This window comes from Mirounga leonina, unplaced genomic scaffold (genome assembly GCF_011800145.1).
Source record: "Mirounga leonina isolate KUSES-001 unplaced genomic scaffold, KU_Mleo_1.0 Mir_178, whole genome shotgun sequence".
Taxonomy (NCBI): domain Eukaryota; kingdom Metazoa; phylum Chordata; class Mammalia; order Carnivora; family Phocidae; genus Mirounga; species Mirounga leonina.
Window position 1 is genome coordinate 26,300,146 of NW_023270464.1, and position 72,089 is coordinate 26,372,234.

Sequence of the window (72,089 nt, forward strand, 5' to 3'; positions counted from 1 at the left end):
ACAGTTGGAAGGCAGAGGCACGGAGCCCGGGAAGCTCCGAGCAGGGGGTGGGTGAGAAGGGTTACCGGCGGCTCCGGAGGGGCAGGTGGGAGACCTCCAGCCGTGGGACTTCGCCAAGGAGGTCTGTCGGGGTCCGGATGAATTCGGGGTGCCTATCCCACTGCACTGGTCTACGGCTCCGAAAGAGAGCCTGAGTTTGATTCACAGCTTGGGAGACATTGACCCAAATGCACACGAAGCATTAGTGCAGGGACTGACGGTGCACGGCCCCAGGAAGCCTGCATGCATGCCCGTGGTGTGACTGATGGGTGCTGCGGAGGGGTGAGACCAACGGCCATCGGACCGTCCGGAGCTGTCAGGGCTGTGTCCCCACTGCAGGGGGTCCACCAGTGAGATGGGGAGAGCAGGGGGCTGCAGTCTGTGCACTACTCTGGTACGAATCTGGTAGTGGAGGGAGGCTGAGAAGGAGCCACAGGGAAAGGGCGGGAAGGTGTTGTTTCCCTGGGCATGGGGGGTAACCCGGCACATTTATGGGGAACGTGAAGGAGTCAGTAGAGAGTCAGCTGAAGATAAGAGCAAGAGGGAGGAGGGGCTTGTTGGAGTGAGAGCTGAAAGGAGAGAAGGCAAATGAGATTGGTAATAGTGATGGTGGTGTGACTGCCCACAGTGATGAAGGAAAGGAGGGGGAGGAGAGGGAGGAGGAGGAGGGGGGAGGAGGGGGGAGGAAGGAGGGGGAGTGGGAGGAGGGGGAGGAGAGGGAAGAAGGAGGGGGAGGAGAGGGAAGAAAGAGGGGGAGGAGGGGGAAGGAAGGAAGAGGAGAGGGAAGGAGGGGAAAGGAGGAGGAGGGGGAGAAACGGGAGGGGGAAGGGGAGGAGGAGAAGGAGACGTGGCTCAGAGACCAGGGGACCCCATTAGCCCAGGCCAGGGGAGCTCACTGTTTTGTGACACAGGGAAACAATAAAGATGGGGGTAGATGTGTTGCTTGAAGGGTGAAGGGAAAGAAATTCAGGAAGTTCTTGTTAGACAGTCCGCATTTCCTATCTAATACAGGAAAAGAGAGCATAATATTATTGTACTCATTTTACAGCTAGGACACTGAGGTAGGTAAGGAGTTTAAGGAATACAGGAGGGGGTGTGAAAGGAAACACAGAGCTTGATTCTGCGGGAACCTGCGGCAACCACCCTTTCTGCGCCCCAGCAGGTACCTCGTCCCCACTGTGCCCAGACAGGCATCAGTCACTCCAGGGGCATTCAGGAAGTCACCGGAAGCTATGGACACATGCCCTGAAAGCTCTCGGCCCACCTCACGCGAGGAGGTGGCCCCAGAGGGACCACAGGCTGCAGGTGGCAGGTTCATAGTGGTCTCTGGGTCACTTCGGGGTGCGTAACTGTGGGGAGGGGGTTCTTTATGTGCTCCTCACCTTCCTCCTCTCTGGCTCTACTCCTTCTCCCTTCCCCTCTGCTTCCCTCTCTGGATCACCAAGCATGGCTCTCCTTCCACTGGGCAGTTGAGGGTCCACTCAGACCCCTCAATCATCTTCGACTCCAAACATTTACCAAGACTCTTTCCTCAGGTGAACCCAGCTGTCCTCCTAAGACAAATGCTGGAGCCGGATGTTGCTTTAACGCAACACTACCCACCCCATTTCGTTACACTTGTTTCTGCCCATTCATTGAATGCACGGGGATTAGACAGATGAACTCCCAGGTCTTGGCCTTGCATTTGGGACCTGGACTCTCCCCCATGGAACTCAAGCTCCAGGGCATGTTTGCAACAGGTCTTGGCCAAGGCCAGACTTCCTAGAAACAGGGATCTGTCACCTTTCTAGGACGTGCATGTTGTGTGCACTCCACAGTGACGCAGCTCCTCGGTCTTCAGAAATTCCTCCAGCCTGGCAAAGGTGAGCCCAGGCTTTCAGGTCCCTACACGTTCTTCAAGCTGAACAGATAATATTTGCTTCATCCTATGGTGTAGGACACATTTCCCTCGGTGTGTCCCACTGATGACAGGCAAGACCATTCTAAGCAGTACACGGGTGAGTGTCTTTTTAAATGAATGGTTATTTATTTTCATATTTACTTTCCATTTAAGGGAAATGATACTGGTTTCCACTTATGGCGGGAGGGATGTATAGTTTCTTTTTAGAATCATTTTATTTGACTAAGAAAAAATGAAGTGAATTCAAAGAGAGATCATCAGAGGGGTGGAGTGGTGTGGAGATTGCAAAGTCCTTGAGGTGGGAGGGAATGACCGCATCTGGAGAGATCTGGTTTGTGATTGTGGGACGCGGCAATCTCCCCTGCCCTTCGCTCAGCTCACCCTGCACTGCCCACTGGTTGGCGACGGAAAGCCCCAACTCCTGAAGCTACCATTGGGGGACAATACTTTAGCTACCATCGGGGACAAACTGACCTCCCTTTTCAGGGGTTTTACTCCATGACTCCCTGAGGGAGACAGGTAAGGACAGAAGCTCAGTGCTGGATGTAGAAGGAGCGTTCCTCTTTCATGCACTATACATGGAGGTGACTTGGTCGGGCTACTTAGCTTCTCTGGGGGTCAGTTTCCCTCTCTGAAGAGTCCAGCCAATTGGGCTCCATGATCTCTGAGGCTCCCTGTCCTGCCTCCGTCTGACTCTACCTTCCTCTGAATGCAACTGCCTTTCCAGGTCTGGGCAGACACAGCCCAGAGGGGTAATGAGTCAGCCTGCCACTCCACGTACGTAGCACGCCATGCTTGGGAAATCATCACTAGGAGATGCTTCGAAGACTGTGGGGCTTGGTTTGGGGTTATCTAATAGTGCAAGATCCTTGGGGAGGAGAGAGCTACCACATTTACGTTTTATGTCATTGACACCCCCTTTGGTGCTGGAGATCGCAAACTGTCCTTCAAATTCCACTTTCTCTTTTCCCTTGTGGCAGGTGTGCCACTGGGCCCATGGCTGCCCAGCCAGGGCTGCACTCCCCAGAGCCCCTTTTGCACCCAGGTGAGGCCTCTTGCTCCGTCTCTCCGGCTGCATGTGAGTGAAGGTGCTGTCTCACTTCTGGAGGGAGGGACTAGGAGGGACGGCTCTACGCACCTTGGGCCCTGTGGGTGAGGAAGACACCCGGGGAGGCGTGGCTGCCGGGGCAGAGCCGCCGGAAGTGCTCATCTGCAAGCGCTAAGTGAGAGAATGAAATTTCACTGTTCTCTAAGCCACTGAGTTTTGGGGATCTCCTTATTCCAGTAGCTTGTTCCCTCATAACGAATATACTCTCTCAACACCATTCAAATGTGCTCTTCACATGTGCACATCCCTTTTATTTTTAATTTTTTTAAATAGACTTTTTTTTGGGGGCTGTTTTAGATCCACAGTGAAATTGAGCAGAAAGTACAGAGATTTCCCAGATACACCCTCCCCCACAGCCTCCCCCATCATCAACACCCCCACCAGAGTGGGACTTTTGTTACAGATGATGAGCCTGACCTGGTACATCATTATCACCCGAGCTCCATAGTTCACACAGGGGCTCAGTCTCGCTGATGTACGTTCTATGAGTTTTCACAGATGCACAATGACATGTGTCCAGTAGGATCGTGTCCTACAGAAACGTTTCATTGCTCAAATCTTCCGTGCTCTGTTTATCCCTCTCATCTCTGTCAACTGCCGATCTTTTCACTGTCTCCACAGATTTGTCTTTTCCAGAAGGTCATGTAGGTGGAATCATACAGTATGTGGCCTTTTCGGACCGGCCTCTCTCACTTAGTAATATGCACTTAAGGTTCCTCCGTGTCTTTTCATGGCTTGCTACTTATTTCTTTTTTAGTGCTGAATGATATTCCATTGTCTGGATGGACCACAGCGTATTTATCTGCTCACCTACAGAAGGAATCTTGGTTGCTTCCAAGTTTCGGTGATTATGAATAAAGCTGCTATAAACACCTGTGTGCAGGTTTTTGTGTGGACTGAAGTTTTCAACTCCTTTGGGTAAATACGAAGGAGCACCAAATCGCTGCACCATTTTGCATTCCCGCCAGCAATGAATGAGGGTCTCTGCTGCTCCACATGCCCTCCAGCGTGTGGTGTCACACCCCTCTTCTTGCACTCAGCAAAATTATTTTTATATTTTATATTGTATTTTATTATAGTGACTTGCTACAAGGTTCTTGGAGGCAGAGTCTATGACTGGTCCCATTCCATTTTTTTATCATCAGGAACACACAGAGGTCGTCTATAAATAGTTAAATGAAAGCAGGAATGCTTGCATCAGAAGGAATCAGCTAGCCAGTCGTTCGGGCTGCGTGGAAGCAAATCCTGGAGGGTGAGTCAAAAGAGTTGAGCTGATAGTTAGGTTCTAGCTCTGCTGGTGACATACAGGGCCATGTCTGCTCCGAACCTCAAGCTTCCTATATTTAAAATGAAGACATAATGTTAGCATGTATCTCCATTCCTGTCAACCTCCAACTATCTGTGGCTTGAAGTTCTCTCTGCCCGGAATGCTCTACGTCCTCCTGATCACTGAGCTGTGATGGTAGCAGTTACTCTCCCTTGCAGTTTCAACCTAAAAATCACTGCCTCCACGGAACCTCCCTGCCCTTCCTCACTTCCCCTGGAAGATGAATGCTTCTTAACACACAACACTGTGTCTATTTTTCACATTGCAATGATCGCTTGACTCAATAGTGCTTCTTATTTGTCTGTTTCCCCAGCTTGGCATAGGCTTTCTGACATCCTGTCTGAATTGCTTCTATTATCTCCTCTGCTCCTGCCTGTCCCAAAGTAGCAGCTTAAAAAATATTTTTATAATGCATAATCGATGGACGAATGAAGGAATAAATGGGTCAAGAACTTGTTTTTTTTCCTGCTTAATAAAAACACTCTCCCCACACTACATATTTATTTTCTTACTTTCCTGGACCTCGACTGTACTTTCTTTATAATTTTGTGGGATAATTTGCATAGCCACGGACAAAAATACAATATATGCAAAGCCGGGGTAAGCTTCTATTTTCTGACTGCATCCTTGTCTCCAACATCGCACGCGCGAGTTTAGCCTTACCGTAGAGTTTTAACAACATGCTGTGTGCCTCTCAGCAGTTGACGAGAAAGATAATACAAACTAATAATCATTAAAATTATCCAAAGACTATTTAGACTTATTCCTAAATCCATGCTTCAGAGATTCGCTTAAAAGGCAGGAAATGAGAACTGGGCGGATATCTCAAATCCTATCCTAAGAGAATTAACTCCTTAGACTCTAAATCAAGCCACTAGACTCTGGCTTCAGTTTAGATTTAGATTTCACTGCCGGGTAGACCAGTTGAGTTACTGAAGGTAGAAATGGAAGGGAGGAGACGCATTTTAACTCAAATCCACGTAACTGGGAGGGTACCTCGTTGGCAAACCTGTGTCTTCCACTTTAAAAACTGGTTATGTGTGCCTAATTGTGTTCGTGAAGATTACGTTCAAGAAATAAAAGCTAGATTGTGTTTAGAAGCTGTGAGTGTCATGCTGTGAAAGCTGCAGGTCAATCCTTCCCAAGTGGGTTACAACCCATCGACTTACCCAATAATGTGCTGTTGACAAAATACTTGATGGGAAGAGAGAAGAACTTTTTTTTTTTAACACTGCCCTTGTTCTGTCTTCCTTGAAAATATGGTCACATAGACTTATAGCACAGTTGGAATCTACTCTTCCCTTCCTTTCTCTTTCCCATTTGTGATGGGGCCAGAGGCAAGGTAGTACTCTGAAAGCTAATGAGGATGCCAAAGAGATGCCTGGAAAAATATTTTAAATCAAGAAGAGACTGATTAAGTAGACTAATAAAGGTCTACAGTGATGATTCTCAGGGACATTGGGTAATGTCTGAAGACACTTTTGGTTGTCACGACATGGGGAGTGCTATTGACATCTGGCGGGTAGACGACAGGGATGTTGCTGAACCTCCTACGGATGCACAGGATAGGCCCCCACAACAAAGAATTATCTGGCCCCAAATATCAAGAATGCTCCTTTATTGAGAATTCTGGTCTGTAGTGTCAGAAAAATAAAACCAAAACCTCCAGCATCTTTCCCCCTGGCATTTCTGCTTTAGAACGCAGACTCGCTGGGGACTTCAAGCAGTAGGTGTAGTGAGACCTCAGCGAACAGGCAGCCAGGAGGGGGCAAACCCAGGCATGGCCCCGGGTTAATGGCCCTGCCGTGATGCTGGTCCCCATGTTGGTGGTCAGCTCTGGAATGCACAAGGTCCTAAGGACTCTGGTTGGTACTAGAAGGACTTGTCTGAAAGGTTGAAGTCAGTGGGTAGAGCATGCAGAAAGAATCCTGACATTGGAATCAGATACAGTTGGATTTGCATCCCAAGTTCATACAAGTGTGTGACTTTGAGTAAATCAGCTCCCCTTGCTGAGCCTCCTCCTTCCCTCCTTCCATCCCCCATCTACAAAATAAGCATAAGCTAAGACTTTTTTCCCCCACATTTCAGAATTCTGATATTGGGATGTCTCTTAACATTGAAGGCATGTCATAGCTTAATTGGAAGTGATTTTTTTTTTCTTAAACTGATATATCAAATAATGATATTTATTTCAAGCTATAGTGTCTTATATTCTTTGAAATGTGATTATGCTAATACTCACCTATGGACAGTCCCTGATCAGAAGCTTAGCTAACCCAGGCTTTCCACCCAGTGGAAGTAAAGTCTCTGCTCTGGTCTCTTTAGACTTGTTTCATTTCCCGTTCATCCTGGGGAAGGAACTGGGGTCCTGTTTTCATGTCCTACTTGATTCCCCAAATATCGTGGCCCCACTCCTTTGAAATGTGTGTGTGTGTGTGCACACGTGTGCACATGCCTGCTCACATGGATCCACAGCAGCACCACTCTTGGCAGCCCACATCGAAGGACACAGCAAGGCTCCCAAACACTCAGTCGAGTCTGGCTCAGGGCATGGGCTGTGCTGAGGCTGTCGGGGCAAAAGGCTTTCAACACCTGAGATGGAGCCGGGCAGGATGCCAGTGGCCAAGAAACGGGGCCACCGCCGGAGCTATGCCTACGCCCCTGACAGGTGCCGCCCTGAAAGACTGTGTTCTAGTTTAGTGTGGGAGATGGTCAAGGCTGGACTGAATGCCGGTGGCTGTAGCTGGATATTAATATGGAAATGATTAAATTGCATGTTGCTGTTTTTCTCTAAATTTTGATTCCACGTCTGGACAGAGCAATAGAAGTTAATAATAGCCACGCTCTGCTATTAAAACAGAGTTGTTTACAATGAGCTGGAATGGAACCGTGTGCTGAAGGACCTGCCTGCCTCTGTCCTGTGGTTCTACTCCGGTGACCACGGTGCCCCTGGCGGTCGCTCCTACATGCAGCAGCAGCGAGCCTGCCAAGCCAGGAATAGTTTCTCCTATGATGGGATCCCGAAGGAGAATTTTGTCTCTGTCTCTGGCAGGGCACCCGAATGGCATTTAAGTGTGGCAGGATCCCAGCAGCGCTGTGTACAAGTCAGGAGCCTCTACCCAGAGTTGTGTGGATTGACCGGACAGAGGAAGAAGTCCAGTCTTGCCCTAAACCTGACTCTGTCAGCCTCAGGGTGACCTTGGGTGCTTTCTTTAACTTCCCTGAGTCTCAGCAGCTGTACCCCGGGGCAGCTACCATTAACTACCACCGCCAGCCTTGTGAGGATTGAATAAGATAAGATGAATCAAAGTATTTAATGTAGATAAAAGTATTTAATGCAATGCAGACCGTGCCTCTCCTATAGGGAGACATTAGAAATTCTACTTGCCATTTGTTCTTGCTTAGAGAGATCTAGATTTTTTTTTTTTCCATGTGGCCCTTCTCTCTATTTTGGTCCATATCTGCCCATGTAGGCCAACCCTCCACTGAGCCATAAAAGTGTGCCCAAATTGTTCCGATAGGTGTTGGAATAAATTGTTAAATTTGATGGACCTACTGCAGCATTTATTGCTTTTTCCAAAGAACAGAGTGTGGGAACTCCCACTTGTTTGTAGCCTGTTCTCAGCAGACATTCCTATCTACAAACAAATACCCTTGACCTTAGAAGAACTCGAAGAGAGCTGTCCCCGGAGCTCCCTCGTGTGTAGGGTTTAGACAAGGCCCTGGATTTGAGAGGCAGCCCGCGTCCGACTGAGGTTTCTTGCAGTGAACACTGCAAGAACTCCGGGGCATGTGGAGGGAACATGATATTTCACAGGAAACCATAAACAAACTCCTGGCCCAATGGCTTTGTTCCTTTTCATCTTTCATGACTGCAGTTTTGTACCAGGCCAAGGAAATCAGCTGCTGCTCATTTATTTCAGACCTGAATAAAAAACACGAGTTTTACTTCAACTGTTACCAAGATTGATGAAAAAGGATGCATTGAGCAGGCCCACTGATGGGCAAGCGGCGGAAATTGCACTTTCTCCACTGTGAACCTTATGCTTTGCGGGCTTGGTGTGACGGGTAGAAACCCAGGGTTTAGCATTCAGGGGCCACTGTCTGGTTAGACAGCCTGGATCTGAGCTTGGGGAGGGGAGGGTGCTGGGAGATCAGCTCAGGACTGACAGGACAATCGCCCTTAGTCCTTCCGAATTAGATAGCCTCATGCTATTTCCAAATAGGAGGAGAATCTAATAAGAAATTGTTTTTTTCCTTAGAAATAATTACAAGAGGTCAGTTTTGCATGATTCTTTGGATTTACAGCCTTGATAGCATTATTAAATTCTGGGGATGATAGTTTTTGGCCTTGGGGACATCACTCTGTACATCCAGGCTCCCGTTTCCCCACCTATAAAATATCAGACTCAGGCAGGTATGTCTTCAATGTCCCTCTGATTCTAAAAGTTGGGTAATCTTTTATTTTTGGAACTTTGTTTTATTGTTATGTTAATCCCCATACATTACATGATTAGTTTTAGATGTAGTGTTCCATGATTCATTGTTTGTGCATAACACCCAGTGCTCCATGCAGAACGTGCCCTCTTCAATACCCATCACCAGGCTAACCCAACCTCCCACCCCCCCTCCCCTCTAGAACCCTCAGATTGTTTTTCAGAGTCCATTGTGTCTCATGGTTCCTCTACTCCTCCAATTGCCCCCCCTTCATTCTTCCCCACAGGCTACCTTCTTTTTTTTTTTTCCTTAACATATATTGCATTATTTGTTTCAGAGGTACAGATCTGAGATTCAACAGTCTTGCACAATTCACAGCGCTTACCAGAGCACATACCCTCCCCAGTGTCTATCACCCAGTCACCCCATCCCTCCCACCCCACCCCCCACTCCAGCAACGCTCAGTTTGTTTCCTGAGATTAAGAATTCCTCATATCAATGAGGTCATATGATACATGTCTTTCTCTGTTTGACTTATTTCGCTCAGCATAATACCCTCCAGTTCCATCCACATCATTGCAAATGGCAAGATCTCATTCCTTTTGATGGCTGTATAATATTGCATTGTATATATATACCACCTCTTCTTTATCCATTCATCTGTCGATGGACATTTTGGCTCTTTCCACAGTTTGGCTATTGTGGACATTGCTGCTATAAACATCTGGGTGCACGTACCCTTTCAGATCCCTACTTTTGTATCTTTGGGGTAAATACCCAGTAGTGCAATTGCTGGATCATATGGTAGCTCTATTTTCAACTTTTTGAGGAACCTCCATACTGTTTTCCAGAGTGGCTGCACCAGCTTGCATTCCCACCAACAGTGTAGGAGGGTTCCCCTTTCTCCGCATCCCCGCCAACATCTGTCATTTCCTGACTTGTTAATTTGAGCCATTCTGACTGGTGTGAGGTGGTATCTCATGGAGGTTTTGATTTGGATTTCCCTGATGCCGAGCGATATTGAGCACTTTTTCATGTGTCTGTTGGCCATTTGGATGTCTTCTTTGGACAAATGTCTGTTCATGTCTTCTGCCCATTTCTTGATTGGATTCTTTGTTCTTTGGGTGTTGAGTTTCATGAGTTCTTTATAGATTTTGGATACGAGCCCTTTATCTGATATGTCATTTGCAAATATCTTCTCCCATTCTGTCGGTTGTCTTTTGGTTTTGTTGACTGTTTCCTTTGCTTTGCAAAAGCTTTTTATCTTGATGAAGTCCCAAGAGTTCATTTTTGCCCTTGCTTCGCTTGCGTTTGGCGATGTTTCTAGGAAGAAGTTGCTTCGGCTGAGGTCGAAGAGGTTGCTGCCTGTGTTTTCCTTTAGGATTTTGATGGACTCCTGTCTCACATTGAGGTCTTTCAACCATTTGGAGTCTATTTTTGTGTGTGGTGTAAGGAAATGGTCCAGTTTCATTCTTCTGCATGTGGCTATCCAATTTTCCCAACACCATTTGTTGAAGAGACTGTCTTTGTTCCATTGGACATTCTTTCCTGCTTTGTCAAAGATGAGTTGACCATAGAGTTGAGGGTCCATTTCTGGGCTCTCTATTCTGTTCCACTGATCTATGTGCCTGTTTTTGTGCCAGTACCATACTGTCTTGATGATGGCAGCTTTGTAATAGAGCTGGAAGTCCGGAATTGTGATGCCACCAGCTTTGCTTTTCTTTTTCAACATTCCTCTGGCTATGCGGGGTCTTTTCTGGTTCCATACAAATTTTAGGATGATTTGTTCCATTTCTTTGAAAAAAGTGGATGGTATTTTGAGGGGGATTGCACTGAATGTATAGATTGCTCTAGGTAGCATTGACATCTTCACAATATTTGTTCTTCCAATCCATGAGCATGGAACGTTTTTCCATTTCTTTGTGTCTTCCTCAATTTCTTTCATGAGCATTTTCTAGTTTTCTGAGTACAGATCCTTTGTCTCTTTGGTTAGATTTATGCCTAGGTATCTTATGGTTTTGGGTGCAATTGTAAATGGGATCGACTCTTTAATTTCTCTTTCTTCTGTCTTGTTGTTGGTGTATAGGAATGCCACTGACTTCTGTGCATTGATTTTATATCCTGTCACTTGACTGAATTCCTGTATGAGTTCTAGCAGTTTTGGGGTGGAGTCTTTGGGGTTTTCCACATAAAGTATCCTATCATCTGCAAAGAGTGAGAGTTTGACTTCTTCTTTGCCGATTTGGATGCCTTTGATTTCTTTTTGTTGTCTGATTGCTGTGGCTAGGACTTCCAATACTAGATTGAATAGCAGTGGTGATAGTGAACATCCCTGCCACGTTCCTGACCTTAGGGGGAAAGCTCTCAGTTTTTCCCCATTGAGAATGATATTCGCTGTAGGTTTTTCATAGATGGCTTTTATGATATTGAGGTATGCACGCTCTATGCCTATACTCTGAAGAGTTTTGATCAAGAAAGGATGCTGTACTTTGTCAAAAGCTTTTTCTGCATCTATTGAGAGGATCATATGATTCTTGTTCTTTCTTTTGTTAATGTATTGTATCGCGTTGATTGATTTGCGGATGTTGAACCAACCTTGCAGCCCAGGGATAAATCCCACTTGGTCGTGGTGAATAATCCTTTTAATGTACTGTTGGATCCTATTGGCTAGTATTTTGGTGAGAATTTTTGCATCCATGTTCATCAGGGATATTGGTCTGTAGTTCTCCTTTTTGATGGGGTCTTTGTCTGGTTGTGGGATCAAGGTAATGGTGGCCTCAGAAAACGAGTTTGGAAGTTTTCCTTCCATTTCTATTTTTTGGAACAGTTTCAGAAGAATAGGTATTCATTCTTCTTGAAATGTTTGGTAGAATTCCCCTGGGAAGCCATCTGGCCCTGGGCTTTTGTTTGTTGGGAGATTTTTGATGACTGCTTCAATTTCCTTAGTGGTTATAGGTCTGTTCAGGTTTTCTATTTCTTCCTGGTTCAGTTTTGGTAGTTGATACATCTCTAGGAATGCATCCATTTCTTCCAGGTTATCTAATTTGCTGGCATAGAGTTGCTCATAATATATTCTTATAATTGTTTGTATTTCTTTGGTGTTGGTTGTGATCTCTCCTCTTTCATTCATGATTTTGTTGATTTGGGTCATTTCTGTTTTCTTTTTGATAAGTCTGGCCAGGGGTTTATCAATCTTGTTAATTCTTTCAAAGAACCAGCTCCTAGTTTCATTGATCTGTTCTACTGTTCTCTTAGTTTCTATTTCATGGATTTCTGCTCTGATCTTTATGATTTCTCTTCTCCTGCTGGGTTTAGGCTTTATTTGCTGTTCTTTCTCCAGCTCCTTTAGGTGTAGGGTTAGGTTGTGTACTTGAGACCTTTCTTGTTTCTTGAGAAAGGCTTGTATTGCTATATACTTTCCTCTTAGGACTGCCTTTGCTGCATCCCAGAGATTTTGAATAGTTGTGTTTTCATTTTCATTGGTTTCCATGAATTTTTAAAATTCTTCTTTAATTTCCTGGTTGACCCATTCATTCTTTAGTAGGATGCTCTTTAGCCTCCATGTATTTGAGTTCTTTCTGACTTTCCTCTTGTGATTGAGTTCTAGTTTCAAAGCATTGTGGTCTGAAAATAGGCAGGGAATGATCCCAATCTTTTGGTACCGGTTGAGACCTGATTTATGACCTAGGATGTGATCTATTCTGGAGAACGTTCCATGGGGACTAGAGAAGAATGTGTATTCTGTTGCTTTGGGATGGAATGTTCTGAATATGTCTGTGAAGTCCATTTGGTCCAGTGTGTCATTTAAAGTCTTTATTTCCTTGTTGATCTTTTGCTTAGATGATCTGTCCGTTTCAGTGAGGGGGGTGTTAAAGTCCCCCACTATTATTGTATTGTTGTCGATGTGTTTCTTTGCTTTTGTTATTAATTGCCTTATATAATTGGCTGCTCCCATGTTAGGGGCATAGATATTTACAATTGTTAGATCTTCTTGTTGGATAGACCCTTTAAGTAGGATATAATGTCCTTCTTCATCTCTCATTACAGTCTTTGGTTTAAAATCTAATTTGTCTGATGTAAGGATTGCCACCCCAGCTTTCTTTTGGTGTCCATTAGCATGGTCAGTGGTTTTCCACCCCCTCACTTTCAATCTGGGGGTGTCTTTGGTTCTAAAATGAGTCTCTTGCAGACAGCATATTGATGGGTCTTGTTTTTTAATCCAGTCTGATAGCCTGTGTCTTTTGACATTTAGCCCATTTACATTCAGGGTAACTATTGAAAGAAAGGAATTTAGTGCCATTGTATTGCCTGTAAGGTGACTGTTACTGTATATTGTCTGTGTTCCTTTTTGGTCTACATTGTTTTCTGGCTCTCTCTTTGCTTAGAGGACCCCTTTCAAGATTTCTTGTAGGGCTGGTTTTGTGTTTGCAAATTCCTTTAGTTTTTGTTTGTCCTGGAAGCTTTTTATCTCTCCTTCTATGTTCAGTGACAGCCTAGCTGGATATAGTATTCTTGGCTGCATATTTTTCTCATTTAGTGCTCTGAATATATCCTGCCAGTCCTTTCTGGCCTGCCAGGTCTCCGTGGATAGGTCTGTTGCCAATCTAATGTTTCTACCATTGTAGGTTACATATCTCTTGTCCCGAGCTGCTTTCAGGATTTTCTCTTTGTCTATGAGAGTCGTAAGTTTTACTATTAGATGTCGGGGTGTTGACCTATTTTTATGGATTTTGAGAGGGGTTCTCTGTGCTTCCTGGATTTTAATGCCTGTTTACTTCTCCAAATTAGGGAAGTTCTCTGCTATAATTTGCTCCAGTATACCTTGTGCCCCTCTCTCTCTTTTTTCTTCTTCTGGGATCCCATTATTCTAATGTTGTTTTGTCTTATAGTATCGCTTATCTCTCGAATTCTGCCCTCGTGATCCAGTAGTTGTTTATCTGTCTTTTTCTCAGCTTCTTTATTTTCCATCATTTGGTCTTCTATATCACTGATTCTCTCTTCTGCCTCATTTATCCTAGCAGTTAGCGCCCCCATTTTTGGTTGCACCTCATTAATAGCCTTTTTGATTTCTACTTGGTTAGATTTTAGTTCTTTTACTTCTCCAGAAAGAGTTTCTCTAATAACTTCCATGCTTTTTTCAAGCCCAGCTAGTATCTTTAAAGTGATGATTCTGAACTCTAGATCTGACATCGTACTAATGTCCGTATTGAGTAGGTCCCTGGCAGTCGGTACTACCTCTTGTTCTTTTTCCTGAGGTGATTTTTTCCCTTCTTGTCATTTTGTCCAGAGGAGAATAGATTAATGAGAGAACAAAATGCTAACAGGGTAACAACATTCCCAGAAAATATACTCTAAACAAATCAGAAAAGACCTGAAGCAGTGAGAAAAGAAAGGGAAAGAGAGAAAAAAGAAAAAAAAAAAAGGAAAAGATAAAGATAAAAACAAGCAAAAACAGAAAAAAAAACCAACAAAAAAACCCAGAATGTGATCAAATATGATCAGGCTGGTATATAGATCAGTGCCACACACTAGATTTTGGGTGTATTTTGGTCTTTGAGAAGAAAGTGCCTCCCAAAATTTTAAAGAAAGAAAAACTTATATATGTACAAAAATAAGGGTTGATATGATGAAGGGATGGACTATGACTGTAAAGATGGAAATTATAAAAAATTTTATGAAAGGAATTGATAAGTTGTTTGAAAAAAAAAGAGGATTTTAAAAAAAAGAGAGAGAAAAAAAGGGAGAGAATGTGGTCAGGCAGGGGAGTAGAAAAAAACCATACAATAGAGATTTAGGGTATATTTTGATCTGTTAGAAGAAACTATCTCAAAATTTTAAAGAGAGAACAACTTATATATATATGCCAAAAATACGGGTAACTACTATGCAGGGATAGAATATGACTCTAAAAATGAAAAATAAAAATGTTTTTTAAAAAAGGGATTGATAAGATGTTGGTTGAAAAAGGGAAAAAGAAAAATTCAAAAAAAAATTAATTTTGAAAGACTAAAGGATCATGGTAAAAAAGCCGTGAATTCTATGTGCAGTATTCCCCTAGCGCTGGAGTTCTGCCGTTCTCATTGATCGGTAAACTTGGTCTTGGCTGGCTGTTCTCGCTGATCTTCTGGGGAGGGGCCTGTTGCCGTGGTTTCCAAATGTCTCTGCCGGAGGCGGAAGTGCCCCACCCTTGCCCCCTCCCGGCTAAGTCATCTGCTCGGGTTTGCTCTCCGGGGCTTTTGTTCCCTGTGAGCTTTCAGTCCAGCTTTGGAGGCGGAGAGTGAAAATGGCGGCCTCCCAATCTCCGCCCCGGAGGAGCCGAGAACTCGGGGCCCCGCTCCTCAGTGACCCCCAGAGAAAAGCCGTCAGTCCCTCCCGTCTCCCCGGTCTCCGGCCGCCCTCCGTGCTCACCCGGCCTGTGACCGCGCGCCCCTATCTCTGGCCCCCGACCCCGGGTGGAGTCTCCAAACCCAGCAGATCCCTGCGGTGCCCTCCCGCGCGGCTCCTCCCGGGGGAGGAAGGTGAGTCTCCCCGGATCTGCCGCTTGTGGGGTCCCTGCTGGAGGAGCAGGGGCCCGACTGGGCCGCGGATCACGGTCAATGGCCACCCCGAGCTGAGAGCCCGCGCCTGGGCTCCGCCTCTGCAGCCGGCTTCCCCGCTCCGTTACCTGGGAGCTCTGCCACACTCAGGCACCCCCGGTCTTTCTGTGACCCCGAGGGTCCCGAGACCACACTGTCCCGGAGGGTTCCACCTCCCGCTTAGCCACCAGAGTGACGTCCCTCGGCGGAGCAGACTTTTAAAAGTTCCGATTTTGTGCTCCGCGGCTCTATCACTTGCCAGAAGCGGCCGACGGAGGCCCCTCCCCCGCCGCCTATCCTCCCGAATATCGCCTCGGATTCACTTCTCCGCACGTCCTACCTTCCAGAAAGTGGTCGCTTTTCTGATGAGAGAGTTGTTGCTCTTCTTTTCTTCGATCTCCTGTTGCATTTGTAGGTGTTCAGAATGGTTTGATCCGTATCAGCGAATTCCTGAGACCAGACGAAATCCAGGTCTCCTACTCCTCCGCCATCTTGCTCTGCCCCCCAAAAGTTGGGTAATCTTGCAGCTTCTTTTGCTTTTCTCTCTCTCTCCTTTCTGTTACCAGAGAACTAACTCTCTTGGGAGAACCAGCCTTTTCTTCTGGTCTTTGCTGTTTTTCACCACATTGCCACCCTAGAAATCCAACTCCCAATGAATGTTCTCAGTTTTCTTTCTTTTCTTGGGATGCAGATTTCTCTTGTTCTCATATGGAAATGGTTTTAACATATTCATTCATTCATTCAAGTATGAGCAAGACACTGTGCTCGTTACTGTGAAGATTACAGATAAACCAGAGAGGGCTCTATCTTTTTTTTTTTTTTAAGATTTTTATTTATTTGCGAGAGAGAGAATGAGAGAGAGCATGAGAAGGAGGAGGGTCAGAGGGAGAAGCAGACTCCCCGCCGAGCAGGGAGCCCGATGCAGGACTCGATCCCGGGACTCCAGGATCATGACTTGAGCCGAAGGCAGTCGCTTAACCAACTGAGCCACCCAGGCGCCCTGGAGAGGGCTCTATCTTAAGAAGCTTATCTCCTAGTAGTGGAGGGGAGACAGGTGTGTTCATGCATAATACCAAGGGGCGAGTTAGATGTGTTTAGGAAAGGGGAAGATGATGTAATGCCTGAGTTCAGAAGGGGAGGAAGTGGATAGTCACATCAGAGGATGTAATGAGTACATCTCAACTTTAATGCATTCTGCTGGTGTCTCCAAAGTGCGTTTGTTAGAGCTTTCATCCCTTGGGATACTCCTCAAGAAAAGGGCCCCATTGTCAAACACGTTTGACAGAAGTTACATTCTATCACCTCCCTGAGAGATTCATAATGATTATTAGGGTAAAAAGTCTTAGTAGCATTAATAATAATGAATTCATTATACTAATTATTACTGACCATTAATTAATTGATAACACTAATAAATGCTAAGTAATAATTGTATAGTCATTATTGTTATATAATGAATAATTGATTAGCAGTTATATAATAACAAAAATAATTGATGATTAGTTAGATAATAATCAATGATTGATTAATTGATTAATAGTGTTATTCAGAGTAAAGGCTCTGAGAAAACTTACAGCAAAGGGACCTGCTAAACTTTAAGCCCCACCTACGTCTCCTTTTCACGTCTTGGCAAAATACCTATTAATGTCTTCTGGAAGCCGGTACTGTGAGAAATGCTATGGAAATGGGGAAAGCATGAGCTTGAGGGTCATAAAGCCTGGGCCTACTTCCCAGCCTTCTTAATGCTCCTCCCTGGAGATTTTGCTTCCCATCCCTCTCCCCTGCGGTGGGAATGCTAGTCATGTTAAACCCTGAGCAAGTATGTGAAGGAGCCCTTACTTATTAGCAGTATGCTCTTAGGCAAGTTTCTTCATTTCTTTGTGCCTCACCTTTCTTGTCAGGAAAGTGGGCATAATAAGGCTGCAACCAGGACCAAGAGAATTACTGTCTGCAAAGCGCTTAGAACAATGTCTGGCAATATCGGTGCTGCTAAGTACTTGTTCACTAAAATAAACCAGGGGCCCAGCATTCGATAGTGACGCAGCACCCCAAACCCCCCACTTTGGACTTCGGATCCAACCATGTCTCATTCCTGTACTTTGAATCTGGGGCTGCAGAGTGATACTTTAAGGAAGTTCTGGAGCCTGACACCGTGTTGCTATAGATGGGAGTGTCCAGCCTGAGTGTCTGTGGAAAGAATCTGGTGACACTGTGTATCAGCACATCGTTGGTCCAGGCAGGGTGTCAGAGAGGAGAGGTGCTTGGAGCTCATCTAGGCCAATCTTCCCAATTTACAGACCCCGGAAAGGGGAGGAATTTTCCCCAGGCTAGATAATGTATGTCTGCAGAGCCAAGGAAAGAGGAGAAGGTGCCTCGGACTGGAGTCATTTCCAGTACATGGTTCTCGGTCCTTTGCCGAGAGTACGACATGAGCTCTGCCTTGGGACTCTTGCAGGGTCTGAGGCAGGAGGCTCCCCACTGGCTTTTGGGGGGCCCTGTCCACAAAGGTGAACAGGATCCCAAGCGAGGCCAGTCAGGTGCTCCACCCGACTAGGCCTGGCCCCACTGACTAAGCCCGTTTGTGGTGCACGTTCTGGGGCTTGAGGGACCTCAGTGGTAAGCACGGTGGGGGGAAAGATCTGCTGAGACTGGTCCAGAGCTCCAGCGTTTGTTCAGACAAGGCACCTCCCACATGCTAACTTAGTTATAACCTTGGGAGGAGAGGGAGGAGACAGAGGAAGGGGAGGAGAGAGAGTCTAAGTGCTGGAGGGAACTTTGCCCATCCTTCTGAATGAGCTCCTTCCCTGAGACCACGGGATGAGAAAGGCGGTTTCCTGCCCTCTCTGCCCATCTAGTCTCCAGGGGCTGGGACTCTGAGCATCTAAACTCCCTGGCTGTGATTCTGGTCTTTGAAGATGTGTACGTTTTTGGACAACATAGGCTGAAATACCAGCTAACTATTGCAACTGGGGCCCCACTAGGGAGACCCCAGCCTGTTCCAGCCCTAAGAAAATGAGTTAGATGTGTGAGATCTGTTCAGCTGAGACTGGCAAGGTAAAAGCTGACACTATGTGGTTTTGCCTTTTGCGGTGATTTTGAACTTGAGTGAGCTGGGGTCGCACCGTGCATGTGGTTTCTGGAGTTTGACTGCCCTGAAGCTGGGCATGGAGCAGTAATCATCCACCTCAGGGAATTTCCTGGCATCCTGGCTGAGAATGTTGCCCCAGCAGGCTTATCCATCCATCCAGGTTCCTTGGTCCTTTGTCTCCCTTGTGGGAGAGCATTTGGTCCCTGGCCCCCTTCTTCCCTCGGGAGCAGAGCCTCGAGCACGGAAGACCTGAAAGTCTGTGGCTCTTACTCCTACATTCTTTCGGAAGATCTCCACCATCATGATCCTCCTAATCACAGCGCTTGCTTGTTTTATGCTTTACAACTGATGAACATTTCCCCCTTCCTCATCTTGCTCAACCCACCCTTAACTCTGTGGGACAGACTGGGCGGGTGTGATGGGCTCATTCACCTCGAGAAGGGGTCCGAGCCTCACTGAGCAAAGGGCAGGGAGGTCTGAGCTCAGAGCCTGACCTTCTGATCCTGCATTCCGAAACCCTCCTCAGCCCCTCATTGCTCCTGAGGGCTAATTCTCTCCTGGGGTTGTGTTAGGTGGTGGCAGAAAGCCCAAGCCTGAGCTGATCTCCAAAAGGCAGCTCTCTTACAGAAGTTACAGTAGAAACTAGGCAGGCCAACCCTGGTTGATGAACTCCTGAGACACACAGCTCCAAGTACTCACGCACTGGACAGGACCCTGGAAGACACACTTCCTCACCCTCATTCTGGTGTAACTCACTGGGGAGATTGGGCTAAGTTACCTCGCATCTCTGTGCCTCAGTTTCTTCCAGAACCAAGTGTCTATGACTCAAGGGACCTGTTTATGAAAGAGCCCACATGGAAGATAGCTTCTTCTCCGTTCCTCTGGCCCCTCTCCTCTCTCCTCCCTCCCTTCTGAGAATAAACACGGAATCAACATTCCCGAGCCGTATTCAATTTTCCTCTTTGGTTGTCTCTTTCCCTCTTTTCTGTCGGTAGGGCCCCTCAATCCGATCACAGTTATCTACTCCTAAAAATAATTACCAAGTTTATATAACCTCCAAGGAAGCAACTCCTAATTTATGACGGCTGTCGGCTACAGCCCTCTTTGGGATATGATAGGTTTTTTGCATCTTGATTTACTCTTAACTGGATAGAAAATGTTCATATTGTCATCACACACAGAGCCAGAGAAGAATTGGCCATTTCCCCTCACATATTAGAATCATAATGAATAGTTCAAATATGACATCATGGTCTCTCCTATGCCAAGACACTGTGGGATCATATTGAAAACACTACATTAGCTTAGAAAACAGATTAAAACAAAAACGAGATGGAGTGGCTCATGCAGAAGTCTATGTTTAAGTGTGAGGCCCCAGAGCAGAGAGCCCCCATCGGTGTGAAGTGCAAAGTGCACCATTTTCTGGACTGAGGCCCCTCGCCCCCGCCCCACCCCACTGGGGCTGCCGCTGGGCTCATAGTTGGGCCTGAGGCTGAAGGGATGCTTTTCTGCTCAGCCAATGCCTCATTTTTAGATGTTTTAGAGATTTTTAGATGTTATTTTCACGCCCACAGACAAGCAAAAAGGAAAGCCAACTTTGTTCTAAATTCCCTCCAGTCTTCCCTTGTCTGAAGCAGTCTCAGGGAACCTTGCTCCACCCCCGCCCCCCCTGGTCTGGCCTCAAGAAAACTAACAGAGCCTAGAAAAAGAGGGACCTCATGGCCTCCCTGTCACACTTCCAGATATCTCAGGGAGACTGAAGGAAAAGACCCTGCATTGTGCCATTTGGTGTCCTCCACCGAGCTGCCCGGTGAACACGCTCCCGACGCCGACGTCCGAGCTTTAGGAGATGAGCACTGTGTGGACCGTGCCCTTGGCTGGCTCTCGCCCGGGCCAGGAGGCCGCCTTCTGGCAGGTGCCATCGGACATGAAAGACAGCGGGCCGCACACTTCTTCCTTTGCTCAGGAACGTCTGTGATGGGCCGCCGGGAGGCCGGCAGTGGCTCAAGCCACAGAAGGAAGGAGAGGGAACCGCAGCTTTCTGGACCTTGGTTCTGGGGGGCTAGAGGCTTGGTGTGGGCGAGAGCAGAAGGACCTACGAGGAGGGAGGGAGGCCCCATGGAAGGAGCCAGGACGAGTGGTGAGGAAGGACGTGTGTGGAGTTAGACATGGCTTGGTGTCCCCGTGGGCCTCAGAGCCATCAGAGAAGAGGCAGAGTGGGAGATCTTACAGCGTGCTCTGGGGTTCCCATGTCACCGAGCACATCACCTGTGTTTCCCCCGCCCAGATTCTTGGCCACCTTCACCTGTGGACCTGTGCCTGGTGGGGGGCAGCTGTGGTCTCACATGGTGGGGAGGCGTGTCATGTCTGGGTCAACATGGTGACAAACCTAGGCAGGGCACGAGTAGCCGGCATCTGGAGGGGGAGGTGGTCCCGGCGTTGGAACCCCCTGAGTTTCCCAACGAGTGTTTCCCATCTTCCACAAGCCTCACGATTTGAAGTTCTATAAGAATTTTCCTATATTTTGGGGAGAAAGGAGACCTGGGTTGCATCTTGGCTATACCCGCCTATGATACTGGTCCAGCTAAACTTGGGCTGGGGAGTGCGGTTGCTGGGGGAGGCAGATCCCTCCCTGAGCACCTCTCCCGGTCTCGGCGTCAGAGTGAGCTCTGCCTAACTCTGTCTCTCCCACAAAACCACGCTGTCTGCTCCCAGCCCGAGGCCTGTCCCTCCCACTGAGTGCTGTGCTTCTCAGCGGGGAGCCCCACGGGTTGGACACCCGACCCAGATCACGCATGTCCTGCATTCCTACCTGGCCCATTTGTTTGTCTGCCCTGAGCCCAGCAGGTCCTAACCTCAGGGCCCAGGGTCCTTGCTCTCAGCGAGCTCAAGGTCGGTTGCCAACGATGGACACTGAAATACATCATTATAAGGAGGCATATGGAGTCCTGAAAGAGAGTTGTGGGCAAGGTACTGAGGCATTGCTTCTGTCTGGGGTAGGACTGTGGCGGGGGGATGAGTCAGGCAAGTCCTCACCTCCCCACTCCTGGAAGGAAGAAGGTTCGTGGGAACTCACGTCCATCGGGCTCTGATGGAGATGCACACCTGTGAGAAGGTTCGTGGGAACTCACGTCCATCGGGCTCTGATGGAGATGCACACCTGTGTCACGTGTCCAGGGACAAGCGGAGGTTCTGTCCACAGCAGCTGCTTCATGCACGCTTGGTACTGATGGCGATAAAGGTGAGTGACAGAGCTGTGCTACCGTGTAAATGAGTGACCCGCAGACAAGTCCGCAGGGACAGCCCTTCACCAGACTGGGCATTTCCAGCTGGCGATCAGGGAGCAGCTTCCCTCCCTCTTCACCTCCTTTCCGGGTTTTATAGCAGATGTGAAATTGAGGCTGGGGTAGCAGTGACTCGTGCACGGTCCCATGCTACAGGTGGGGCCCAGCTCCCGGCCCCCGACGCCCAGCTCCCCACCCGCAGTGAGCGAGTGGCCTGGGGGAAGGAACATCTTTGCTGCCCCAGCGGGGGGATGCACCGTGACTTCCCTGCGCTCAGTCAGGGGGGAAATCGTCTCCTTGGGTACGACACGACGTGGAGGCCCTGGAAACTGAAAATTGAATCTTGAGCCAAGAAGTGAGGAAATGGAGGGGGAAAAAAAAAGGAAGGGAAAGGATAACAGAAAAAAACAATCCAATGTGTTTTGCATCTTAGGAACTTTAATTAAGATTCTAGAAATGCTTATTCTTAGAGAGTAATAGGACATCGCTGGTGAAGGGAACAGATCCTGGCGCAGATCGCTCAGATCTTGCATCGTGTACCCTGGGAAGCTGCAATCATTAGCTATGGGCAGGATGAAAATAACCTGAAAGTTGAGGAGGGGAACCAACAGGGGCCCTTAAAACTGTGACATGAAATGAGCAGAACTCCTATTTTGTCCCGGCTTTGTCTGCAGGATAAAACTCACTAGCGTGGAGGTGACTTGGCACATTGGCATTCTTTGCTTTCTGCCTTTGCTGAAAGGTGACAGTTGGCTTACTGAGGGGATTCGGGGAGTCCCGCCAGGGCCCTGGGTCCTGTCCCTGCCCTGAGGACTTGCACAAAACAGCCACTCACAGAATGCAGGGCCTTAGATCTGAATTTACACGATGTACCCAAGAGGATTTTATTATCGTGAATGCCTTGAATAAAAGAATTGTATTTTCGGCCTGGAAGGGATCATTTTAATCAATCCCTTCAGATGAGGAGACAGGCCCAGGGGGAAAAGTAATTTTTCCCAAGTCACGTAGCTAAAATAGAGTTAGAACCAGGAACCAGGTCTCCTAATGTCACTGGTGACTTTACTTGGGAATCTCTGACTGTTCTTTTCAGGGAAGTTTTATTTTTCTGAGTAGCCGAGGCATTTTACAAAAATGGGGCTCTGCGCGTTGTGTTTCTGAGCCGCTGTCCCCACCTAACTGTAAATGTCCCCACCTAACTGTCCCCACCTAACTGTGTGATGATTCAGAAATCGAATCATTGATCTCCCATTGTTGCACATTGGAAGTTTTCCGACCTTCCCTGTCAAAATAATTCTTGCGGAAATCCTTTATCACATCTCTAGGCTTATGCCTTCCGAATAATTGCCCAGAAGTCAAATTATCAATTAAATTCTAAGTCTTTACAAGTGTATCTCCATAAAAATTATCCCCAATTATATTTTCATCTCTAGGGTAAGAGGACACCGTCGCTGTGCTTGTAAATGGAGTTGTAAGAAGTCAAACAGTCTGTCTGGACGTAAAAAATTCCAGAGCATCAACATGCTAATGCATATTGGTGATTAACCAATACTGTTAAAAGTTTTACCAGCTGTGTAAACATGGAACTCCCCAACCCCCTTCATCCATGTGTGTGTGTGTTGCATGTGGACACTTGGATTTTTTCTTGCTTTCATTGAGCTTTTTGAGTTTGATTTGGGTTTATTCATTTTGTCATTATTTCCTTCTTTTAAATAATAATGAAATCTTTTAAGGCTATTGATGTGCTGAGTACAATCTTAGTCATGCCCCACTGGGTTTGATAAGCAATGTTTCACTATGTCACTGCTGTTTCTTTCTAAACAACATGTGATTGCAATTTAGGTTTCTCTCAGAGATGGTTTTTAAATTTCCAAGTGGTTGCTTTCCAAATATTAATTGCTAATTTTGTTGCACTATGGGGAAGGAATGAATCCTGTATAGTTTTTATTTTGGGGCATTTCTTGTAGATTTCATTTTGCCCTAGCAGATAATTTCTTTCTTTCTTTTTTTTGTAAACGTTCCACATTTATTTGAAAGCGAGGAATAGAGTGTAAGTTACAAAGTTCATTATTTTCTGTAAAGAATACTTCAACTTTTACTGTTTGATTTCTTTATTTCCTGTGTTTTTATTCTCTATCGGTTAAAAAGAGGCATATTTAGATCCCTCTTTGTGATTTTAGTTTTGCCAATTTATCTTCATATTTTTGAGTTTTAAAATTCCATATGCTTCGGGCTATGATATTTAGTACATAAAGTTTCAAAGTAATTATCTATTAATTCTGCACGATATCTTTCTTCAGCATAAAATAACCTGTTTTATCTGCTTAAAAGTTTTCGTCAGGAATTCTAATTTGTGTGATACTGTCACTCCCTTGTCTTCTATTTGCTTTCCTGGCCTTTCCTTCATGCCCTCCATTCTTTTAGGAAGATATGTATTTTGCATCTATTTATGTGTTTATTTGAAATTCAATTTAAATGAATAGCTAATATGTGCACAGGTCAAAACATGAGGCACAAAATTATAAAATGAAAATTGCTTCCTGTCCCCCCTGGAACCTCCAGTGTCTCCCCTAGAGATAGTCCCTATTACTGGTTTAATTTATATTCTCCTGTTTCTGTCCTTATATAAGTGACCCAGTGCACACACACACATTTTTCAAAACCAAAATGGTAGCACACTGTCCACTCTGTGCTATACTTCCCCCCCCACCATTTAACTATATAGTTGGAGAATATTCCTCATCTTTCCATAGAGTTCCCTCTTTATAAACACCGCAGAGCATGCCATCGTGAGCCTAGACTGTCTTACTCATCCATTACCATTCTGATGGATGTGGAAGTTTTAAACGCAGTGTGGCCAGAGCCCATCTTCCCTCCCAGAGGACCAGCCTTCTTCAGGTACAGCATTGCCTGTTTGAAAATGACGTCGTTCCTCTCTGGTGAGCTGTTGAAACCAGGGGCCCAGGGGCGTTCTTGATCCACCGTCTCTCCCCCGTCTCCACGGACCCACTCAGTCACGGGCCTGGGGATGGTGCTGTCTTGGGATCATTCAAATCTGCCCCCACTCTCCCTCCCCAGGGCCACCACGCTTTCTGAAGGAGGCCACCATCGTCACCCTTCCGCATGGCCCACCCACTGCTCCACCCCCCTCTTCAATCTGTCCTCTACCACATGGCAAATGGACCACTTCAGAATGCAGATCCGGTGATAAGACTCTCCTGTTTGCCGGTGGCTGTTAGAATACAGTCCATCGTTACTAAGTTGGTCTGTGAGCGTGAGCGTGAGCGGGCCTCACGCGGGGTTTTCATGGGCACCTTGCTCTTCTTCACGCGGCCCCACTGGCCACCGGGCTGAGTCCTGGAGTCAGTCCCACACTTCCCCCAGATAGCGCCTTTTCACACCTCGCTTCCTCAGCCTTGACTGATCTTCCAGGCAACTCTCGCTTTGCCTCGGAAACCTCCCTTTGACGTGTGACCTCCTGGCGTGGACAGAACTTCCTCTCGAGACGTCCTGCCCCGTCGTCACTCCACCAGACCTGCTGTGGCTGTCATCCCGTCCTCCTCCCGCCCTGAGCCTCCTGCCTCCGGCTTGTGGGGGCCCTGGTGAGATGACACGGGGCCCACCCACATCATCCAGGATAACCTTCCCTCTCCAGAACCTTAACTTACTCTGCAAAGCCCCTGGATGCCACATCGGGGCACGCTGACGCATTAGGATAGAGACATCTCTGGGGGGCTGCAGTTCTGCCTCGCGGACTTACTAGTCAGCATTCTCTGTTTCGGAAAGTGGTGTGGGAGATTAGCTTATTTTAGAAACATTTTCGTCCCCCAAATGCTTCCAAATCTGGTGCTTAAAAAGGGCTAGACTCATTTATCTGGAAAATTATCTTTTGGGCCACGAGTGTTGCTGAAAAGATAAGGCAGCAATGTGCTCTGACCCTGAAATTAAAACTCTCAAATGTGTTAGCTGTCGCTCTGCAGGTGCCCAAGGGGGGGTGCATACCTGCACGGGGAGTGGGGGGGCCACGGCTTCCTCAGTCTTTGTCCTCAGCCACCTCATCTTGCCGCGTCTCAGTCAGCTCCCCGCAAAGTCAAGAGTTGATCCACGTGAGGCTGCTCCACGCCCTGAGACTCTGGAACTTCACATCCAACCACGTTCCCTTCCCACACTCCCTTGTTCTGGAAAGGCTGGACTCTTAGCTTCCTGCAAAATAATCAACAATTGAAATTTCCTAATGGCTATACGGCAGTAAAGCTTCATCAAAGCTTTTTACAAAAATTGCTTAACTCGATCCCAATTCATTGCAAAGTGCAACTCGAGGACCACAAAAGAATCATGCCTCCTGGGGGGACCGCTGCTCCCCCAGGACACACGAGGAGCACCAGCTCGGCTGCCTCTGTTTCTTTTCTTCCTCGTTGATGGAATCTTGTTTCACCTCTCTGTCAACTTTTATAGTCCTTCTATCAGGTCACACACAGAGTGCTGATTTTTTGAAAACCTGGAGGCTTTTTTTTTTTTTTTTAAGATTTTATTTATTTATTTGAGACAGAGAGAATGAGAGAGAGTACATGAGAGGGGGGAGGGTCAGAGGGAGAAGCAGGCTCCCCACCGAGCAGGGAGCCCGATGTGGGACTCGATCCAGGGACTCCAGGATCATGACCTGAGCCGAAGGCAGTCGCCCAACCAACTGAGCCACCCAGGCGCCCCAAACCTGGAGGCTTTTTAATGATGATTTTTATGCTACAGAATAGTGATTTATAACGGGCAAGTTGTAACAATTACCTGAATTGGACATGCAATTAGCCATGCTTATTCTTTTGGCAGAATTAAAGGCTATTTTAGAGACTCAGTATCGACTGGGTTTCTCACTTGGTACACACAGGTTTTATGATATACGGATGTGTTCACCGCATCTTCAACTCGCCTCCGACCTTGGCAATTTGCGGATTTGCCCAGGGAGGTTCCGTGCTCCGACAACGATGTGGGTACAGAAGGCAGAGTCCCTCGACCACGATTGTATGAGAACATCTACAGTTGCTGCATTTAGCATTCTGGAAATAACTGGATCAAGCTCATTTCGAAATAATTGAAAATGAATTCACAAGACATAACCTACCTAATTAAAAAAAAGAAAGCCTGCCCTAGAAGGCAATTTATATGCAAGGCATGACAATTGCCTACTTTTCTTTTTATCTTTTTTATCGGGGTGGAGGCACAGGGAAGAGAATGCCCGGCCCGCCTCCTGGGCTGACCTTTCCGAAGGAAGTCCCTTCCTCCATGCTTGTAGGCTTTCCAAAACCTGTCCTTCTGTTGCAGTAGTCTCAAACTTCGGGGGGCACAGAATCCCCTGGAGAGCTGTTAAAATACAGACGCCCAGCCTCATCATGAGACATCATAGACAGGAGGGCTGCACCCAGGCCCTAAAACTTTCCCAGAAACGTTGGTGCTGTGGGTCTGTGGCCCGCACCCCAGGTACACGTGGCTCCATGGGGGAGCACCACCTAAATGCTTAATGAATAACATAAGGACTAAGGGATCCACCTCGTTGTCTTTGCCATTTCTTTACCCTTTTCTGTTTGCCGTTCATTTTTTGGCATGTGCCTTGTTCTGTTCTCTGGATAGAGGAAGGGACTTCCTGGTTGGGAATTACTTTGAAAGAGCCAGCAGACAGTCTCCAAAGCTGGAACAGGAAGCCCAGTATAGTTTGGCAGCACGACACAGTATGACTGGAGGAGAACCACGGCGAATAACCGAGTCCCCGTCCCATGGGCTCTCCGTGCTGAGCTTACACTATGTCCCACGTGTGATAGCGAGTCTGCCTCTCTCCAGGGGCCAGCTCGCCCGCAGATCCTGCTGTCCTCCTCTTGGGAACTTCTTCTCGGTCCCCACTCTGTGACCGATGGGAAGCTTGGACTTTATCCTTCGAAGTTACCCCTTGTCCTGGAGGGAGTCCCAAAGTCACCGTGTCGGCGTCCGGTCCCTACGACCTCTGGCTAGCCCCTCCCCCTGCAGGGCCTCGGTTTCCCTATTTGTATAGTGAGGACGCTCCAGTTCCGATAGCCGTGATCACGATTCACAACCAAGGCTTCCCGGGGAGTGGACGGTTCTGGGCTAGGTGGGACGCGATGCAAACTCACAGAAAATAATAAGGCAAAGCAAAGCGGGAAGCACAAGGCCCGGGGCAGGGCAGGCAGAGGAGAGAAGGGTGCTCCTTGACTGAAGGTAGCAAGGACGGCCTGGATGCCAGGCTGGTTGTGTGGTCAGCCTCTGGGGCCTTCGTCCGGCTGAAGGCCTGCTACTGTTCTGTAGCTTGACCAGGCTCAAATGATCTATCCCCTTCCTCCATGCTTGTAGGAATTGCTTCCCCATGCGATGTCCTCTTGGAGGCTCTTGGAGATGCTCTTCTTTCGTCATAGGAAGGAAGAAGGAAAATAGCTAATATTCATAGGTACCTACTGTGTGCTGAACATTTTACATGTTGACTATTTGATCCTGAGCCAGTGCTCAGAAGTAATGATCATTATCCCCATTGTAGAGATAGAGAAACTGAGATTCAGAGAGCTTGGACTATGTGCCCAGCGTGCACAGGCCGTCAGTGGATCTCTGTGCTTCCCACTCCACAGCGTGCTTCCAGGTTACGATAATTTTCTCCCAAGTCTTGATTCTCTGAGAAATTGGGGGGTCTTTTTCCTATGATTGCTGGGCCCACTTCCGTGAGTTGACAACACTGTTCACAGGGACCTGGACTCCTGGACGCCCCCACGGGGGCACCAGCCTTCCCTTTCAGAGGCCAGCCTCTCATTCGACTCCCACCTCCCAGATGGACACCCTTCCCTTTCCTTCAGATCATTTCGTTCCTGATACACTTTGCTTGGATTTTCTTTCTCTATCCAAAGCTTCAGTGTCCCTCAAACTTCTAGCTCCTCTGTGATCTGGCCGCCGCCCGTGATCAGGGTCTTTCTGCACTGTGTGCCAACCATGATTAGAGGTGCCCTGGGGAGCAGAGCTGTGGCCAGTGGGCACAGAGAGAATCCTGGAGAAGTCTTTAATACACAGAGGGTCTGGATCTCCCACCTGGCTAGCTCTGTGATCTCGGACAAATTTCTTCACCTCTTTGGCTTTGTTTCTATTTCTTTTTTTCTTTTTTCAAGATTTTATTTATTTATTTGAGAGAGAGAGAGTGAGTGAGAAGCAGACTCCCAACTAAGCAGGAAGCCCAATGTGGGGTTCGATCCCGGGACCTGGAGATCATGACCTGAGCCAAAGGCAGACGCTTAACTGAATGAGCCACCCACGTGCCCCTGTTTCTATTTCTTTAAAGTGGAAATCACAGAGTCTAACTCTTGAGGTTGTTGTTGGAGTACAGTGAGGTAACATGTGCAAAGGGCTTAGCATTGCACCTGGCATGACAGCATTTAATTAATTATACATATTTTCATTATTAACGGCTGCCTGTTAGTGTTTGTATGTAAGGGGGACACATACTCTGAGTGCCCCTTGTTGGAAACACTGCTGAAAGAATCCGCGAAGCAGTTTTACAGTCCTTTTCTAATCCTGAGATCTTGAGGGTTTGTGATTTTGAGATTGAATCTCAATTCTTGGGCTTCTTCTTAGACACACACACACACACACACACACACCATTTTTCTGCTTCACGGTTTGAGCGTAAGTTATAGACAGGAAGGCCCTTTGTCCTGAGTACTTGCATGTGTGTTTTCCTGAAAATAAGGGGATTCCCTTATGCAACCAGTGCATGATGGCCAGAGTTGGGAGAGCAACGCTGACCCCATAATACTAGTTAAACTATAGATTTTGTACAAATGTTGTCAATTGCCCTATAATGTGTTTTATAGCAAAAGAAAATCTCAGATCATACACGGCATTCAGGTGTCCTCTCTACTTGGTCTTCTTTATTTCTTTTGAGTCATTTCTCAGTATTTCCTTGCCTTTCATGAACTTAACTTTTTTGAAAAGAGCAGGCCAACCGTTTTGCAGATTGACCCTCTGTTGGGATTTATCGGGTGTTTCCTCACGATGAGACTCAGAGTATGTAGCTTAGGGCAGGAATATCACAGAAGGGAGGCTGCGTTCTTCTCGTATTGGGTGACACATCAGAGCTATTGGTCCTATTACTACTGATTATACTTAGGTAACTTAGTGAAGGTGGGTTTGCCTGGTTCTCCACGATGAAGTTGTTATTTTCTCTTTGTAATTAACAAGCATCCCGTGGGGAGATCTTTTGAAATGCAATAAATATCCCATAACTCATCAGACTTTCACCCACTAATGTTAGCACCCATTGATGGCTTTTGGTGGAATCGGCTATTAAAGGTTGCTTTTCTAGAATATTACTTTTAAGAGGTTAGCCTTTTGGATGAACTTAGAACAATTTTATTAAGTATTTACGGAAAATCCCCCAAAACCCTTATTGGGTGTATGAGTCAGCTTGGGCCACCGTAATAACAGAACACTACAGAACATGCTGGCTGACTTAAACACAGAAATTTATTCTCTTACAGTTCTGGAGGCTGCACATCCAAGGCCAAGTCCAAAATGGTTGGTTCTTCTAAGGACCCTCTTTCTGGCTTGCACACAGGGGCAGAGAGAGGGGGAATCTTTTCCTTGTTAAGGCTTCAAGTTATGAATTTTAGGAGGAAGCAGTTTAGATCATAGCATTGGGGTTATAATTGGGATTATATCATCTTTATCAATTGATTTTTGGAAATTAATATCTTTACCATGTGGAAACTTCACATCCAGGGATATGAATATGTCTTAACTTTTAAAGTCTAATTGTATGTTATTAAATAAAAATCTGGCTTTCTTCATTCAGGCATGGCATACATACTGTTACGTTTACTTCTAGGCATTTTAGATTTTTTCTTGCTTTTCCAAAGGGAATCTATTTTTCACTGTTTTCTAACTAAATATTTCTGCAGTAGAGAAAAAAACCTTTTTTGGGTGTACTATTTACTTCTTTTATATACCTATGTGTTCTAATAGTTTTCCCGTGAATTATCTTAAATTTCCTAGAGCAATTATTTTTTTTTTTAATTTTCAAATAAGGGTAATTTGGTAATTATTTTTTTAATCAAAATTTTTTTTTTTAATTTTCAAATACGGTAATTTGGTCAGTTTGTAATATTTATACATTTCTTTTTCATTTTTTCCCTCATGTTATGGAGTTACTAGAGCTTTCAGATCAATACTGAATAGCTGTGATATCCTGACAACTTAGATACGGTCCCAGTGCAGATGATAAATTCTTCTGAGTTTCACCCTACATGAACATATCCTAGGGAGGCACCAAACACTAGTGGGGAGATAGATTCTGGAACCAAACTATGTGTTTGCACCTCCACTGATTAGCTGGGTGAACTCGGGCAAGTTACTTAACCCCTCTGTTCTTGGTTCTAGCACCTGCAAAGTGGGTATGGCAGTGGTATGTTTCTCATAGAGCTATTGGAAAATCAAATGCATTCATATATGTAAAGTACTTGAATAGAGACTGGCGTGTCATAAATCCTATATAAGCGCTTGCAACTATTCGTAAATAAGACGTCTGCTAGCTTGAAATATTTCTTTAAAATCATTTTGACACAACATCACATTTTTCCTAGTTGACTAAGAGCTTTTTTCAGGAATGGATGTTTAATATTATCAAATTTTTTTTTTCCCTCACTTTGATGTGATGATAAACTGTAGAAATAGATTTCCTAATATTGAACTATTTTTGAATGTGATGGAATAAACTCTACTTCAACATGATGTGCAAGTTTGCTTTAAAAATCATTTTATTATGGGAATTTCAAAAACAAACAAAAGTAGGTGCACCTGGGTGGCTCAGTTGGTTAAGCGTCTGCCTTCAGCTCAGGTCATGATCCCAGGGTCCTGGGATCTAGAGTCCCTGTTGGGCTCTCTGCTCAGTGGGGAGTTTGCTTGTCCCTCTGCCCTTCCCCCTGCTCATTCTCTCTCTCTCTCTCTCTCTCAAAAATAAATAAATAAAATCTTTAAAAAAAAGTAGAGAGGAACATAATGAACTCTCATGCCTGACTTCAACAATTACCAACATTTTGCCAGTTTCTGGCAAATCTTTTTTTTTTAAAAACATACTTCTGGATTTTATTTGTTAATATTTTATTTAAAGATTTACATCCATATTCTTAAGTGCGATTGACCTAGTTTTCATGGGTATGTGATGTGGCAGGTAAAGTTCTTTTTTTTTTAAACAAGATTATACTTGTATTGCAAAATAAAAATTATATTTTATATTGTCATTTTGATCTCAGCTTTCTCTAAAATTTCCTTTTACTCTCGCCCTTCTGGGACTCAGTCCATTCATGGCTATGGCATTTAAAGCCTGCAGCCTCAGGAAAGGGATAACAGTAAAAGGCGGAAAATTAAAGAAGCACTGTTTGGCTGGAGGGTCCAAACAAGACTTTTGAAAGAATACGTCAAGAGCCAAGCTTCCAAAATAAATAGACTCTGAACTGGGGGAGGGAGAAAATGTCAAAGTAATTTCAGTAAGTGTTGAGAAGAAAACATGTGCTTTGCCTTCCCACCCTGGAGACCCCAAGAAGGCAGGGAGGGAAAAGTGGGAACCCAGGTGGTGATGGGGTGTTGGTGGGAGAGACCTCCACCCTCTGGTCCCTGGGGAGAGTGTGGAGCAGTGGGAGCCCCGCCCAGCGGCTGCTAGCCCATGAGGTGCTTCTTGTGATTAGGAAAAGCATCATTTCAGAGTGGGGACCATTATTTCATTTTTTATATCAAAGTTAAAACATATTTTATTTTTATTTTTTAAAGATTTTTATTTATTTATTTGACAGAGAGAGAGAGAGAGCAGGAACACAAGCAGGGGGAGTGGGAGAAGGAGAAGCAGGCTGCCCGCAGAGCAGGGAGCCCGATGCGGGGCTCAATCCCAGGACCCTGGGATCATGACCTGAGCCGAAGGCAGACGCTTAACCGACTGAGCCACCCAGGCGCCCCAAAGTTAAAACATATTTTAAACTTTAAAAATTTTAAAAAGTATTTTTAAATCCCCAAGCGTGCAGGTTTCTTTGGAGATGCTTTTGTTCTCAACTTCTTTGTTCAAAGAGGGATTTTAAAAATTGTCACAAAACAATGTGATGTGTAATTTTTGTTCTTTGCAATTGTTGGGTTTTTGAGTTCTGACATGAAACGGATTTTTGTAAATATGCTAGAAATATTTGAGACGAATATGTATTCTGGGTCGGGATGCCAGAGTTCAAGCATTTGTGGCTATTGAAGAAGTTCGTTGGTTTTGTTATCAGAATATTCTCTATCATCAACTGAGTTTGGTCAACTTGACCTTCAAATACAAGAGATGTGGATGAAAACTCTTCCTCTGTGGTTGTGATTCTGTAAGCTTATTCTTCTATTTCTAGTAGATTTGCTTTATGTAGTTTCATGATAATTAGATGAAGCATCAAATTTCTTAGTTATTATGCATTCATTGTGGTTTACGTTTATCGTTATGAAATGTTATTTGTTTAGAATTTTTCTTAGTTTGATAATAATATTGCTTTCTTTTTTAATGTTTCCTGGTACCTTTTCACTAATCCTTTTGCTTTTATCTGATATATATTATTAGAAATAAAATTGTCTCTTCCAAACAGCAAAGTTGAACTTTCTTGTTTGACTCAGTATTAGAGACGTTGACTTCTTAATTGCACTCAATATGTTCCTATTTACTGTGGTCATAGACGGGCTTGATTTTAATTGTTTGGCATTTTTAATTTTTGTTTCCTTGATTTCTTTACTATGGCTTTCCCTACGTCTTACGTGAGTATTTTGTTCAAATTTTATTCATCTTTTTTCCTTCTAGATTTCTCAAAATATATAATTTCTTCTTACTCTAGTTACTTTAAGATAAAAATATATTGAGTTGATATCTTTCTATCAAAAACAAGAATGAAAAAAATTTATTGCTTTATTGGGGAGAAATGTATCACGGTCACTTCATCCTTGCCCTTTGTATAACTGCTTGTTTTGTTTGTATGATTTTTTTGGGGGGGATATCAAAGACTTTAGATATTCAATATATTTATTATTCATATTAAGTCAAATAATCAAATGAAGAATATAAATCTAGTAAATATTACTGATATTTAAATGATCAACCTTTTTTCTGGAGATGCTTTTTGACATTTACACTAAGTTCTATTGTCACGTTAACAATTATTTAGAGATCACTACAAGTTTTCCTGACTTATTTGCTCTACACCATCAGTGTTGAATGATATTGTCTGTTTTGGCATTCTTTATTTGGGGACTCTTTTTTTTGCCAGTTGGGCTACTCACTCAAAAATTAGTTTTTCTTCAAAAATTTATGTGGATGTTATTTGCATATTTTAGGTCCCCCCCTTCTTTTACATTTTATAACACCAAAAGAACATTTTACCCAATATTTTGTTCTTGTTGTCCCAGCAATGAGTTTAGAAAAGGGGGCCGTTCATTGCTCGTTCTCAAATCAACTTTATCGAACCTGAAGCTTATCTAGGTCTTTTGGAGTCTGGGACCAATCTGAGGTATGGAGTTCTTCCAACATGGTTAATAAACCAAATAGCAAAGACGATATTTTAAAAAAGTAATTCTACTAAATACCTACAGTTTTATGGCACTATGCCAAGCCCTAAACAATAATGCTTTGCTGCTCACTGAGTAGGTATTAGTGAAAAATGGCCACACAAAATACCCTTCATGACCATTGAACAACTCCTAAACTTGAATTACTCATTAATCAGTGTCCCTATTTAAGACCCATGCATATGTGACAAAGGAATGGGATTTATATTAATTGTGCACATAACAATTTTTTCAGGTCCCATGCTTAGTCCTTTAAATGCCTTACAATAGTTCAATCTAATAAGACTTCTAAGAGATAGGTGCATTATTACAATCTTACATTTGAGGAAACCTGAAGGTGGGTTCCTGATTACATCGTATAATCCCCAAACAGTTAAGTGGCATTCATGTCTAAGTTTGTCAAACTCTGAAACTTGTCTGTGCACCCTGCTGTACTACCTTAGGAAAGACGCATGGCTGTCCCAGGTACCTGTCCCAGGTACATGCTCACCTGTCCTGAACTGGGGTTAGGATGTTTGAGCTTTTCTGGTGATTGAACCCATTGTAATGGGATGTCAGCTTTCTTTAATTGTTGCTTCACTTCCAGGCTATTTTCAAACCTAACCAATTTATCTTCATTAAATGGTTATTCCCAACGATCAACTGATTGAGAAGTCACAGCCTTTACCCACAAAGTCCTGGGAGGCAGAAATTTCCTTTTCTAGATTCTACCATTAGTCTGAGCCATACTCTTACCTACAAAATCAATTAGTCAGCAAACAGAATTAAAATAATATTAATCTAAATAGAAAGGCTTTTTTTTTTTTTTTTTTTTTTTCTTTTTTGTTACTTTATTGCTTTGATGATGGTCTTGGCTTTTTATTTATGCAGAACATTATAATTGGTAAAGCACATTCATTTTCATATCCCTCAATTAAAGTAACCTTTGTTAAGAACCTACCATGTCCTGGGTGTGATGATAGGTCTTAGAGAACCAAAGATCGGTAAGATAAAGTCACAGTTCTTGAGAGCTCATTTTCTAGTAACGTGGTGTCACACAAAGAGATATGTCATCATATAACATAAGAATTGCTACAGCAGAGATGTAAGTAAAGTGAGAGGTGACTCTAAGTCAATGACAGAAAACAGTGAGGTGAGGTAGATAGACTTTTGAATTTAAAATGCCATGATCCAAAAATTCTATTCACAGTTAAATTTATGAGTTCAGGCATAAGACGTTTTCAGACTTGTCAGCTCTTAAAAAAAAAAAGTACTGTCCCCATATTCTTCCGCCAAATCTTTACTTAAAGATACACACCAGGCCATTGTGAGATAAATCAAAACAAAGAACTCAAGCATACAGAAGTCATGGCATAAAAAGAACAGACTGTCATGCTATATTAAGTATATTGAAAGAAAAACCGAAATATAAGTGCTTGTAAGGTTTTAAAACTTCTTTCTAAATTGACACACAAGTAAAAATCAGTGAAAAATATGGCACAGGAAACAATAAGCAAGGGCAGAAATAAGGAAATGTGGTTGGCAGAAGTAAGGCCACCCACAAAATGTAATTGGGTTAAATACTTGTGTTAAATATAAAATATCTTAAATCAATAAAAATGCAATTCCATTTTATGCTGTTTCTGAGAGACACATCTTAAACAAAGTACTTGAAATCAAGAAAAAAAAAGTGAGGTACTTGCCCTACCCTGGAGAGTAAATCAATGGGTGTGAATTAAATTTAGCATTCCACTGCTATGTTAAAAGAGTAATATGATCATCACTAAGTAGAGTTGATTCCAGAAATGCGAGGATGGTTCAATGTGAGGAAATAACACCATAGAATTAATTCATTAGTAGATTGAAAGAGAAAAACTATCTGATCATTTTAATACCTGGAAGTGCCCCTGATACAAATTTGGTAATAATTCCTCACAAAATGTTTTTCATTGACTAGAAGTTGAAAGGTAATTTGCCTCTCATGCTCAACCTTGAAACACAAGAAAAGTTCCATCAAATGAGGAAAAGTAAGGGGCAAAAGATTAGATCTGAGAGTTAAACAGATAGGGGTCTAGGTCCTAATTCTAGCACCTCCTAGCTGTGTGGATCTCAATTTCTCCAAGTCTCATTCCCTTGTTCCATCACTAAAATGATAAAATAACAGTAGTTCATGATGTTGAGTTAACAGCTATCATCACAGAAGCTTGCTGTGTGAGAAGCTAAACTAGGATCTTGTAGACCATCAGTCTCTACAATAACCCTGTGGTGTGGGGATGCTGTTACTCCCATTTTGCTGATGGAAAAACTGAGAATAGGAGGCTCAGTATCTTCTCCTACTTTGTAATGCTATTTTGAAGGATAAATAAAATAAGGTATGTGTCTTACCCTGTCCAGGCTGCTACAACAAAAACACCATAGATTGTGTGGCTTAAATAGCAATACTTATTTCTCAAGTTCTGGAGGCTGGGAAGTCCAAGTCAAGGCACCAATAGATCCATTGTCTGGGGAGGGTCCATTTCTTGGTTCATAGATGGCCATTTTCTCACTGGTCCTCAAGTGGTGGAAGGGATGAGAGCTCTCTGGGGTCTTTTTTAGTAGATCATAATCCTCATTAACTCAAGCTCCACCCTCATGACCTAGTCAGTCAGCTCCCAAAGACCCCTCCCCCAATGCCATCACATTGGAGTTAGGATTTCAACATATGATTTTTGAGAAGCACCGACATTCCGTCCCCAACAGCATGTAAATGCTTTGCAGAGTTTAGCATGTTCTAAGCATAGTAACATTTCTTAAATGCTAGCAAAAAATATCACTATCAACACTGTTATTCAACATTTTTATGGGTATATTTGCTACTAGGGAAGTCCAAATGTAAGAAGGGACAGAGACATTGAAGAGGGAGAGGCAAAATTATTATTTATAGATGATGTTTTCTATCTCTGGGAAGACCCAAGTAAATAAAGTGAAAATGTATCTGAAATAAAAGAATTAATAAGGGGGCTACCTTTAACATAAAAATACAGTAATTGATAACTTCCCTGTGGACTGAAAATAACCAGTTTGGATATATAAGGGAGAAATTCTCATTCAAAACAACAACAATAAAAAAATACACCTAGGAATAAATTAAATAAGAAATCCGCAGCATTTACTTAAAGAGAACGAAAAAGCTGTAACAAAGGACAAAAAAAATGACTCATCAATTGGAAGGAATACCTGATGAACAATTGGAAAGACTATACTCTTTATGTCCATAGTCCCCAGATAAATCTATAAATTCTTTGTGTCACCCATGGAAATCTGAAACATCAACTTTGGGAATACTGTTGCATGATTACAAAGTTCAACTGACAAAATAAACTGGTAAGAAGACAAACAATATTGTAAAAAGGGGTAATGCTGGAGAGCTTTTTCTACCAATATTAACATGTTGACCATAATTTGGGGAGGTGGGCGGGGGGCACGTGAAATGGGGATTCAGGAGGGCACTTGTCCTGATGAGTGCTGGGTGTTGTATGTAGGTGATAAGTTACAACGTTCTTTACCTGAACTAGTATTCCACTCTACGTTAACAAACTGAAATTTAAATAAAAACTTGGAAAGAAAAAAAGAAGAGACTATAATTTGAGAGTGTGTTTCTTTCAAAAGAGAATACGAAGAAAGAAATAGAGAAAGAATTAAAAAAATCCAGGCATAGACCCAAATGTAGATGAAAGCCTCTATTATATGGTAAAGGTGATGACTTCAAATCTCGAAGGAAGCCTGGACCATACGATAAAAAGCATGAAAACACAAGACCCACCACATGGAAATAAGTGGAAGTGTGTTGTGTTTGAATTCTCCAGAGAAACAATACAGTTGTCACTATGGTGAATTTTGAGGGTACGGAGGTTTGGTATATTTAAATAATAATTGTGTTGAGTCAGTGTCTTAGGTATCCTTTGTCACATGGCACGTCACCCTAAATAGCGGCAGAAAAGAAACATCATGTAATGGAGCCCAGGGATTCTGGGGCCTGGGGTTTGCCCAGCTCTGTTTAAACCACGGAGCCACCTGCCACCTTCGCCTTGGCTCTGGTCAGAGGAGGATCGGTGACTATGGGCACACATGGTAGTGAGCTGGGAAACCCACACACCCCTCATCTTGAGTGATGCTTTCCTGCGAGGGGAGGAGGACCATCCCGGGCTCTGTGATGGGATCATGAGGAGACGAAGTGTGGCATGACCATGGTCACTGTGGGGAGGGCAGTCTGGCAGAGACCTCCTCAGGGCTTGGTAGACACAGGTCAGGGAGCTCCCTGTCACACCTTTCGGCCTCAAGACCATTCTGCTGGCTTTTCCACGTGAAGAAGAGAGCTGGGAAAGGTCCAGCAGTGCAGGGGAAGGCTGCCGGGACCGCTGTCACTGTCCCCGCCCAGTGCCCACCACTGAGAGTGGCCATCTGAGCTGAGAATAGCTTGGTTCCTCACTGTTCGGGCACCGGGCTTCCCCTGGCACGACACATAGAGGACTCCGTAGGAAACCTGCTTCTCCCAGAGGGATCACCTTTACCAGAAGGTGCTTTTCCATAGCCTCGTCTGCCGGCTCAGAATCCTTCTGGCTGAAGCCTGGGGTTCGGGAGCAGGTGGATTTGGGGGCACCCTCATCTCGTGAACCTTTGGCTGATCTGCCAGATTCGACTCGCTCCCCCTGCTGAGGCTGATAGACACAATAGGGTTCGGTGGTTTTCAGAATGCAGTGCCAGGGGCCAGACTCTGTCGGGACTGTCCGGAGGGGGGCCGGGCGTAAAGGTGCACGGTGCCAAACCACTCCGTGGGCACTTAGGGCGGGCGGGATGCTCTCTCCCGTGGATGGGGCACACAGGGCACATCTTCATGTGGCGTCTGGAGGGCCTCTTACTGCTGCGTCACCCAGAATTTGCATTCAGCCTCTGGCCATGCACATGTGCCCGCTCTCCTTAGAGACGTGTGTGCTTGAGGTGTGGCTTTGACTGCTTATAACACCAGGGTGTGACATCGTGCCCGCCAGAGCGGACTCCGCTTCCCTGCCTGTGTTCCCGGCTCCGCTCTCACCCGAGCCCACTGTAAACTTTGGAGCTCGGAGTCTGCAAAAATCCACCCAAAAGCCGGATGACGAGTGTGCCGCCTGGGAGCTGTCTGCTCAGGCAGTCGGGGGAAAGCAGTTGGGAAGGGCGTAGAAGCCATTGCCCCTTGGCTTTGCTCTCTTCGAGAGAGGCTTCACCATGGGCCTGATAAAAACAGGCAGGAAGGCACAAGGTGGAAATTAAACCGAGGCAAATTGTTGGTGTCTTGGCACAATATATATCTTTTGACCTGTTTCAGCAGTTTCTTTAACAACCGTAAATCCTCCCATGGTCTCATTAGGAGAAGTTGAGAGGAGGCCATTTGTCCTAAAGCTTTACAGGGACACCCGCCGCCTGAGCCTGGCACGCTCCCACCGACCTTCCTCACGCGGACAGTCCAGCCCTGTGCAGATTCTCTAGAAGCTAAGACTTGCCTGCCTGTTTTTTTTTTTTTCCTTGCAATGTATGTCATTCAGTTTCTCCCCATAGGATGTCCCATTCCTCACTCCTTTCCAACTTCCACATACCAATGCCCAAATGAGATGCCCTGTGTTTTACTCTCTCAAGGCTCTGATCTTATTGGTTCTACCCAATTAACGTGCTGAAGTAAGTCACCCAAACAAGTGCCACATGGTCATGGACAGAGTCTGAACTGGGTGCCGGGAGACCAGACTGCTTTCTTAATTGGGTCACCTTGGGTTAGTGACTTTACTGCTCTGGGCCTCTGTTTTCTAATCTGTAAAATGGGCTGCACATGGCATTTTCCAGAGGTCCCTAAGTTGTGGGGGGAGGCTGAGGGCACAGGCCCCAATAAATGTCCCCCTATCCCCCAGTCCTTGACCCCCATCTCCCTCACCCCTGCCTACTTCAGCCAAGCACCCCTGTTTTTATCTGTTTTATGTATTGAGATGTCTCCATGACCTGATATCCATCCACAGAATTCCCTGCCCTTTGGTTTTGAAATGGTGTTGGATCCCTCACTTTGTCACCCAGTGGAAACCCAAACCTTCCTTCCGATTTCTGTTCAGTCCAGGGGAAGCTGATGTTCCTTTGGCCTCCATTGTCTCTTGGGATTTGGAGTTCTCTTGGGCTACTCTGCCACACCAAGTCAGCCCTGATACAACAAAGCTCCCTTGGCTTCTATAACAACAACCATTTCCCATATACCAGACATTCATGAGCTTAACAGACTTTTCTCTGCCATCTTGGGGTTCCCTGCGGCCTTCCCAACCCTGCTCCTCACCCCGTCCCTGCAGGACTTGCTGGCAGGTCCAAATTCTCCCTCCTCAGTTGTGTGGAGCATCCTGTCTGCCTCCGAAGCTTGGAGCTCGGCCCTAGAGGCTTACCTTCCACTCTAGGCATGCATCGAAGTTTTCCAAGAACCACTGTTCCCTCCCTGAGGAAGAGCCTGGCGCTGTTATTCAGGGTGACACATTTTCACTTTCTTTGTATTGAACTTGTCAAAAGGGCTTCATGGTTAAGCAGACTTTGGAAACCATGGTACATCACTGTTTTCTGACCGAGCATGCCCTGAATGTTGATAGTGCATGATCAGTACTCCTTTCAGGTGAACGGCCCTTCCATCCAATCAAAATAGTTGTCAGGACTGATATTTCTTAAATTTTAAAATATTTCAACCATGCAAAACTATGAGCCAGTGTTTTTCAAACTGCAGGTAACATTTTTTTTTTTTTTTAAGAAAAGAAACGGAATAAAGGAGATGGAAATGGAAGAGTGTATCAATTTAGTAAATGTAAATTTTTTCATAGAAATCTGGTTTCAGTTCTGAGTGTGTGTGTGTGTGCACGTGTATGCGCATGTAACACAGTGTAAAACAATTGTTTTCTTACGGCGGGTCACAGTCAGAAAGTTTGACAATCATGGGATAGACCGCGCCGTAATGAACGCCGAAGTACTCCCCACTCCGTATTGCTGCAGGTTTTTTGTTGCTGGTCTGTTTTTAAATGAAAACCTTACAGCTAGAAATGAAGCTGAGTGCCCCGTCCCCCATGTTCACCTCCTTGCTTCTTTTCCTTTTCTTGCTGCCCGGCGGTCACTCCATAATGGAGTCTATCATTCCCAGGCAAGTTTCTATGCTGTTACTACATATTAAACATATGGAACTGTTTTGTGCATTTTATGCCAGTACTCATATTAAGTGGTTTTAAAAAATATCATCTTCAAACTTTTTATTTTCTCTCAACACGGTAATTTTCAGATACCCCTTGCTGATATGTGTCCTCCCATTCAGTTATGTTCATGACTGTATAAATACACTGAAAGTTATTTGCTCATTTTATTCTGAAGGGAAATTTCATTGACTAGTATGAAAAATATTGCAATGAACATTCTTTTAGATTTTCTTGTCCACATGTGACAAGAAACTGTTAGGAAACTATTTGATAAGCCAGAGGAGATGATTTGGTTAAAGAGCCATGCCATATTCATGTGTATGACGTCAACTCCTCCAAATTAATGAAGTCAGGTCCTTACCTCATACCTTAAAAAAAAAAAATCAATGATAGGGTGAATGATAGAGACCTAAGTGTGTAAAAAAAGTCAATAATAAATGCAGCAAAATTTTTCTGATATTGGAGTTAAAAGGGATTCTTGAGTGAGAGAAAAGCCCAGACAAGAGAGAAGACAGAAACTTTCTTCTGTACTAACATTTAGTGTTTCTCTTTATTAGAAGATACTGACAGAAAAGTTAAAATACAGTTCACAACTCTGGGGAGGATATTTGCAATATACAAAATCTACAAAGAATGGTAATATATTTTTTTTCTTTTTCTTTTTCCTTTATTTATTTATTTTTTATTCTTATTTTAATCCCCATACATTACATCATTAGTTTTAGATGTAGTGTTCCATGATTCATTGTTTGTGCATAACACCCAGTGCTCCATGCAGAATGTGCCCTCCTCAATACCCACCACCAGGCTAACCCATCCTCCCACCCTCCTCCCCTCTAGAACCCTCAGTTTGTTTTTCAGAGTCCATCGTCTCCCATGGTTCGTCTACCCCTCCGATTTCCCCCGCTTCATTCTTCCCCTCCTGCTACCTTCTTCTTTTTTTTTTTTTCTTAACATATATTGCGTTATTTGTTTCAGAGGTACAGATCTGAGATTCAACAGTCTTGCACAATTCACAGCGCTTACCAGAGCACATACCCTCCCCAGTGTCTATCACCCAGTCACCCCATCCCTCCCACCCCAGCCCCACTCCAGCAACCCTCAGTTTGTTTCCTGCAGTTAAGAATTCCTCATATCAGTGAGGTCTTATGATACATGTCTTTCTCTGTTTGACTTATTTCGCTCAACATAATACCCTCCAGTTCCATCCACGTCGTTGCAAATGGCAAGATCTCATTCCTTTTGATGGCTGCATAATATTCCATTGTGTATATATACCACCTCTTCTTTATCCATTCATCTGTCGATGGACATCTTGGCTCTTTCCACAGTTTGGCTATTGTGGACATTGCTGCTATAAACATCGGGGAGCACGTACCCTTTCGGATCCCTACTTTTGTATCTTTGGGGTAAATACCCAGTAGTGCAATTGCTGGATCGTATGGTAGCTCTATTTTCAACTTTTTGAGGAACCTCCATACTGTTTTCCAGAGTGGCTGCACCAGCTTGCATTCCCACCAACAATGTAGGAGGGTTCCCCTTTCTCTGCATCCCCGCCAACATCTGTCGTTTCCTGACTTGTTAATTTGAGCCATTCTGACTGGTGTGAGGTGGTATCTCATGGAGGTTTTGATTTGGATTTCCCTGATGCCGAGCGATATTGAGCACTTTTTCATGTGTCTGTTGGCCATTTGGATGTCTTCTTTGGACAAATGTCTGTTCATGTCTTCTGCCCATTTCTTGATTGGATTCTTTGTTCTTTGGGTGTTGAGTTTCATGAGTTCTTTATAGATTTTGGATACGAGCCCTTTATCTGATATGTCATTTGCAAATATCTTCTCCCATTCTGTCGGTTGTCTTTTGGTTTTGTGGACTGTTTCCTTTGCTTTGCAAAAGCTTTTTATCTTGATGAAGTCCCAAGAGTTCATTTTTGCCCTTGCGTCCCTTGCCTTTGGCGATGTTTCTAGGAAGAAGTTGCTTCGGCTGAGGTCGAAGAGGTTGCTGCCTGTGTTCTCCTTTAGGATTTTGATGGACTCCTGTCTCACATTGAGGTCTTCCAACCATTTGGAGTCTATTTTTGTGTGTGGTGTAAGGAAATGGTCCAGTTTCATTCTTCTGCATGTGGCTATCCAAATTTCCCAACACCATTTGTTGAAGAGACTGTCTTAGTTCCATTGGACATTCTTTACTGCTTTGTCAAAGATGAGCTGACCATAGAGTTGAGGGTCCATTTCTGGGCTCTCTATTCTGTTCCATTGATCTATGTGTCTGTTTTTGTGCCAGTACCATGCTGTCTTGATGATGACAGCTTTGTAATAGAGCTGGAAGTCCAGTTTCTTTTCTTTTTCAACATTCTTCTGGCTATGCGGGGTCTTTTCTGGTTCCATACAAATTTTAGGATGATTTGTTCCATTTCTTTGAAAAAAGTGGATGGTATTTTGATAGGGATTGCATTGAATGTGTAGATTGCTCTAGGACGCATTGACATCTTCACAATATTTGTTCTTCCAATCCATGAGCATGGAACGTTTTTCCATTTCTTTGTGTCTTCCTCAATTTCTTTCATGAGTATTTTATAGTTTTCTGAGTACAGATCCTTTGTCTCTTTGGTTAGATTTATGCCTAGGTATCTTATGGTTTTGGGTGCAATTGTCAATGGGATGGACTCCTTAATTTCTCTTTCTTCTGTCTTGTTCTCTTTCTTCTGGCATTCCTATACCACTGATTTCTGTGCATTGATTTTATATCCTGCCACTTTACTGAATTCCTGTATGAGTTCTAGCAGTTTTGGGGTGGAGTCTTTGGGGTTTTCCACATAAAGTATCATATCATCTGCAAACAGTGAGAGTTTGACTTCTTCTTTGCCGATTTGGATGCCTTTTATTTCTTTTTGTTGTCTGATTGCTGTGGCTAGGACTTCCAATACTATGTTGAATACAGTGGTGCTAGTGGACATCCCTGCCGCGTTCCTGACCTTAGGGGGAAAGCTCTCAGTTTTTCCCCATTGAGAATGATATTCGCTGTAGGTTTTTCATAGATGGCTTTTATGATATTGAGGTATGTACCCTCTCTGCCTATACTCTGAAGAGTTTTGATCAAGAAAGGATGCTCTACTTTGTCAAATGCTTTTTCTGCATCTATTGAGAGGATCATATGATTCTTGTTCTTTCTTTTGTTAATGTATGTATCACAATGATTGATTTGCGGATGTTGAACCAACCTTGCAGCCCAGGGATAAATCCCACTTGGTCGTGGTGAATAATCCTTTTAATGTACTGTTGGATCCTACTGGCTAGTATTTTGGTGAGAATTTTTGCATCCATGTTCATCAGGGATATTGGTCTGTAATTCTCCTTTTTGATGGGGTCTTTGTCTGGTTTTGGGATCAAGGTAATGCTGGCCTCATAAAATGAGTTTGGAAGTTTTCCTTCCATTTCTATTTTTTGGAACAGTTTCAGAAGAATAGGTATTAATTCTTCTTGAAATGTTTGGTAGAATTCCCCTGGGAAGCCATCTGGCCCTGGGCTTTTGTTTTTTGGGAGATTTTTGATGACTGCTTCAATTTCCTTAGCGGTTATAGGTCTCTTCAGGTTTTCTATTTCTTCCTGGTTCAGTTTTGGTAGTGGATACGTCTCTAGGAATGCATCCATTTCTTCCAGGTTATCTAATTTGCTGGCATAGAGTTGCTCATAATATATTCTTATAATTGTTTGTATTTCTTTGGTGTTGGTTGTGCTCTCTCCTCTTTCATTCATGATTTTGTTGATTTGGGTCATTTCTGTTTTCTTTTTGATAAGTCTGGCCAGGGGTTTATCAATCTTGTTAATTCTTTCAAAGAACCAGCTCCTAGTTTCATTGATCTGTTCTACTGTTCTCTTAGTTTCTATTTCATGGATTTCTGCTCTGATCTTTATGATTTCTCTTCTCCTGCTGGGTTTAGGCTTTATTTGGTGTTCTTTCTCCAGCTCCTTTAGGTCTAGGGTTAGGTTGTGTACTTGAGACCTTTCTTGTTTCTTGAGAAAGGCTTGTATTGCTATATACTTTCCTCTTAGGACTGCCTTTGCTGCATCCCAAAGATTTTTGAATAGTTGTGTTTTCATTTTCATTGGTCTCCATGTATTTTTTTAATTCTTCTTTAATTTCCTGGTTGACCCATTCATTCTTTAGTAGGATGCTCTTTAGCCTCCATGTATTTGAGTTCTTTCCGACTTTCCTCTTGTGATTGAGTTCTAGTTTCAAAGCATTGTGGTTTGAAAATAGGCAGGGAATGATCCCAATCTTTTGGTACCAGTTGAGACCTGATTTATGACGTAGGATGTGATCTATTCTGGAGAACGTTCCATGGGGACTAGAGAAGAATGTGTATTCTGTTGCTTTGGGATGGAATGTTCTGAATATGTCTGTGAAGTCCATTTGGTCCAGTGTGTCATTTAAAGTCTTTATTTCCTTGTTGATCTTTTCCTTAGACAATCTGTCCGTTTCAGTGAGGGGGGTGTTAAAGTCCCCCACTATTATTGTACTGTTGTCAATGTGTTTCTTTGCTTTTGTTATTAATTGCCTTATATAATTGGCTGCTCCCATGTTAGGGGCATAGATATTTACAATTGTTAGATCTTCTTGTTGGATAGACCCTTTAAGTAGGATATAATGTCCTTCCTCATCTCTTATTGCAGTCTTTGGTTTAAAATCTAATTTGTCTGATATAAGGATTGCCACCCCAGCTTTCTTTTGGTGTCCATTAGCATGGTCAATGGTTTTCCACCCCCTCACTTTCAATCTGGGGGTGTCTTTGGTTCTAAAATGAGTCTCTTGCAGACAGCATATCGATGGGTCTTGTTTTTTAATCCAGTCTGATAGCCTGTGTCTTTTGATTGGGGCGTTTAGCCCATTTACATTCAGGGTAACTATTGAAAGATAGGAATTTAGTGCCATTGTATTGCCTGTAAGGTGACTGTTACCGTATATTGTCTGTGTTCCTTTCTGGTCTATGTTGCTTTTAGGGTCTCTCTTTGCTTAGAGGACCCCTTTCAAGATTTCTTGTAGGGCTGGTTTTGTGTTTGCAAATTCCTTTAGTTTTTGTTTGTCCTGGAAGCTTTTTATCTCTCCTTCAATTTTCAATGACAGCCTAGCTGGATAGAGTATTCTTGGCTGCATATTTTTCTCATTTGGTGCTCTGAATATATCCTGCCAGTCCTTTCTGGCCTGCCAGGTCTCTGTGGATAGGTCTGTTGCCAATATAATGTTTCTACCCTTGTAGGTTACATATCTCTTGTCCCGAGCTGCTTTCAGGATTTTCTCTTTGTCTATGAGAGTCGTAAGTTTTACTATTAGATGTCGGGGTGTTGACCTATTTTTATTGATTTTGAGAGGGGTTCTCTGTGCTTCCTGGATTTTGATGCCTGTTTCCTTCCCCAAATTAGGGAAGTTCTTTACTATAATTTGCTCCATTATACCTTCTGCCCCTCTCTCTCTTTCTTCTTCTTCTGGGATCCCAATTATTCTAATGTTCTTTCGTCTTATGGTATCGCTTATCTCTCGAATTCTGCCCTCGTGATCCAGTAGTTGTTTATCTCTCTTTTTCTCAGCTTCTTTATTTTCCATCATTTGGTCTTCTATATCACTGATTCTCTCTTCTGCCTCATTTATCCTGGCAGTTAGTGCCCCCATTTTTTATTGCACCTCATTAATAGCCTTTTTGATTTCTACTTGGTTGGATTTTAGCTCTTTTCTTCTCCAGAAAGGGTTTCTCTAATAACTTCCATATTTTTTTCAAGCCCAGCTAGTATCTTTAAAGTGATGATTCTGAACTCTAGATCTGACATTGTACTAATGTCCATATTGAGTAGGTCCCTGGCAGTCGGTACTACCTCTTGTTCTTTTTCTTGAGGTGATTTTTTCCATCTTGTCATTTTGTGCAGAGGAGAATAGATTAATGAGAGAACAAAATGCTAGCAGAGTAACCACGTCCCCAGAAAATATACTCTAAACAAATCAGAAAAGACCTGAAGCAGTGGGAAAAGAAATGGAAAGAGAGAAAAAAGAAAAAGAAAAAAAAGGAAAAGAAAAAGAAAAAGATAAAAACAAACAAAAACAAACAAAAGAGAACAACAACAACAAAAAAACCCAGAATGTCATCAAATATGATCAGGCTGGTATATAGATCCATGCCACACATTAGATTTGGGGTGTATTTTGGTCTTTGAGAAGAAAGTGCCTCCCAAAATTTTAAAGAAAGAAAAACTTATATATGTACAAATATAAGGGTTGATATGATGAAGGGATGGAATATGACTATAAAGATGGAAATTATAAAAAATTTTATAAAAGGAATTGATAAGAAGTTGTTTGAAAAAAGAAAGAAGAGGATTTAAAAATAGAAAAAAGAAAAAAAAAGGGAGAGAATGTGATCAGGCAGGGGAGTAAAAAAAACCATATACTAGAGATTTAGGGTATATTTTAATCTGTTAGAAGAAACTATCTCAAAATTTTAAAGAGAGAACAACTTATATATATATGCCAAAAATATGGGTAACTACTATGAAGGGATAGAATATGACTCTAAAAATGAAAAATAAAAGTGTTTTTTTAAAAAAGGGATTGATAAGATGTTGGTTGAAAAAGGGAAAAAGAAAAATTCAAAAAGAAATAAAAAGACAAAAAGACAGTTAAAAAGAAAAAATTAACTTTAAAAGACTAAAGAATCATGGTAAAAAAGTCATGAATCCTATGTGCAGTATTCCCCTAGCGCTGGAGTTCTGCCGTTCTCATTGATCGGTAAACTTGGTCTTGGCTGGCTGTTCTCGCGGATCTTCTGGGGAGGGGCCTGTTGCCGTGGTTTCCAAATGTCTCTGCCGGAGGCGGAAGTGCCCCGCCCTTGCCCCCTCCCGGCTAAGTCATCTGCTCGGGTTTGCTCTCCGGGGCTTTTGTTCCCTGCGAGCTTTCCGTACAGCTTTGGAGGCGGAGAGTGAAAATGGCGGCCTCCCAATCTCCGCCCCGGAGGAGCCGAGAACTCGGGGCCCCGCTCCTCAGTGCGCCCCCAGAGAAAAGCCGCCAGTCACTCCCGTCTCCCCGCTCTCCGGCCGCACTCCGTGCTCGCCCGGCCTGCGACCGCGCGCCTCTATCTCTGGCACCCGACCCCGGGTGGAGTCTCCAAACCCAGCAGATCCCTGCGGTGCCCTCCCGCGCGGCTCCTCCCGGGGGAGGAAGGGGAGTCTCCCCGGATCTGCCGCTTGTGGGGTCCCTGCTGGAGGAGCAGGGGCCCGACTGGGCCGCGGATCACGGTCAATGGCCACCCCGAGCTGAGGGCCCTCGCCTGGGCTCCGCCTCTGCAGCCGGCTTCCCCGCTCCGCCACCTGGGAGCTCTGCCGCCCTCAGGCACCCCCAGTCTTTCTGTGACCCCGAGGGTCCTGAGACCACACTGTCCCGGAGGGTTCCACCCCCCGCTTAGCCACCAGAGTGACGTCCCTCGGCGGAGCAGACTTTTAAAAGTTCCGACTTTGTGCTCCGCGGCTCTATCACTTGCCAGAAGCGGCCGACAGAGGCCCCTCCCCCGCCGTCTATCCTCCGGAATATCGCCGCGGATTCACTTCTCCGCACGTCCTACCTTCCAGAAAGTGGTCGCTTTTCTGTTCAGAGAGGTGTTGCTCTTCTTTTCTTCGATCTCCTCTTGGGTTTGTAGGTGTTCAGAATGGTTTGATCCCTACCCAGCTGAATTCCTGAGAGGAGACGAAATCCAGGTCTCCTACTCCTCCGCCATCTTGCTCCGCCCCCCAAGAATGGTAACATATTTTTAAAAAGTCATGACACCCAGGGCACCTGGGTGGTTCAGTTGGTTAAGTGTCTGCCTTCAGCTCAGGTCATGATCTCAGGGTTCTGAGATCGAGTCCTGCATCAGGTTCCCTGCTCAGGGGGGGTTGGCTTCTCCCTCTCCCTCTGCAACTCCCCCTGCTTGTATGTGCTCTCTTTCTGTCAAATAAATAAACAAAATCTTAAAAAAAAAGTCATGACACCCCAAATAACTCCTTGTTCACCTAACCAAGAGGCTCACATTTAAGGATAGCGTTCTTGCTTCTCCCTTATTTCCTGGATGGCTAAATCTGCTTTTTCACCTTGGCTGATGTCATTCCCTTTTTGCAAAATGGTCCATTCCTGCCCACATTCCCCTTCAGAAATTAGATTGTCCTTCAAGCCAAGATGAATCATGGCTCTTCCAGATTTATATGCATGACTTTGAAGACTTCCCCTCGACCCTTCAAAGCAGCTTCTTTACTTTTTTCTTTTGAAAAAGACCAGTCAGCTTCTTAATAAAGTCACACTTGCATCAAAGGTTGAAAGTATAGTTGGGAAACAATATCTGATAATCCTACAGCTTGTAATGGGTTAAAATACTATCCTCCAAATATTCGTATCTACCCTGAGCCTCAGAATGTAATCTTATTTGCAAATAGGGTCTTGGCAGATATCACTAGTTAGAGATTGAGATGAGATACTGGGCGAGGGTGGGCCCTAAATCTAATGACTGGTGTCTTTATGGGAAGAGAAGAAACACAGACACACAAGGGGACAGTGTAAAGATGCAGGTAAATTATGGAGTGATATCGCTGTACTAGCCAAGGATGCCAGTGATTTCCAGGAGCCACCAGAAGCTAGGAAGAATCAAGGGCGGGTTCTTCCTCACTGAAGAGAAGATGGTCCCCTGACACCTTGATATTGGAATTCTCCAGAATATGAGAGAACAAATTTCCATTGTGCTGATCCACTCAACCTGTGGTCATTTATTACACAAGGAATATGTTACAAACTACTACAAAACTAGCATGTAAATTTAGGTACTGGTCTGGCCAATATACTTTGAGGTTTCTGCCATGCACCGATCTGAAGCACATTTTTATTTCGTTTATTACCCTGGCCTGTGCCGTATGCCTTGACGGAAGCCAACCCCGGGATGCTGGCCACAGCTGATTTTGCCACATGTCAGTGATAGCTAAAGACAACAGGTAGGCATGAAGAAGGTCAACCATCTCTGAGGTGACTTGAGACCAACATTGTCCAGTAGAGGCACTCTGAATGAAAGAATGGCAGGATGAGGCAACCTGATCTTACTTCTTTAGAAAGTCTAAATACAAGTGAACTCTGAAAAGGCTGGTCCCTTAAGCTTTGATCATTATCCTGATAGTGCTGCTTTGTCTTATCAGGTCTTTGCAATACCAGAGTATGTCTCAAGCCCAGACAATCTGGAACAGAGAGTGTTTGCACAGTGACAAAGTGACTCCCCATGTGACTCCATATCCCCATGAGCCCTAATCATAACACTCCATCATTGGTTCCAGTTCAAGATGGCGGCATAGGAAGACTCTGAACTCACCTCCTGCACAGAACACACCAAATTGCACCTGTTAGTAGAACAATTCCTCCTGAAGAAGAAATGAGGGCTGGCTGAATGGCTACTGGACAACCAAAGACAGAGAGTGGCAAGAGAACAGCCAGAGAGATGGAGACACGTAGGGAACTTCCACCCTGAAGCTGCCAATGGCAGTGAGGATGGTACTGAGGGACTGGGGACAGATCCCTCTGTCCCTGGGCACAGAAAAAAACCCCACGGTTTAAAGGAACAGCTAGCATATAAAGAGATAACACTAGAACTCTAGAACTAGAATAGAGGAGTTGCAGGAATGCTCTGCAGGTCAGAGGGACTGGAGAACCACAGGGTGTAGGTTCTCACCCCGCCTGGAAACCTGGACCAGAGCAGGGTCTGGACACCATAATGGTGGGTTCAATCACCTTGGTGAGCTCACACCTCCAGTGGGCCCAGGGTCCTGAAACCCACATCAGCCCTGGTTGTGCTGGGGCACAGAAAATAAGCTGCGGTTTTGTGTTTTGTTTTTATTTCATTTTATTTAAAAAGATTTTATTTATTTATTAGAGAGAGCACGAGAGGGGAGGGGGCAGAGGCAGGGGGAGAAGCAGACTCCCCATTGAGCAGGGAGCCTGATGCGGAACTCATTCTCAGGACCCCAGGATCATGACCTGAGCTGAAGGCAGACGCTCAACCGACTGAGCCACCCAGGCGCCCCTTGTTTTGTTTTTTAATGTTTACTGTTTTATTGTGTTTTATTTACTTTTTAAAATTTGTCCTGTTTTGTTTTTAGTTTTTTCTTCTTGGATTTTTCTTTCTTCTCTCTTTTTTTTCCCTTTTTCCTTCTTTTCTTTTCTTACTTTCTTTTTTCTTTTATTATTATTTTTTCCTCCATTCTTTCTGTAAAAAGGCATGATTTAAAAGAGTAACTAGCTTCTACAGCCACAGTTGCAGCCAGCCAGCAGAAGTCAGCAAGCACGCACCGTCTACACAGGGGACACCATACATACGCAAGACCACTCCTTCAACTTTGGGAGAACTAGCCGTGTCGCCTAATCCATAGAAACAAATGCAGAAAGTCAGTCCAAATGGGAAGACAGAGGAATAATCTCCAAAACAAAGAACAAGAGAAAACCTCTGAAAATGAATGAAATGAAACAGAGAAAAGCAATATACCTGGTAAAGAATTTAAAGTAATGCTTGTAAAGATACTCTCCCGGCTGGAGAAAGAATAGGAGAACTCAGTGAGACTTTCAATAAAGAGATAGAAAATATTAAAAGCAATCGATCAGAGCTGAAGAATACAATAACTGCAGTGAAACACACACTAGGGGGAATCAACAGTAGATTAGAGGAGGCAGAAGAACATATCAACAATCTGGAAGACAAGGTAATAGAAAAAGCATACAAGCTGAAGAGCAAAAAGAGAAAAGAATTTTTAAAAACTGAGGATGGATTAAGAAATCTTTGGACAACATCAAGTGAACAAACATTAGCATTATAAGAGCCCCAGAAGAAGAAGAGAGAAAGGTGTAGAAAACTTATTTGAGGAAAAAACAGCTGAAAACATCCCTAACTAGGGAGGGAAATAGACATCCAAGTCCAAGAAGCACAGAGAGTTCCAAACAAGAGGAACCCAAAGAGATCCACACCACAGCACATAATAATTAAAATGTCAAATGTTAAAGATAAAGAGAGAATCCTGAAAGCAACAGGAGAAAAACAAAGGATTTGGTTTGCTTTGTTTTTATAACTCCAGTACTCAGCATAGTACCTGGTACACACACGATAGGTGCTCATTTTACTCATATGTGGAATTTAAGAAAGAAAAATAAATGAGCAAAAATAAAAAAAAGAGAGAGAGAATCCCAAAGCAGACTCTTAACAGAGAACGTACTGATGGGCACCGGAGGGGAAGGGGCGTGGGGGGAATAGGTGGAATAAGTGATGGGGATTAAGGAGGGCACTTGTCATGATGAGCACTGAGTAATGTGCAGAATTGTTGAATCACTATAATGTACACCTGAAACTAATATAACTGTATCTTGACCAAGCTGGATTTAAAAAAAAGTTCTAGCAGAGCTGAGTGGCAACACAAAACTTTGTCAGTAGGTGTCGCTGTGTATCAAAAGTCACCATTATGGGAAGTACCTAAATGCTCACATTTAATCCTCCCAACAACTGCATCCTACAAGTGAGGAAATGGAAGCTCAGAGGAGTCCCGTTGCCTGCCCAAGCTCTCTCAGCTCCTAGGTTGGGAAGCAGGATTCAAAGCGAGGTTCATCTCGTTCCTGAGTCTGCTTAGTCAGCGTGCTGTTCTCTGGCTTGAAGATTCTCAATTTCCAGACATCAAACGACATGAGCATCTGTAGATCACTAACACAACCTACTAAATCATTTATCTACATTTTAGATTTATATCTTAGTTTTACCACATAACTGGTTGGTTCACAAGTAGGGTTGTTTTGCCCCCAGGTTATATTCGACAAATCTGGAGGTTGTCGTACCTGGGGGGTGGGGTTCGTCCCGCATCTAGCTGGTGGGGCCCAGGATGCTGCAGAACAGCCTACACATGGGACAGCCCCGCATGGCTAAGGATTATCCAACCCAAATTGTCAGTAGTCCTGAGATTGAGAGACCCTTCTATGTGAGGAGAGAATGACTACTTGAGCTTTAATATGTTGGTAAACATATTTTCCTTTTCTAATACAGAGGATGAGTATAATGGTCTCTGTGTTATAAAAGAAGACAGAGCATGGGGGGGGGTGATTTGTTTACAACAGAACAGAATCTGGGATGGAGCCTTATGGGACCGCAGATGGCTGACACCTTCTCCTCGGCTTTTCTATCTCAGTTCTCAAAGTGTGGCTTTTCTGGGAGAGAGATCCTTGTTAATTAGTCCAAAATCCAAATACAGGATTTCATGAGAGAACTGGATTGTCAATGATTCAGGAAAGAGTGGTTTATGGGGTGGATGCCTCATTTTTCTGGATATAGGCAGAAGCTCTATGTTTACAAGAATCCCACAGAGTTCCCACCAAAAGAGGCTGCAGGGACCACTTAGCTCCTGCCCCTGGCTGGACGGTACTAAATGCTGAGGTTCTAAGAAGTGGATCTGTGTCTGCAGTGAGCAGCATGTGGTGGAGCTGGGTCTCCTGGCTGTTAGCTCGGTGCCTTTTTCTCTACCCTATGTTGTCCTTCTCCTAAGCTGATGGCAGAGAGAGTTTCTGTAATTTCAGGGAAATCCTCTGGTTCTCCTTTTGTGAACCTGGGATGACAGTCTCACGGTAAAGTGGAGAATAATTGTGCTCAAAACAAGAATGCCAGGATTTAGGTATCAAGAATATTAGGCACTCGATAGGAGAGGGATGGTGTCTAGGCTTGTGACCCACTCGAAGAGAGAAGTCAGTGTTTCAACCGAAATCCCGAGGCTTCCTCTCTGCATTATAAGATGACAGAAAGAAGAAGTCCTGATCCCAGCAGAGTGATATATGGGAGCATTAATGGAAGGGAACTCCACTGTAGCTAAGGTGTTGGTACAGCTCATGATCCCAGTCACATCCTGTCTTACCAGGGAAGCCGAAGCCACACATCCTTCAAGGCCTATGGATTTGGCTAAGATTTATGATCTAATTGGAAGTGCCAGTAGGAGTGGACAGAAAAGAACCCAACCAGCCCAGAGACCCAACTGCCCGCGGGAAGTGGGTGATGGAGATGGACTCCCCAGGGTGAGAGGCACTGGCTCTTTCAAAGTCAGGCAATATGGCCAAAAGTTAATTCTCAAAGACCCAATTAGTCAGGATTCAATTCATCAAAAATCCAACTCACTCAGCTTATCATGGTTATCAATTGTAGATTTGCAGTTTAAAAGCTTTAATGTGACTGTTTCAATAGCTCTGGCAGAAATGTTCATTTTGGGGTACTGATTATATAATAAGATTTTCTCACTGGGAACCAATCTAAAATTGGTCTCCCCCCTACCGCTGCTTAAGAAACTCTCAAGCAAATTCTAAATTTCTAAAAGTTTGGCCCAAGAGAAATCACTATAGATGAACGTTTTCCATATAAAGTACTATTTTTCTGTAACTCAAACCTCTGTATTGTAAATGTAATAGGATTTCCTTTGTTACTTCTGATTGCTTTCTGATGTGTTTGAATGCATTTTTCTCTTTCTAAAAGCTTCACAGCATGAGTATCGTTTTGCTAATCCCTTAAATCAGCCTTGTATATATTCCTAGCAATTAAGTTTTTAAGGATGAACTAAATGAAACAAATGTTAAAGAAATCAAAATTAACTGCAAACATGTTGCTAAATGTTTACATTTTCATTTCTAATAAGGAACAATTTGGATGTGTTGACTTGTTAATAGTTTGCAGAAAAATCAGGGGGAAAAGAATGTGAATTTTCAGGGAAACGACTGTCATGGGCTGTACGTTTGTACCTCAGATTCTGCATCTGTTAAACGGTTAAGTGTGGAATTGTGAAAGAAGGATGAAAAATCCTAAAAATGCTCAAACATTTGTAAAAACAATAACAAGACATTAAGAAGGATTTCAGATTGGTTCTAAAAGTATCAACTGAAAAGTTCTCCCACAAAATGCTGCTGCGTGGGTTTCTGCTAATGAAATATTTTTTTTTTAAAGATTTTATTTATTCATTTGAGACACAGAGATAGAGAGAGAGAGCACGAGCAGGGAGAGAGGCAGAGGGAGAAGCAGACTCCCCACTGAGCCAGGAGCCCAATATGGGGCTCAATCCCAGGACCCCGGGACCATGACCTGAACTGAAAGCAGACTCTTAACCATCTGAGCCACCCAGGTGCCCCTCTGCTAATGAAATATTTAGTAGAAAATTGCATTTCGTTATCAGGAGTAAAGAATGAGCGTTCTTACAGCTGTTCATAGTAATCGTTGAAGTGGTTAAGAGCATTGTTGATAAATAAGGAGATGTGGTAAGTTCACCAAACGCTTGGGTCAGTTGTCTTCATCCAGCAGCTGAGTGAGTTCGGTGGATGTCAGCTGGGTGAACAGAAGGGACTGTAGTTGTAGGGACAGAGGACTGAGGCTGGGTCCAGGGGCCTCTTGCTTACTCTGCACCGAGGGAAAGTGATGTCATCTGCTTTGAGAAACAGCAGGTCAGCTCGTACGGGGCTCCTGGGGCTGGGAAGGATGTAGAAGGATAGCTGTGAAGCATGGATCGAGCACCCGCCCAGGGACCTGTGATGACGCAGCCCAGGGGTACCGAGCGCGCATTCAAGATCTGTGACCGCCCTGACCCCGGGGCTGCTTGGTCCCTTCCTTCAGCTCTCTGTCCAGTTGCCAGCCAGGGCTCCCTGCACATGCATGTAAAGTAGCACGCTCCATCTCTCCTACCTCCCTGTCGAGCACGACTGCTCTTCACAGGGCTGACCTCGTCTGGTCATTTGCTTGCTCGCTAGACAGAGCACCGCAGGAAATCGGAACCAGTGCACTTTGCTCACTGCTGCATTCCCAGCGCCTAGAGCAGTGCCCGGTGCCGAGAATGTGTGCAAGAAATACGAGCTGAATGAATGAGTGAGTGATGTACGAGGACCTCCACGATAAAGCCCCGGCCACTCCTTTTCACCTCCTCCTGTTGTCTTCTGCTGGGTCTTGTGCTCCAGCCACACTGAAATAGCCAGTAGTTCTTCCCTGGAAAAACTCTTTCTTACCTGCCTTGTATTTTCAAAAATGTGCTCCTCCTCAAACTTCGCCCACTCTGTGGGTCCCTGCGCGCCACTTGGCCCATCCTCGGGGTCTTGTTTGTGTGGCCAGGAGCGGCTGCCCGCACGGCTGCCTCATTACGTGGGGTGTCTCTGGGTGGTGCTCGTGTGGGTCACCCCGGAACCTAAGTGTCTGGCAGACAGCTCTGTCCGCCCTATGCTATGTGCTACCTTGGAGCTGGGTCGTTCCTTGATCGCCATTATTTCCCCAGCGCCCATCACAGGGCCCAGGAACGCTTTGAGTAAATGGCTCTGTGACCGGAGACTGGTGGAGTTTGTCCGCCGAGACCCCCGGGGAGCAGCTATGCAGGATCTGCCCACCTGCATTGGGCCAGGCCCAGGGGTGGCAGGTCGCTCAGGGTCTGGCACCTCACGATGGCCTGGGGCCCACCCTACCGAGGTGGGCTGGGCTGATGCGCACTCCTCTAACTTTGGGCCTCAGCCAGAGCCAAGAAAAAGGCCCCGTGAGCATTTCCCCGGGCTCTCCTCTCAGCTCCCACTCCCAGGGTTCGCGGGGCAGCTGGAGGAAAGCAGAGCACTGAATTCAGCCACCACATCCAGATTCTGTCCCTCTGGGCTCCACCTGCATCCTGATACAGAGGGGCAGGGTGTTCCCACGTCCTGGGTGACAATGTCTGGGATCAAGGAGGGCAAGATGGTGCTACGCTGTGTTTAGCAGAGATAATCTGTCTCTATTCTTGGCTTCACCAGCTATTAGTAGCTGGAAACAACAGAGTCCTTGACCCTGATGGCTTCTCTTCTACGGAGAGGGAGGGAACCAGGGGAAGACTGGGAGGAAGGAGTGCCTGGAGCTCCTCCCGAAGGTCACCATGCTGCCCCAGTCCCTGGCTCTCCTCTGCAGGGTCAGGAAAACAAACCAGATGGAAGACATGGAGCAAGGACGTCAGACTCTGTCAACCTCCTCCGTAGATTGTGTTAGGACAACCTGCTCGTTGAGGGAACAGGCAGTGAAATTTGTCCAATTAACCCTCTGTTGGATGGCAGCAGAGCGAAGCTCAAAGGCAAATCCAAAAGCAGTTTCTGTCACGGCTTCAGTAACTGAGTAGATGAATATATTTCTAAATACAGAATTGGAAACACATCATCCCATGTCCTTTCTTGGCTTTTGTCACTTCTCATTTTGAGAACTCAGATTCCATGACTTTCTGGGTATGCATCCTCGATAATTCTCTTCTTGGGCATCACCATCCGAGCACCAGATGCTGCTGTGGAAATGCATGGAAATAATCACAGAAAAATGTCTCCAAGAGGCAGTGGCCGAACAATGGATGACAAGATGCCTTTGGGCATAAATCTAGAAAGGGTACATGTGAATTACAAACGACACCACCATCTTTTTTTTTTTTTTTTCCAAATACAGTTTTGGCTGCTTGACACTTAGGCGGGTTAGGTGGCCATCCCTGTCATTTTCACCAGACTGAGCACACTTTGAAACAGAACCAACATTGTTAACACGCCTTGGGAGCCGTTCTCTATTTTTTCCCACTCGAATACCAGCCTCACCAAAGAGAGTTTCAATTTTAGATATGTTCACTCCCCGAGCAAAAATCCCATGGAAAATGACTCTTGGGAGGACATGCAAATGTGCCAGTGACCTACATACGGAACTTATAAGCCCATCAGATTGCTTCTGCCACTTGAAACCTGGGGGAAAAAAAATGGAAAAATGAAATTGCATTTTGTATGTTGTGTTCCAAAAAGCACTAAGATTTTTTCCAGGATTGGTTTGGAAAAGATTATTCTTTAGGGGCATTTTTTTTTTTCTTGGTCTTCGTGGCTTTGCCAAATGACATGTGTAAACCGGATGTGGTTATCTGCAGAATAATGAAGGTGTGAAGTTATTGTATTTGGGAGTTTATTTTGGGGTGTGGAAATGGTGTGAGCCTCTCACAACCTATGGCATTAGGAGCTTTCAAAAAGCAGGGGCAGTGGGATTTCATAGCTGGCATAAACAACGTCTGTGCGTAACACACCCTTGCTACTTTCCTTAGGCTGGACACACAGCTCAGTCCATCCGAACATTTCCACAGCCCATTTGGGATTAATCAAGTTGATTAGTCGGACTATTTGTTTTCTGGAGGTCTATGTTGGGTTGAGACACTCCCTGGGAATGTGGGCTTCATTTCTCTTTGGCAGTGTTGGGGCTTGCCTTTCGTGGCTGGGATTCCCCATCCTTCCATTTCCCTGCATGCTTGGACACTGCCCCCACATAAAGATAGTGCAGTTGGATACGGCCCCGGGACTGTATATCTTGGGAGTGTGAATGTGTTTGGTGTTTGTCACTAGGCCAAGAAAACCTAAAAGGGCTGGAAGAACCCAAGGCACATGGAGGCTGACAGAAAGTCCAAACGGTCCAAGTTTTGTGCCATGAAGGGAACGGAGGCTTTGAAAAGTAATGGGACGTGTGTTTCTGACACCGAGAGAGCAAGGATGAACAAGGAGTACGACTCAGGACACTTTTAGATCCAAGTGATAAAAGCGACTTCAAACTGGCTTAGCCAGAAACAAATTGGGTGGTAGGAGTGGGAGCGTGTGGTGGTCGTGGTGGGTTCGCTGGGAAATATATGGGAGAAATGGGGTAGATCTGTGAAAATGAGGAGAGGGGGTCCTTTCCTCCCCTCTGTGTCTCTGCTTTGTCTGAGCTGGCTCTCATCTTCACTCATCTTTCTCCATGGGGCTGAGAAAATGCTCATCAACAGCCTTGTGTCTATAATCCTGAGAATCCTCAATCCACAGGCAAAGAAGAAACAGTAGCCAGTTGTCCCCAGTTTGCAAATGCTTTGGATTGGCTCTTTTGGGGTGACGTTGTCCAGGGAGTACCGCGCGTGATAAGCCCACTCTCGGTCACGTCCCGCCATCTCCGTGGGCTGTGGAGGACCGGGTGGAGCACTTGGCTGGAGGTCCCAAAAGAATTACTGGAAGTTAAGGAGGACATTTCCCACGTTAGAGGGGTCCTGTGATCAGAGTATGGAATTGGGAACCTGCCGGGCACGCAGGAATGATTGTCATTCCAAACCACCCATTTTGTCCCTTCCTTTCTCCATCGGTTACCTCGTAGCTAAGGTCGCGGATCTACGCCCCCACGGCGGCAGGAGGGTGGATGGATGTAGAGACAGATGCAAACCCAGAGAGCAACATTTCCGAGACCACTGAGGTGCTAAGTCCCAGGGCTGGAGCTGGAACCTGTAAGAATCTGAAAGCAGTCGGTGATGGCAGAGGACTGCTGCAAGCTGTCTCTTCAAGGCTTCGCGGCGCCGTGTTCATGGCGGCCAGGTCTGGCCCCTTCTGCCTCAATGTCTTTTGCGGACTGGGAGCGGCAGGCATTTTGTGAGGATCGTGCCTCCGATTGGTCTGACCAGGGCGAATGCCTGGAAGTAGATACATGGGGGCCCAGAGGAAAGTTTTCCCTTGGTGAATCCCCAGCATCAAGAGCTGATGTAAGGGACGCTGGGACCTGGGCTGGGACAGACCCCATCTGGGGGTGCCAGGCCAGAGTCTCTCCCTGGCTCAGGGATTGGGTAGGGCTGAGCGTCCACACTGAAGACAAAAAGAAGCAGATGATGAGGGGCCAAGAGGCCTTTGAGACAACAACATCAAGATAAGAACGGGGGGGGGGGGAAGGACGAAGGGTCAGGGGGTCTCACTTATCTGGGGCCTGGACTTTTCTTGGATCCAGAGCCATGCAGAAGCTGGGAGGCTGGGTCCTTCTGCTTGGATTCTAAGTTACCTGCTCACGGGCATCTGCAGGAGGTGCTGACCAGGATCTCCATATCTCATGGGCCAGGACAGAGCAGCTAGATTGGCTTCCCAGGCCCCCCAGCAACTCCCCTTTCCCAAGGCTGTGTTCCGAAGACGGAAATCGCAAGTTAATCAATTCAGCTATTTAAAACTCCGGGGACTGCTGTAGGCACAGATCCTATTCTTCAGTTTCCTCTTGGAAGCTTTGTACTTCTAACTTCTCTGCCTCCTTCCCACATTGTTTTCTGTCGACCACATCTCATTGTCCTTAATTAACCTGGAGGCAGGAATGCCGAGTACACAGATTAGAAAAGCCCTCGTTCCTGAAATTCAATTTCACTTTTTTCCCCCCTTCTAAGAAAGGTTGGGGCAGCCAAGAATATATAGGTCATGTTTCCAATTATAAAACACCTTCTCTAATAAAAATAGAAAGGAGCAGGGGGAGTGGGGCTGTCTGTGTGAAATCAGCGGTCCCCAACATGGCAAATGCCAATGGCGAGCCCCCCACCTGAGCAGCTCATGCGACAGAGGGGGAGGCCACCCCAACAATGGTGTTACCTCCCTGTGACACTAGGTGGCACTGTCAAGAAGGAAGGCCAGAAGGTGCTCCCCGGGGGCCAGACCCGGGAAAAGCCAAGAACTCAGCGTTTAATAAGCACTAAAAACACTGGGGTCTCGGCCCAGAAAATAGAGCGTGATCCGGCGCGTTGTTCCAAAGCTTTGCATTCCTGCAGAGTAAATGCTGGGAGGTGGGAAGGTAAGGATGCATGCCCTCGGAAGGGGAACAGAATGTGCAAAGACTCCTGAGGGTAAAACAATGTTTTATTTGTAGCACTTTAAGGAGCTCCACATGCAATGATGGCTTTGGCTTCTGTGGGGACAGAGGAGGATGTAGGGTTAGGAACGCAGGAGGGTGTAGGGTTGGGAAGAGAGAGAGTAGTTTGATGGAGAGGAGGACGGACAGGATGTCCTGCTAAGGATTTTTGTTTTTTTTAAAGATTTTATTTATTTGAGAGAGAGAGAATGAGAGAGAACACATGAGTGGGGATAGGGTCAGAGGGCAAAGCAGACTCCCTGCCGAGCAGGGAGCCCGATGCGGGACTCGATCCCGGGACTCCAGGATCATGACCTGAGCCGAAGGCAGTCGCTTAACCGACTGAGCCGCCCAGGCGCCCGGATGTCCTGCTAAGGATTTTAACAAAAGGGACCAGGAGATGATCGAAGCCTCGGCAAGGACCTGATCTCTAAGTTAGGGTGCTAAGGTGACACTTAGAGGTGAAGAACTGTCAGGGTCTGAGCTAACACCATGACATGGGTGATGGGAAGTGGCCTGTAGGAGGTGTCATCAGGACCCTCTCCTCGAGGGGGGCCCTGGGAGATGCCCTCTCCCTGACTGCACCCTCAGTGTTCCCTTAACCCTCCGAGATTCACCTACCACCCAGGAGAGATGTTGGTCCTGCTGACGGAGGGGTGGCCAGTTTCTGCTGGAGAGGACGCATGGGCTCTGGAGGCAGGTTCGTGGATGGCGGACTAGCGAGATGGCAGGGAGGGCTGTTGGTCGTGCTGCGGGCGGCCGCCTGCCTGGTTCTCTCTGCAGCCGTGCTGCCGGCGTCCCGTCGGGAACCCATCAGACGAGCTGGGCGGAGTCTGTCAGCCACCCGGATGGCAGGATTAATGTGCTAAGGACCTCCCAGTCCCAGAGCGGCCCTCAGTTGGTGGCTCGGGGGAGTTCCTGCCTGCGCCTCTCCCCAGCTTCCCTCCCAAAGAGGAGTAACGTGGAGACGTATGCCGCCTGGTTTTCCAGTTCTCCCACAAGAGGAAGATTTAGACGCCGCTGGAGTCAGTGGCCTCGCTGGGTGCCCTCTGTGGGTTCTTCCCCTTCCTCGGCTCACGTCCTGACCCCCCACCAGCGTGTCAGGCACCACCTCTTACCCTGCTTGCACACGAACCCTTCTTTGTCTCAGGGGAACCCAAAGTGAAATAGCACGTTGGTCCTAGTTCTGCCTCCAACCCAGGAGCCAGGCCAGCGCAGCCCATTTTGCTAGGGGCGGCATCATCAGCACCATCTGGTAGCTCACCAGAAATGCAGATTTGCAGGCCCACCGCAGACCATGCCCTCAGAAACGCTGAGGATGGGGCTGGCAGTCGATGGTGCAACAAACCCCTGGGCGACTCTGATTCAGGCTCAGCTTGGCTAACAATGACAGCTCTAGAGAATTCTGGTTTAGAGAAGGTGAAGGGCACTTTTCCAGGGTCTTCAAATGTTCCCCACCTTTTTAGCTGCCCTCCTCCACAGGCGTCTTGGCTCTCCAACATCACGGCCGATGGGTCCCACGTTACAGGTCAAATCAATGCACCGGTTGACAAGTCCAGCAGGGAACACCGCTCCATCCTCGGCTGAGGCTCAAGCTCGTGGCCAAATGTTCAAAGCCTTGCAGGATTCATTCCTCCCCGATCTGTCTGCAGCAATGGGCAGCAGCCCTGACAATGAGAGAATGTGAGGCAGGAGGACTCCCAGTGACACATCTGTGTCCCTCCTGCACGATATCGCTGGGAGAAGCCGAGTGGGGGTGATGGGACCGTGGTGGAGGATGCCACCTGCTTCCTCAGGTGCATGCGAATTATTCACCCCGCCTCTGGCTCCGGAACAGAAGCTGAAGCACCACAGGCTGGGGAAGAGGAGCCGCAAACACCCCCAGGTCTTTGCAACGATCGTTCCACGATCTCCTGAACTCAGTGCCAACGTGTATTGGTGTTGAGATAATCTCTATGAAGCACCAGGCCCTTGGTTCTATTCTGTGCTAGCATTTTCTGTTGATTGGCCTCCTTGCTTGCTCAACAGATGTGAGATCCTTCTAGATGCCACCCCCTGATTCATGATGGCTTCGGTAGCATCCAGTATGAATCGCCTACCCGTTGGGTCGTACCTCCCTCCCACTCCCGCCTCCCTTATAGCCTAGGTATTTAGGCAACACCCGCCATCCGGGACGTGAGCCAATGCTATCAGGGCAGTGGAACCGATCTTGGGGCATACGACAGATGGTGCTGGGCTTGGCAGGCAGCACTTTTTCCAGGAAACAGTCAGGGTCCCATTTGTTCTCAGTCATGAGGCAGGGGAGGAGAGGACAGTGAGGTGGGTAGCCAAATGGCTTTCTCATTCTAGAGGAAGTCTTGATCCCATGCTCTCTGCCAGATTCTCACTTTCAGCCCAGCTGCTGCTCCCCATTCCATCTCCTCCTGTAGCCCAGCTGGACGGCTGCAGAGCTGACGGGATGGGGTAGGACACGGGGTTCGAAGAAGGAGGTGAGCTCAAGAGTGAGAGGAGACAAGCAGAGCCTGGGACTCTTCACTGTATTTAAATCAATTTATTATGGGACCTTTGCCCACGTCCAGGGGCCAGGGTTCCTGCAGCAGCAGGGGTGGGAGGGACAGTTACCCCCTGACTTAATCTGGAAAGCACTGGGAAACCGATGGAGCCATCCCCCACTAACACGTCCCTGGAAGGTTTGTGGGAAGGACACGTACCCGCACTCGGCCACTGTCAAGCTTCATCTCCACACCAGTTGCTCCACTGAGCTCACCACACTTTCTGAGACACTCCTTGTAGGCCCTCCACCTGCTCACCTTCTTCTGGAAGCTGTCCTCTATCAGAACGTGCTCTTAAAACATGACCTCTGGAATGGAGCAAGGAAGGGACTCCGTGCTGAGGCAGAAGATGCTGGAGATGTTGTCTGACTGCTTTAGCGACCACATCGCACTCTTGGCTCTTCTTCATCCGCTTGAGCTTACGTGTGCTTCCTCAGTTTGATCTTTCTTCATTTTGCAAAGAAAAAATTGTGGTCAGAAAACACCTGCAGCCTACCTACTGATAACATCAACCATCTGTCCTCCTTATCACAACTACATGCCACTTCCTCTTGGAAATCCTTGTGACTGAGGCATGGATGATCCCTCCTCTTGATCTCCTGCTTTCACCACTTGCTTTACTTCTCATTGCAAATGTGATTTTCCATTTCTGACCTTCTGCTTGCCACTTGGCACAGGGAATTATGTTGTATCCCCAGTTCCTTGTACAGTGCCTGGCAGGGAGGAATACCGTCATCACAATCAAGTAAACAAACAAACAAAAAAACTGAGAAATGTACCTTCATCTTCAGCTATTTTATGCCCCCCCACTCCTGTTTATATGCATGGGATTCTTTCTGGGTTCTTTATTTTATTCCATTAATCTATGTGTCTGTTTTCAATGCCAATGCCATACTGTTTTGATTATCATAGCTTTTTTGTATATCTTGAAATCTGGATTGTGGGGGCGCCTGGGTGGCTCAGTTGGTTAAGCGACTGTCTTCAGTTCAGGTCATGATCCTGGAGTCCCGGGATCGAGTCCTGCGTCGGACTCCCTGCTCAGCGGGCAGTCTGCTTCTCCCTCTGATCCTCCCCCTCTCATGCTCTCTGTCTCCCATTCTCTCTCTCAGATAAATAAATTAAAAAAAAATCTTAAAAAAAAAAAAAAAGAAATCTGGATTGTGACCCCTCAAGCTCTGTTCTTCTTTCTCAAGACTGCTTTCGGTAGTGGGTCTTTTCTGGTTCCATACAAACCTTAGGATTGTTTCTTCCATTTCCATGAAGAATGCCATTGAAATTTTGATGCGTGTCGCATTGAATCTGTAGATGGCTTTGAGCAGTGTGGACGCTTTAACAATCTTCACTCTACCAGCACGTGAGCACGGAATCTCTTTCCATTTACGTGTGTCTTCTTTCATTTCTTTCACCAATGTCTTAGAGTTTTCAACGTACAGGTCTTTCACCTCCTTGGTGAAACTTATTCCTAAGTAGTGTGTTCTTTTTGATCCATTTGTAGATGGTATTGTTTTTGTAATTTCTACTTCTGATTATTTGTTATTAGTATGTAGAAATGAAGCTGATGTTTATACTGGTTTTGTACCCTGTAACTTCACTTGATCCATTTAGTAGTTCTAACGGGTGTGTTCCTCTCCTCTTAGTACCTAGCAAGAGATATTCTTACTCCTTTTGACCTGTGTGAGCTTCACTGACTACAGTCACCCCTGCTTTGCACCTTCCAGGCTTTATACACACATTTGTGTGTCCTTTCTTTAGGACCATCAATCTCCCCATCTTCTTTCACTATGGAAGACCGCAGATACCTACTACCATCCCTGTGGAGCTTCAAAAGGATCTTGATGATGGCTCAGTGTACTTTCTTACACTCACAGCCAAGCTTTTCCCAAAAATGGGGCTTCCAGGTCCTCCCTGCCCACCCTTAGTCTGGGTCTCAGGCTCCTTCTGGTGCCACAGAACCCTGCCGGTGTGGTCTATGGCCAAAGCTTTAGAGTAGGATGGATGTCTTCTTGTCAGAGGTATGTGGGAGTGTGGCAGAGGTTCTAGGATTCTGTTATTTGTGCCTCATGGATCAGTTGCATGGAAGATCCCCACACCAAATTCTACAGTGACCTACAGCATTTTATACCAGGGTCTCTGTGACTCTTTGCAAAATGAGACAATGAATTTGCAGCCAAAACGATGCCCTTGCATTGCTAACAAAGCAACCTGTTGGGGTTTAGAAAGAGGAAGTCCAAGTCACACCGTGCAACCCGGTCAAGTATTCCTTCACATGACCTGCCCTGCTTCAAGGTGCTCTTTGCTTCCTTACTTTTTTTTCCTTTTTCTTTTTTTAACTAACTCGTTCTTTGGCACACATCCTATCTGAGTAGATCAGTCAAAACAGGGAGGGGCTAGGGAGGGGAGGGGATAGGGTCTTGAAACAGATAGTAAGGAAAATGGCATAAAATTATTCTTACAAGTAAGAAATCAGGAATTATTAGAATGCAGACATTTATGCTAAATGGATGGCAAAGTACTGGAATATATTATAAAGTGTCTGTTTTAATATCTGTGTCTTAGTGGTTGCTAGGTTGCACTAGTACTTTTAATAACATTAAAGCGAGCTAGAAATACTTGCGGATACTTTCCCCATTGAAATTATTACTGGCAAGAAAAGGGACATATTGCTGGCTAGTGCAGTGGGATATTATAAGCTCTCTGTTGCTCATTAAAATGCATGTTAGTTATTCCTATTAGTAGTGGTTCGGTTTAGAGTTTTCCTTCAGAATAGTTAAACCTTGTGATAATGTTACTTGCATTCAGGGATCTGGGTGGTGGATGTCTCTCTACCCCCGAAACATAACTGTATTCAATTCCCTTCAATCCTACTCCATTCCATTCCATTGGACCCAAAAGACCTTTACTGAGCACGTGCTAAGTGCTGAGCACTGTATTTAGACACTCGGGGCGTGCAGGTGAATGAAAGCAATATGCACACTGCCTTCTCACTGCTTGAGTATCAAAGCCTGCGGAGTTTGAATTTGCCCGTGGCCCTTAGTGAAGGGGGATGCCCGCTCTTGGTTTGCTCTGGGTAAAGCTGCATGGAGCAGTTCATTTAAGTAAAATGCTGTTATTGCTCTAATTGGGTCTGGATAAATCTCATGGGAGCACGAAGCCAGTGATTAATTTTAACTTGGAAAATAGGAAAAGGAAAAAGCTCTAAGAGCTTCAAAGCAGTGATATTTGAGCTGGGATTTGAGAGGAAACAAGGGATTTTGAGATGGGGAAGGCAGGAGGAACATTTCCTGCTAAGAGGATGGTTCAGCATCATGGGAAAGGTGAACGCTTGTTCTAGAATCACTAACATCTATTGAGCACATATTAGGTTCAAGCCCGTGATCTAAGGGCTGCGCCTGCAAGAACTTATTAAACCCTCATGATGACCCACTACTACCATTCCAATTCAGGAATGTGGGAAGTGCTAAGGGATGGTCAGTCTCTGTATGTCATGACACTGGGGTTCCAACCCAACACATGCAAACTGGCTTTGAACCCGAATGCTCACCCATATCCCACCCCTCCCCGGCGCAGGGAGCCCTGTGTGATTGGCATGATGAGGGGGAACATGGGGGGCGAGGCAGGGTAGATGACGTCAGATAGGTCAGATTGTGCTGGGCTTTCAATGACGTGTTTGACGTTATTTGTATCTTTTCCTTAACAGGCTGGGGAGCTGATGAAGTATTCCAACAGGGGAGTGAGAGGTCCTTGGTCCATATTTTAGGAAGATAATTCTAGTGAAACTATGGAGGCTGGACTTGCCCAGAGGCTACAACTAGAGATTTAAAAATTTCATTAAGAGACTATTGTAAAGGTCCAGATGAGAAAATTAGCAGAATAAATACGTTTTCAGCACCTAGGATATGGTTCATAGAAACTCAGATGCTTCCGGGGCGCCTGGGTGGCTCAGTGGTTAAGCGTCTGCCTTCGGCTCAGGTCATGATCCCAGGGTCCTGGGATTGAGCCTCGCGTCGGGCTTCCTGCTCAGCGGGAAGCCTGCTTCTCCCTCTCCTGCTCCCCCTGCTTGTGTTCCCTCTCTCTTTGTGTCTCTGTCAAATAAATAAAATCTTTGAAAAAAAAAAAAAGAAACTCAGATGCTTCCAAAATAAAATTTTAATCACCAATCTTTTCGTAACCATGAGGCTTTCTAATCCCATGTGTTCCTGGCCACCATCCCAAATCTGAGCCCCTAGCTCACCTTTCCCCCACTCTCCTGCTTCCTGCTTCCTATCTTGACCTTTCCCCCAAGAGCCTTCCAATCCTCTACATCAGACCCTCCGGTACTCCCGTCTCTGTGAGGACATTTTCTACCAAAATTCCAGCTTCCTCACCAAACGCTTACTCCATCTTTGCCTTCAGCAACATTTGCATCCACGCTAAAGATGTTAATTTCTCAGCGGAGGTGCCCTCTCTAGAGCTGGCTGCGCTTCTGCCCACAGTCGAAGTAACAAACCTGGTTCCTCCCGCATTCACCCCTCCCTTCTAGCACAGCTTCGCCTCCCCCTGCAAGGTACAGACCAGCTACTTCTCCATCTCCAGGGCCCCGCCCCCTCGGTCCTTCTAACCTGCCATGCCCCCCACCCCCCCGCGTCCCCCTCATGGTCTCAGTGGCCCAGGATCAGGTGCGAGTCTCCGGGACCTGGGAACCAATGACGAATGATGAGGGAGCAGCAGGTACCTCCAGATGACCCTAGGGCTTCCGCTCCAACACGCGGAGCCGTGTTTCAGAACTTTTACCAATCACCCCCTAGGCATCCGAGTCATCACCGCTGCTAAAGCCGGGGCGGTTCCCCACCCTCCGGAAGGCAGCTGGTACACAGGCCCGCCCCCTCACTTGTAGTTCTATTTTTCTTCGGATGGGACACCACCAAGGGGTGGTAGGGACAGGAAGACTCTGGTATAAATTTTCCACTCAAGTTCAACCCCTGTTCAGATGAACGCATGTGTACGGACCTGCGGTGCTCATTTGTGGGACAGAAGTAAAGCATCAGTAGGAGTGGTCTACGCCTGCTGAGATTTAGTCTAAAACCTCCCCCTACAGCCTGCAAAGTCTACCTGCTACCCTACCTGTTTTGTAGGAGGAGAAATTGGGATCCAGGAGGTTGAGGGATTTTTCTCAAGGTCAGACATGGTCAGAGCAAGGGGCCAGGGCCCATTTCCACTGACTCTGAATACAGTCCTTTCTTTACTCTCCAGTGGCTTTTAAAAAGATATTATTAACAGTGTCACTTTTCTTCTCTTTTTCCTATCAACTTCCCTCCCTCCCTCCCTCCCTCCTTCCCTCCCTTCCTTCCTTCCCTCCCTCCCTCCTTTCCTCCCTCCCTTCCTTCCTTCCCTCCCTCCCTCCTTTCCTTCCTTTCTTTCTTCCTTCCCTCCCTCCCTCCCTTCTTTCCCTCCTTCCTCCCTCCCTCCCTTCCTTCCTTCCCTCCCTCCCTCCTTTCCTCCCTCCCTCCCTCCCTCCCTCCCTTCCTTCCCTCCCTCCCTCCTTTCCTCCCTCCCTTCCTTCCCTCCCTCCCTCCTTTCCTTCCTTCCTTTCTTCCTTCCCTCCCTCCCTCCCTCCCTCCCTTCTTTCCTTCCTCCCTCCCTCCCTTCCTTCCTTCCTTCCTCCCTCCCTTTCCCTCCCTCTTTCCTTCCTTTCTCCCTCCCTCCTTCCTTCATTTTTCTTTCATTTTCTTCATTGTTTTGCTTCTTTCCTTTTAGGAATGATTCAAATATTTATCTTTCCTTTGAGGTCATTAACCATGGAACTTGGAGTAACATGTGGTTTGTAAGTGCCTGACACAACCACAGCGTTCTTCAGCCCACGAACACCAAGCCTTGGTTCTCTGCAGGGGAGCTGAGCTAGTTCTTGGGGTTGAGGACATCCCCGATGAAGCTTGCCTCTCTGGTCCCAGGCCCAGGCTCCGCAGCCCCGTACGCTTCCCATATTTCTTCTGACCTTTACACTCCAACAGTTTCCCTGGCAGATGGAGGAGGCCTTCCTTCCTTATACCAAATCCCTCCTCATCTCTCCAATCCTTTTCGATATATCCAAATTCCCATGTCACGTAATAACTTCCCTGCAACATCCCTTCACTGCCATCGGTCTGAGATTTATACCTGTCGGATGACGACGTACCAAATGGGGCACCTCCCCTCGGGCCCTCTGACTGCCCATGACCGAACCCCCTCCATCCACAGAAGCACCTAGCACGTACGGCTAGACCTTCCCAGCTAGCCTGCTCGGACATTGGGTAGTGCAAACCGAGTTCTTACTTGGACTCTGTGAGTCCAGGCCAATTTTTCTTTAACATTTGTTGGGGGGTGGGGGGTTATTCACAAATAGGAGACTCTAAAGAAGGGAGAATGGGAAATAGATCATAGCACAAAAAATGAAATAAAGGGGCCTTTTTCGGGCGCCTGGGTGGCTCAGTTCGTTAAGCGACTGCCTTCGGCTCAGGTCATGATCCTGGAGTCCCTGGATCGAGTCCCGCATCGGGCTCCCTGCTCGGCGAGGAGCCTGCTTCTCCCTCTGACCCTCCCCCCTCTCATGTGCTCTCTCTCTGTCTCATTCTCTCTGTCTCAAATAAATAAATAAAATCTTAAAAGGGGCGCCTGGGTGGCTCAGTCGTTCAGCGTCTGCCTTCAGCTCAGGTCATGATCCCAGGGTCCTGGGATCGAGCCCTGCATAGGGCTCCCTGCTCGGCGGGAGGCCTGCTTCTCCCTCTCCCACTCCCCCTGCTTGTGTTCCTGCTCTTGCTATGTCTCTCTCTCTCAAATAAATAAATAAAATCTTAAAAAAAAAAAAAACCTTAAAAAAAAAAAAAAGGGCCATTTTCAACCCCACCTCCCTTCCAAATATGCCAGCCGTGGCCCTGAGTCTGTTGTCTATGTATGTGTGGCAATCCCTTGGGCCCTCGGTGCCCCAGCACCAAATGTCCTCGTAGACTACATATGGGGGCTGTATTTTTTTCATGGTTTAAATTTCTAGACATAGAATGTGGGGGACCAGACGATACAGTTTTCTTGAGTCTTGATAGGTATTGCCAAAAAGCCAACGTGGAAATGTCAACTTCCTACCTCTTCCCCAGCACGGAGTAACACAAATTTTTAAAAAATTCTAATTTGGTGGCTTAACAGGGTTTATTGTTATTTCAGTGTGCAGGCATTTGAATCCTGGCAAAATGGAAACCTTAAAAATACCTCTCGTTTTATCACCGTGTGAATTGTCAGCGTGTGTCCATTGTGAGTCTTGTACCCAGAGCTTCCTTCCTCCTTCCCGCGCGTCAGCCCGACCCTCCTCAAATGTCACCCCCTTGGAAAGGCCCTCACTGACTCCACTCGACACTGAGCCTCCCGCGAACCCACTCTGTTGGGTTTCCATCGCCCTTATGATCCGTCTCCCCACAAGGGCACGGCTTGGTCTGTGTGGTTCCCCTCCGGGCGTCCAGCGCGAGCCACAGTGCCTGGCGTGGGTGGCCGTGAACGTGGGTTTGCCGTATCAGGAAGCCAGTTGGATGTGCACCTGCCTCAGTGCGGGCGCTCGGCGGCCGACATTCTCTCTGTGCTATTATGATGAAGAGAAGGTTGCTTTTCCTCCTCCCTTTGGTGTGAATGGTCACCTTCAGTCTGCACAGACTCGTGACTTCTAGATGACACTGACATCTCAGTGGTATTGATGTATAACTGTTTCATTTCTAATATCATGTGGCTTCAGTTCTATTTAGGATGTTATTTGCTTTTGGCTTGCAGGTGCTTCATCCTCTCTCTAGGGCAGCAGGATCAGGCCGGCAGCTTCTGCAGCTCTGGCTCATCGTCCTGCTGTCCCCACCAGGGGACCGTTCAGTCCCCGTGCTGGTCCCCGACGGTCTCCACAGCCCACGTTCGGAAGTTCCTGTACAATGAAACATGCTGGGGAAATCTCAGGCAAGGTGCCTGGGAAGCAGATTAAAAACAAACATTAAAAAAAAAAAGAAAGAAAGAAATACACTGGTTACATTGGAGAAGACTCAGTTTAGGCTGACCTTCAGAACTTCTTAACCCTCCGGTGTCAAAGATGAGGATGTTCTTTGCAGTGAATCACCTGTCTTCCCCGCAAGGGATGGGAGCATGTGACACTGTGGGAGGTGTTCTCTGAGGTTTGTGTTCTGTCGCGCGCGGTGATGCTGATCTTGGTGAGAGCAACCAAAACACCTCCAGCGAGCTCACTGCGGTCCCCACGCTGTCTCCAAGTGGAGGTCTTTGTCGAAACGTATTCCTGGGAAACAATGTTCTTTATTTCCTTCTCACGACGGATCTTAGC